Raw genomic sequence first — 72,089 nt, forward strand, 5'->3', positions numbered from 1 at the left:
ACATTCAAAAACTATTTAATACTTATTTTTCCCAACTCTTCCAAAAACCTAAAAAGGAGGAAACATTTCCTAACTCCTTTTATGAGGCCAACAGACAAGGACAACACAAAAAAAGAAAAGTACAGGCCAATATCTCTGATGAACATAGATGCAAAAATCATTCAACAAAATATAAATATGCTGAATACAACAATAATTAAAAGGATCATGCATCATGATCAAGAAGTATTTACTCCAGGAATGCAATGATGGCTCAACATCCACGAATTAATCAATATGATATACCACATTAACAAAATGAAAAGTAAAAATCATATGATCATCTCAATAAATGAAGAAAAAACATTTGACAAAATTCAATACCTATTTATTATAAAAGTCCTCAATAAAATAGAAGTAGAAGGAACATATCTCAACATTATAAAGGCCATATATGACAAACTCATAGCTAATATCAAAATCAAGAGTGAAAAACTGAAAGCTATTCTTCTAAGGTCATGAACAAGTCAAGGATGCCCACTTTTGCCTCCTTCATTCAACATAGTATTGGAAGTCCTAGCCAAAGCAATTAGGTAAGAAAAAGAAAAAAAAGATATCCAAATTATAGAAGAAGAAGGAAAACTGTCACTCTTTGCAGATGACAATTTTATTTATAGAATCATTAGGTGATAAATAGATATATGATAGATAGATATGATTTTATATAAATCCTAAAGACCCCATCAAACAAAACTATTAGAAATAAAAAAAAAAGAGTTAAGTTGAAGTGTACAAAACCAATACACAAAAATCTGTTGAATTTCTATGCACTAACAAGGAACTAGCAGAAGAGAAATTAAGAAAACAATCCCATTTACAATTACAACAAAAGGAATAAAATATCTAGAGATAAATTTAACCAAGGGTGTGAAGGACCTGTACACTGAGAATTATAAGACATTGTTGAAAGAAATTGAAGAAGATACAGATAAATGAAAAGATATTCCATGCTCATAGATTGAGAGAATTAACATTGTTTAAATGTCCATATTATGTAAAAAAATCTTCAGATTCAATGCAATCCCTATCAAAATGCCAATGACGTTTTTCACAGAAATAGGACAAAAAAATCTAAAAATTATGTGGAATCACAAAAGACCCTGAATATTCAAAGCAATCTTGAAAAAAAAAAAAAAAAGACAAAGCTGGAAGTATCACACACCCTGATTTGAAATTATACTACAAAGCTACAGTAGTCAAAGCAGTATGATATTGGCAGAAAAGAAGACACACAGATCAATGGAACAGAATTGAAAACCCAGAAATAAACCCATACTTATACAGACAATTACTTTATGACAAAGGAGCAAAGGCTATGCAATAGAAAAATGATAATCTCTTCAATAAATGGTGTTGGGAAAACCAGACAGCTACATGAAAATGAATGAATCTAGACCCCCATCTTATATCATACACAGAAATCAACTTAAAGTGGATTAAAGACTTGAATATAAGACGTGAAATCATTAAAGTCCTAGAAGAAAAGATAGAACATTCCTTGATGTCAGTCTGAGCAATGAATTTCTGGATATGTCTCCACAGGCAAGGAAAACAAAAGCAAAAGTAAACAAATAGGACTACATCAAACTGAGAAGATTCTGCTCAGCAAACAAAACCACCAACAAAATGAAAAGACAACTTACAAAATGGGAGGGAAGGTATTTGCAAATTATATCCAATAATTGTACGTATAAAATATATAAGAAACTCATAGAACTCAAAAAAAGAAAAAGCTTTTATACAAATGAGCTTATTTACAAAACAGAAACAGACTCACAGACTTTGAAAACAAATGTCTGGTTACCAAAGGGGAAAGGTGGGGAGAGGAATAAATTAGGAGTTTGAGATTAACATATACACACTACTGTATATAAAATAGATAATGAACAAGGACCTACTGTACAGCATGGAGAATTCTACTCAATATTATGTAATAATCTATATGGGAAAATAATCTGAAAAAGAATGGATATATGTATATGAATAACAGAATCATTTTGTTGTACACCTGAAACTGTCATGACATTGTAAATCAACTATACTCTAATATAAAATAAAAATTAAATTTAAAAAACCTTAAAAAATAAATAAGCAAGACTGAAAAAAGAAAACTGATTAATAGACAGAGGAGCTGAATAGACATGTTCAAAAGAAGACATACAGGTGACCAACAGGCACATGAAAAGATATTCAACATCACTAATTATTAGGAAAATGCAAATCAAACTCACCATTATATATCACCTCATGCCCGTTACAATGGCCATTATCAAGAAAGCAAGAAATAACATAAGTTGGAGAGGATGTGGAGAGAAGAGAGACTGTAAGAGAGAATGTACACTATTGGTGAGAATGTAAATTGGTGCAGCCATTATGGAAAGCAGAATTTTTTGAGAAGATACCTTTAAAAATTAAGAATAGAACCACCATATGATCCAGCTACTCTACTTCTGGGTACTTATCCAAAGTATACAAAAACACTAATTTGAAAAGATATATGCACCCCTATATTCATCTAAGCATTATCTACAATAGCCAAGATATGGTAGCAACCTAAGTGCCCATTAAGGGATAAATGGAGAAGATGTGGTGTATATATATACAACAGAATACCACTCAGCCACTTTAAAAAAAGATGAAATCTTGCCATTTTCGGACAGCCCTTGAGGGTATTATGCTAAGTGAAAAAAGTGAGATAGAGAAAGACAACTACCATATGATTTCACTCCTATGTGGAATACAAAAATAAAATAATATAATAAAGTTAAAAAACAAAACAAAACAAACACAGAACAACATAGTGGCTACCAGAGTGGAAGGAGGTGGATGGAGAGTGAAATGGGTTAAGGGGGTCAACTGTATGGTGATTGATGGAAACTAAACTTTTGCTGGTGAGCATGCTGTAGTGTATTCTGAAGTTGAAATATAATGCTGTACATCTAAAACTTATATAATGTTATAAACCCATGAAACCTCAATAAAGTGTTACAAATTTTTAAAAGTCAAAAAATGTTTGTTTTTAAAAGTTTAAAACCCCTCGGGAGAAACAACAGCTGTCAAAAAGTCCAACAGACATTCACATCCTCCTAGAGGGTTTCGAAGGCTTCTGCTCATGTGTTGAATTAACTGCTCATGTGTTGAATCAAGTGGCTCCTTTCACAGGCACAGCACGATGCAAGTATAGGAAGTCAGTGGAGCAGAAGCCTAACCCCTCCTCCCAAGGGCCAGGCCACAACATCCCCTGGACTGCTATTGGCTCCAGCTCTTTATTAAAGGATATTTAATGAGGAAGGATGCTGCTAAAAGACCAGCCAGCAGAGAGAAGAACTGCAGAGAGAAAGGTAGTGTAACCTCCCAGGAAAAACAAAGATGATCCAGCCTCCATCAGGGCAGAAAAGATTCAGGACAGAGAAGTGAGAGGCTGGGAAGATCACTATCAGGTTTGCAAAGAGACAAGTAGGCTAAAAAGTTTTCTGCGTAGTCATCATACTGCAATGGAATAAAAGGTGGAGGAAAGGAGTCATTTTGTAGTCCAGTCAGGTGAGGATTAGAAACTTCAGGAGTCGACCCAGAAATCCCAGAAGCTGAATGACGATGAAATTTGAAGAAAAGCCTGAGGGCAATGGAAGCCTTGTAGCAAAGAGTCAGCCTTTCCTAGGTAAGAAGCACCAGGCAAATGGGAAACCAGTGGCAAATGGGAAGGCTGAGGTCTCTGAAAGGCAGGAGGCAAATGGGAAGTATGATGTGCCCAGAAAAAGCCTCAAAACATACAGCTGGCAGGAGATTCAGAGACACAACCAGGAGACTGACCAGTGGCTGGTGATCAATCGCAAGGTCTACGATGTTACCGGCTGGGCGGACAGGCATCCCGGTGGGCGCCGGGTCCTCACCCACTATGCTGGGGAAGACGCCACGGTAAGGACCACAAAGCTCTGTCCTCTCTCTCTTCCAGCCGGCTGAGTGGCTGGGACCTTGGCTCTCTTCCCAAAAGCATTTCAAGTACGTGTTCAAGCTCCATAATCACTCATCTCCTCCCAAACCGATTTTTCAGGATTCCTATCCAGTAAGAACTTGGTAGCAAATTAACACTCAAGGTCTAGCTATTATTTACACCATGTTTGGGATGGGCTCAGATGTTGACAGTGGATACTGTGTGTATTCTGGGTTTTGATTTTTGATTTTGGTGTTATGTGTTTTGTTTTGTTCTGTTTGCTTTGTTTTGAAATGGAGTCACTGTCTTATAAGAAGAAAGTTACAAATAGGTGAGTAAAATCTGGAAAAAATGTCTACACCTACACCTAAGTAGAAATTTCTCAGACTCATAATTGAAATGTCTGAAACAAAGACAGCAGTTCATCTAGCGAGCATCAAAATGTTAATAGCAGTGTCAAAAACCTACAGTTACATAGGCTTTCAGACTTTGTAGAGTTCATTTGTGTTGTGTAGCTCATTCAGGGTGATACAGGTAATACAACCCCCTTTTATGGAGGAAGAAATTGAAATCAGAGAGGTTAAGGGACTGGCCCCAGTTCACCCAGCAGCAGATCTCAGATTCAAAAACTCTTATCTTTCTTAACTTTCAGTCTTAACCACTTTTCTTCACTGCTCCTCCTCATCACTCTCCCCCACCAAAATGGCTAAAGAAAAAAAAATTAACTTTTATTGGATGCCTAGAATACTATAGATACCATGCATTACTTCACTTAAACCTCACCATGAGGAAAGTGGATATTATCCCCATATTACAGATCAGAAAATTGATGTTCAAGTATTAAAATAATGTGACCATTAAAGCCTTTTATAGCTGAGTCCTTAAAAATTAATTCCCATTTAACATTTAATAGGGAGGTTCCTCAATCCTTAAATGCATTTAGGAATACCTTTTAAAATATAAGGAAATTTGTTTTCTCCCAATTAGGAATTTTATTCTACACATTGCACAGATGAAGAAATGGATAATAAAAGGAGTTAAATAACTAACTCAAGATCAGAAAATTAGTATATGATAGAGTAGAAATTTAAACCCAGACTTTATTTTTTTTTTTTTACTATGTTGCCCTTGTTGTTTTCACTTTAGTATGTAAATTATCCAGCCGGTTTCAAAGTTTAGGACTGAAAATATTGATCCACGAAGCACTGCTCTGTAAATGGTACTGCACTAATAGTAACAGAATACATAAGCATTTGATAAGTTTGCAAAGTAAACGAGATTTTGTTTTTTGACTCTAGAAACATCTTTTTTACCCAATCTCATTTTCCCCAGTTTCTCCTCTTCTCTGTCTAATGGGTCTTCTTCTTCTACTGTCTTCTTGTCTTTATTCTACAGTCAGATGAATGCCTTTCTGAACAGACGCTGCCACATCCCCACCACTTCTGTCTGATCTGATATTTTTAAAACAAAGCAACCTTCTCTTGGGAAAATGAGCCGGAGCTTGTAGCACATGATGGGAGTATCATGTGTGTCAGGAAGACCCCAGGGATCCAGAGAGTTGAGGGTAGAAGAAGCAAAGTGAAAGGCATTGGTGCAAGAATCAGAAGAAAGATTAACAAAACTAAAGTGAAAAGAAAATATTTACTATAGATCCCTATCTAGCCCATCTGCTCATTCCCACAACACAGAGAAAACATGGATGATGCTTTTCTAACACAAGTCACAGAATAAGCTCAGAAGATGTGTTGGCAAAGTTGTGGGCCTTCAACCACCTTGAAAACAAATAACAGACTTACTCAGCTTGTGGCAGCTCAGCTGATAAATCTGCAATTTGCTAGTAATGCTTATCTCCCAGAAGTGAGAGCAAGACTATGATTCTGTATCCAATTCTAACCATCAAGGAGGAATTGATTAATAAAATAGAAACCATCAGAACCTTAGGGGAAAACACCCATGCCACCTTAGGATTTATATGTTGAGACTGAACATCCTAAGCATGGTCAGCCATGTACCCTAGACCTTAAGAAAACAAAGCCAAAACTGTTCGGAGAAAAGATTCTCCAAAGGATGATGGTTCAAGAAGAATGGCTGGGGGGGAGGGGGGGTGTCAGGACAATTCTGACAACCATAATACTCCATGACTACTCAGAGTACATGGACCCTGAGGTTTGGAACCAGTTATGTGAACCTGGGAAAGTTATGGCAATGGCCTGGACTTCAGCTCCATCACCTGCATAATGGGAATGACCTTACCCATCTAATTATTAAATGAGACTAATGCTTATAAAGTGTTTAGCATAATGCCAGACACTTTTCATTAAATCATAGCTATTATTATTCATATCACATTATCCACAGCCTCAGAGATGGGATTATCATTTCCTGTTTACCACCAGCTTAGAAATCCTATGTTTGGGGCCAGCTGACTGGGAACAAAGGGGTACACGGTGGAGAAACATCATGTTCTCTAGTGAAGGAGGGCAGAACATAAAGTCAAAGAACCTGAGGTCAAACTCTCACTCTACAACCTAAGAAGTGTTTGCAGGCTATGCCGTAAAAGGCAAATGTAAACCAAAGGACGGTCTCTGTGTACTAGCTGTACACAGAAGGGGTTGGAGGAGCCTCTTTTCCTTATTTACACAGAAACTCTTCTCCAAGCCTTCATCCCTTCATCCTCCTCATAAAAAGTGGCTAATGATACCTAAGAAGTCTGTCCCATAGGGTCATTAATTCATTAGTTCATGTGGTCAGTCATTCTACAACCCTTTGCTAGGGGTCCAGCCTAATGATTAAGGTACAGGTTTGGGAACGAAACGTGTGGTTTGCATCTGGGCTCCACACATTTGCTGGGAATGTTCTGAGGAGGTTTCTGAAGCTCTTGGAGCCTCAGCTCTGTTACCTAGAAAGTGGGATTATAATATTTTTATTTTAGTATTGTTGTCAAAGTCAGTGGAGATAAAATAAAGGGCTTCTTAGGATGCTCACCACAAGTTAAATACTCAAAAAACGGCCACTTTTGTGTTTTATTAGTAGTTCTGAGAAGGGCTGTACTCTTTACCAAAGAACTTTACTAAGAAAAATAAGTTGATAAAACAAAATTGGCACATCAATTCCTGTTATCACATAAATGAGTTATCTGATTGTTTTCAAATTATATGATTTAAAACAAATGGCACAGTCCTAATAACTGAAGTCTAGGGGCCTAGGTCTTCTCACCTGGAAAAGCTCAGCTGGGAAAAAGCCAGAAACTACCTGTAAGTCCAACAAGAAGAATTCATTATATAGAATACAATATGTCCATGTGAAGCACTATTTTGCAGTCATTAACATGAAGATCACAGCATTTGATGACAGGAAACGCATTTGAATAAATAGCCACAGGTTTTATATGAGGCAACAGTATGTTCTGGGCTCCGCAGAAGAAATAAATGCAAACTTGTGGTGCATGCACAGGACCAGTATGTTTGGAATGAAGCAATCAGGCATATTACTCAGTGTGTTGATCAGCTGACTCCTTGTCTCTGGACACCATGTTCTAAGAGGGACACTGAGAAACTCAAGTTCTTCCTCATCAGAGTCAAAGGCCAATGTGACAGGGAAGGGATGACACAAACCTAGAGGAAATATAGCAAAGTCCACTTCAACTGCTTGGAGCACTGCAGTGTGGAAGAGGGTAGAGCTATGTGCAACTCCAAAAGTGTTGTGTAGAGCCAACAGAGGCAAGACTGGGGCAGGGGGAAGAGAGGATGTCAGATCTGGTTCACATCATGAGTTAGCACCAGCCAGAATGGGCATCCCAGCTTAGCCACTTCCTTTGCCTAGCACGATATTGGCTAATAGTACATGCTTAATTGATGTCAGTGACAATTAGGGCTTGAGGTTGAGAAGAGGAGAAGGAGGAAGAGAAGACAAAGGGAGGGGGAAGGTAAAGGAAGAGAAAAGAGAAGGAGGAGGGGGAGAAAGGGTCTTGAGTGCTGAGCTACGGACTCTGCATTTTACTGTCACTGTAGGTCTTCCTCTCCTTCCACTTTTGGTAATGACACTTCTCTAGCACAGCATCCCTCCCCACCCCCAACCCTACAATGAAACCAACCAGGATTCTGAATTGTTGATAAATAATTGCATCTTTCATGGGCTGTCAAAATTTTTTTAATTTTAAAATTAAATTTTAATTTGATTCTCATTTGAATGATGGTTCAAGTTGAAAAACAGGTGAAGGAGTAGAGAGAGAAGTGCAGTTAAATTGCTAACAGTTGACAATGGGCCATGAAGAGGGACTGCCTTTCTCAAAGGCCAGCCTGGCAGTTAAGGATGAAAATCAGGAAGAATTAGTCAAAATCAAGGAAGGAGTCCAGGGAACGTGCTGAAGGCCTGAATAAGGCATTGACCACAGGAATGAAGAAGAGGGGACAGATACTCAGGAGACATAATTTATAATATTGGATGAGTGACTGGATGAGTAAACAGGAGGAAGTGGTCTAAACTAAACTGATGGATACGTGACCTAGGTAAGTAGGCAGCAATTTCCATCACAAGATAATGAAGCCAGGAGGATGAGCAGGTTTGGTGGGGAGAGTGGAGATGGAGAGAGTTTGGCCCGGAGCTCAGCTAAATGTATTATAGAAAAAAATCTCAAATAATAGTTCTCAAATAATAGAATGAGTTTTGGTGGGAAAATATCCCTCTGCTTATCCCTGTGGGTGGAGGGGAATCTTGGTGATTTCACGTGAGCATTCTCCACTCCAAAGTGGCTCTCATCCAGGACGAGGGCAAACAGTGCATTCTCCCCACAAATCGGCCTACTCAAAACTTGCGATCTACCTGAAATATGAGGGGACTTGTTCCAGCCATTGCCTTGAAACAGGTGAGATCTGAGAAGGAAGCAGAAGAGAAATTACCCAAAGATGTAGGAATGGGTATCTGTGGTTGGGTCCTGAATATTCTGGTGAGCTTTTCTGAGGTGGGTAAATCAAGGTCTATGTTCTAGTTATCTTGTTTTGTGACTATATACATATATTCACCATTGGTGGGGTTTGTTTTTTTCTGAATTTTGGGAAATTTCAAAGTAATTCTGATGAACCAAATAATAATAGTATTAAAATGCAGTCATTTATTGATGTCTGATTCCAAAGCCTAAGTTCTTTGCTGCTAGACTAGGTCCTCAATAAGGTTTTAGAATGATTAAATAGATAAAGAAAGGAATGAGTGAGCCCATGGGGAAGACTGGATAGTATTATCCACACTTAGAAAACAAATCAAAGCTTGAGAAATTAGGTAATTTTCCCAATATAAAGCACCATAGTCACCTGCTACCCTATACTGCATTTTAGTGTGAATTTAAAAGGCACACTCTTTGGGTGGTTGCAGCACAAGATTTGGCAAATGGAGTGTCCCCTGTATTTCACTCCATACATGCACTCTGGGCTGAGTGCCTTTGTGCAGGGCGCAACTTGTATACAGTACTTAAATTGTAAAGAGATGATCTGTCTCAGGCCTTCTCAATTTACATACTTTTCTCTCCCACTAAGGATCATACCATTTTTATAGTAAAGTACATGTTTCCATCCCCCATTAAATAATAGCAAAAAATTAGCATGATCCCCAAGTTATCTGTGAAAGCAAAGTAATAATCACATCTTTCCTCTGTGTTAATACTGTTTTGGAAATAATTTTAAGAGGAGCTATACTATAAATTTACGAATAGGTTAAAAAGTAGAGAAGATGGTTGAGAAGGTCCTCAAAGGCTGAGACATGAAAATGGATGATGGTAAACTAGTAAAAAGTCAGAAAATAGAGATGCTAAAGGTAGGGAAGAGATAGTGAGGCTTAAGACCTGTATCCTTTGAATGCAACACTTTAATGATCCCAATTTTCTCCTTGTTAGAGAAATTCTATATTGATCTATTTATTCGTTCTTTCCCTTATTCATCAGGCATCTTGCTCACTTATCATATTCCAGGCACAGTGATAGACATCTGGTATAACTTAATCAATAATGCATGGTCCCAGTCTTCAAAAAACTCAAAAACCACTGAAGAAGGGATGATTGCACAGATTCATTGCAAGATGATTTGAAAAGCTTTAGGAACCAGGTGTCATGGGAGCCCAGAGGAGATCATAAATAAACTTTCCATACTTCATTAGGGAAGGCATATTTCATCTGGATCTTGAAGAATGAGGAGGAATGTTTATGTAGAAAAAATGGGGGAAGGCAGTCAAGGCAAAGGGAGCAATATATATAAAGATTCAGAACCATATAGGGTCATGGAATGTTTATTGAATGGGGAGAGGTCCATTGGGCAGAATGGTGCATGAGGGGTATGGTGAAAGGTAAGCCTGGAGAAGTAGGTTGGAGCCATAGACAAAGTGATTCACATGATTAAAGCCTAAGGTCGGGAGACAGCATTACTATCTACCCAGTATATATGTACTGATTTTAACATCATCCCCAAACAATCTGGCATCACTCTTCTCTTGAAAGGCCTTTTAGAAAAAGAACTGTACATGTTAAGGCTGGAATGGACCTTTATGGCTTGATGGCTTTAAAGTCACATAGCCCTGAGTCCAAATCCTGGCTCTACCATTTACTGTGGCATTGCAGGCAATGCCTTGAGATTTGGAGTCTTCATCTGTACAAGAGAAACGATGGAACCTCACAGAACTAAGGTGATGATGATGAGGTGGCCCATAAAATACCTTGTACATAGGATACACTCAAAAGATGTTGGTGTTATTCCCTCTCCCCTTCATCTTACCCCTGTCCTCCCTTCAGGAGAAACATACTTGCCAAAGAAAGTTAAGAACAAAACTCATTTTTGAAAGTCTTTCCAGAAGGGGATTTCACCACTTAGTATCCAGACTCGATTAGCAAATTCTTTTAAATTGATTATTCTAAGACTACCTAAGCTCCTTTGTTGCACTGCCTATTAATACAATGAAAAGAGTTTTACACAGCGGGGCAATTCCTACTATTTGGAAAACTCTGTAGGTCTTCAATCTCTGTTGTCACAGTATTGACCTGTGAAACTCGCTGAGGATCAGAAGAAACAAGGAATCCAGAGGAATATTATTGTCAGCACACTGTCCCACGGCTCCGGATGACCGCTCAGAGTACAATGTGACTGCAGTATCTTACCCTTCCTCTACACTCTGATCTTGATCCATCAGAATGTTTCTCACTCTCATCTGCTCCTAAACAACAAGCAGAACATGATTTTTCAGTATGGATCACCCTGAAGTACTTTAGTCACCTTTTTAATCACTGAATGACTCTCCTCCTGATTAGGTAAACTTGGTTGAGTATCATTGAATGTGACAACTAAAAAACATCTTTGCAACCACATAGTTCAGCATTTCCCTAGGGGGTCAGAGAAAGTGTACAAAGGCAGAATGGACAGTAGAGCCTGGACTGGTTCTAGCACATACAAAGCCCTTTTTACATCATTGAATCTAGAAAAGTGAGTTTAAAGAGCTGATACTGCACCCTTCTAAATAACCTCATTCATTATATGTCTGTAGGCTTGCATGTAGATCTTGGATATACCTAAATTTGCTTTAGAATTTGAAGATGAAGGATTCATTATATTCACTAAAATAATTCAGAGCTCACTCCACATTAGACCTTGGAGTATGGAAAGAAAATCTTTGAACTGCTATATTTTACTGAAGATAAGGCAGGTAGGTAGTTCTTCTCACTAGAGGCATACATATAGGAAAGGTAGCTAATATGCATTGAGAATTTACTATATATCTATCAGATTCCAATTAATTTACTTAATTCTTTGTTTTATTTTGTTTTTACTTGTTTTTTTCAGCTCTTTACTGGAATATAATTGCTTTACACTGTTGTGCCAGTTTTTGCTGTATAACACAGTGAATCAGCTGTATTTATACATATATTCCTATATCCCCTCCCTCCCATGACTCCTTCCCACCCTCCCCAACCCACCCCTCTTAGTCATCACCCATTATCAAGTTGATCTCCCTGTGTTATGCAGCAGCTTCCCACTAGCTATTTTATATTTGGTAGTGTATATATGTCAATGCTTCTCTCTCACTTCGTCTCGACTTCCCCTTCGACCCCCCGCCCTGCCCCATTATGAATTGAGTAGCTATTATCAGGACTCTCATGTTATAGAAGAGAAAACAGGAGCATGGACAGGTCAAGATACTTGTCCACAATTACACAGCAAATAAGTGACAAAGCCAGAATATAGATGTAGGAAGGCTGCTCCAGGATCCGCTTTCTCAACCAGCGCTATGCAACACCACCACTCTAAGGTAATGCGTATGGATTCCACACATTCAAATTACAACCCTGGTCACGTTTCTTCATTTTTAACTATTCTCAAAGCCACAATAGCAGGAAGTCCAGCATCTTCCTCTTAGAGAAGCCTCCTTCCCCCAAAACTATTTAAATCCCTGGGAGAAAGAGAATATCTCTTACTTCCAAATATAAGCAGGACATGGGAACCACTACTGCTTCTCATAGCCACTTGGAGTTGCTACTTAACACGGGACCTGAGATGGAAAATACAGCTGGTCAACTCTATTCTGTGCCTGGCTGTCTAAAACCCCTGCAGAGACTGCCATCATGTTTTTTAGGAAGAGTGCTACTCCTTCTTTAGTGACAAACTTAGCCAAGAGTGTGCTGCTTGAGACAACTCAGGGATCAGTTCATGGGATGCTCCCATGCTCTCTTACCCATTTGTTACCAGCATCAACTTTAACTGGTCTTTCCTCAGAAATAACTTAATTCAAGAGCTTCAGTCCCCCTGGTCTTTGAACAAGAACAAAAGGGAGACGTTGATAGGAGATGTGATTTGCATAGCCAGTCTTGGTTGCTGCACACCCAAATAATGTGGGCAACTGCCACACCAAGCCTGATGTCAGACTTTAAAGATTCATCATGGCCCATATACTCGAAGCCAACTATTTCTTCTGGTGCTCCAAAAAATAAACAGTTATCTCTTCCAATGCTTGGGGATCACCTGACTACACTGAACTCGCTTAGTGAAGCAGTGCACTCAGTAGGTGGATCTCAAGTACGAGGCTGCCATAGAGGATTTCCAAGGGTAATTTTGGTCAATGAACTTGAAGCATCCACCTGGAGTTAGAAGCAAATGCTCTATAACATAGTCTATGCTGATTCCCAAGCTTCGAACAGAGGGAGGTAAGGAAGGGGACTAATCTGTGCATAAGCATGTCTTTCTTAAACCTCTAACAGTTCTCTCTGATGTACAGGATGCCTTCAGAGCCATGCATCTGGACCTTGACATTGTGCGAGTGTACCTTAAACCACTGCTCATTGGAGAGCTTATCCCAGGAGAGCCCAATCAGGAGAGAAACAAAAACGTGAGTGAGGTCTCGAGGGTCTGTGGAGGGATGTGGACAAGATATATTTCAGGGCCAACTTATTATTTTCTGTGGGAAAGCAGCCATCACGCCTGGGTAGGCCTGCAGTAGCATGAATGACTGGATTCCATGTATTTCAAAACAATGTCGTCCTCCTTAGATCCTCAGAGCCCTCCCAAACCTCTGAGAAACAAAGGAATGGAATGTCTGGCCCTGTGCCAAACAGTAATTTCATGTCTCTAAGTACCTACTTCATGCCAAGCAACTTACACATGTAATTTTTTTTTTCAGTGACTGTTTGTAATTATTTGTTTGATGTCTATGCCAATGTTCCCTGCTAAACCAGTTTCTATGAGAGCAGAGAATGTGTCAGCTTATCCCTGTGTCCTCAATACCTAGAAATACAGGAAGGATTGGACGTATAGTATGAATTCCATAAATGGCTGTTGAATAAATGATGTGAATATACCCTAACTATAGTCCTTTTTACATTTGGGGAAATTATAGTTCAGGGAGAATAAACTACCTTTGGAAAGTCCCGCTTCTGGTATGTCAAAGAACTGGGACCCCAACTCGCTTCTTTCTGGCTCCAATCCTTTGGGTGTTCCCAGGGAAAAGCACCACTCTTTCTTTCTCTAATACTTTGACTGCCTGAAAGACTGCCTTCCAGAGGACAGGGTCTCCATAAGATTAGAAATTCACTAGAATGGTTGTACACAAAGCTTAAAGGGATTTTAGATAACATTAAGCATTTCCTTTTTTTTTTTGCAATTTATGTTTTAAATTTAAACAGCTTACATTTGTATCATTCTTTTGAAATAATTTGGACAAAGTAGTGATCCAAATATCACTATGAGACAGAATAAGGATTATATTTCCACTTTAAGAAATGAGGAAATAGACTCACAGGGGGACAAGAGGAATGCGAGGACACAGAACTGGTTATATGCAGACCAAAGACAAACACTGAGGCTCATTCCTTAGGCCAATGTGCATCCCGCAAGACTGTGTGTCAGGAAGCATAGCTTTGTGTTGTGAAGAGTGGGCTCTGAGAGTAAACAGCCGGGACACACAGCCCAGTTCCTATCACACATTGTGTGAGCCTAGGCCAGTTACCAAACCTCTCTGTGGATCAGTTTCTCTCTCTGTAAAACAGCAACAGTAGTACCAACCTCCTATGGGTTATTGGGAGATTACTGAAAGCATTAAAGGCATTTAAAGTGCTTAGAGCAGTGTCTGGAACTTAGTAAATGCTCAATAAATTTTAGATACTACCATTAATCATGAACTCAATGGTGACAGTAGTAATTTACAAACCTATAAATTTACAAAATCATTTAGGGCAGGAAGCCCTAGGTTAAAAAGAGGAGAAAATGCAAAGCTTAGTTGTTTTCCCTAAAAATTCTCTCTAAGGAAAAGAAAATCCCATTATTGGCTGAGAGCTATACGATAATTATTCATTACCTAAAATAGTTTTGGTCTCTGGGGGTAAAGGTCTACCATGTACTTTGCTTAGTACCTCTGTGTTTTCCCAGAGATATGTCTATAGAATTCATAGCTCTTTCCTCTTTTATTTCAAATTTCCCTTCTTTCTTACATCTGAACCATCCTGTTTTCTTTCTTAAAACCTTGGTCACTTTCTCAACTCTCCTAGTTTCAAACTCATTAGAGTCATTAAGCTGAGAGATATTTCTTCCCAGCCCTTGCACTGACTCTCCAGTGTGATGTGGCAAGCATGTAAACCACTGCTAGCATTGGATCTACACACATGTATATATGCACAGTGTATGTACACAGAATCAGGACCCTTCCAATCAACAGACACACACTAATGCCACCAGAGGCGCTGTCTTGTTCCTGGAGAGCTACTGAACAGCTCATAGATTAGCTCAAAGGATGAATTTCATAAGTGAACTGTATCTTTCATAAAGGAGGTTTTTGCACATGTTAAACAGCTGATAACATAGAAAACACTTTATAAACTGTACCACTAACTACAGTAACACAGATACATAGAGATAACAAAGTTCCCCAGAGCATAACCAGAGATCAAACAACACCTGAAATAATACTGATTGTTTAAAAGGCAACTCTTATTAACAGATACACACTTCTATACATAAAGCAGACAAACAACAAGGACCTATTGTATGGCAGGGATCTATATTCAATATCTCATAATAACCTATAATGAAAAAGAATCTGAAAAAGAATAATATATATATATATATAAATCACTTTGCTATACACCTGAAACTAACACAACATTGTAAATCAACTATACTTCAACAAAAAGTTGTTTGTTTTAAAAAATAAAAAATTAAGTAATTAATTTTAAAAAGGCAACTGTTAGAGTTACTTATCTCTTTATTGACCCTACCTTTCAAAAAAAAGAAATTAATTCTCAGTCATACATAAGAGTTTGAGGACCATTTACAAATCACTACTCATCTTTCTTTTCTCCAGAAAATAAAAAAATTATCACAGCCTTTTAAAAAAGGTTTTGCTTGTTTGTTCATTGCTTTTGGTTTTTAATGATACCTAATTAAATTTATTAATGTTAATAAATTTCTATTCATAAAATTAAGGTATTCTTACATTGAATAAATAGATTGATAATCATGTTCATTTGTGCTCCCTCCCCCTGAAGGAACTAATTCCTTCCTTGCATATTTATGTCACAGCCCCAGTTGGTGGAAGATTTCCAAGAACTGAGGAGGACATTAGAGGCTATGAATATGTTCGATGCCAACCTGGGGTTCTTCTTCCTGCACCTCGCTCAGATCTTGATTTTGGAAGTCCTGGCTTGGGCAATGGTGTGGCATTTTGGCAGTGGCTGGCTTATTACAATATTCATTTCCTGTCTTCTCACGGTTTCTCAGGTAAGCGGGTATCCTAAGCCCAGGCAGTGGTTTCCTGGGAAGGCTCAGAATTTTTTCTTCTCTCTTTACATTGCTGTCAGCTGCTGCCTGGCACTGCTTCGCAAGCTACTTATCAGTATCTGACAGCAGCAAGTTATCAAACCTTGCTGGGCCCCAGTTCCGTTATCTGTAAAATGGGGTAACAATTTTTTGGGGAATATTCTGAGGAGGGCTAAACGAGTTAATGTGTAAAGTACATAGCACAGTGACTAGCGTGTGGTAAATATTCACGACAATTGCTACTCTTTGCCCAATTTTATCCACACAAGTTTAGTAACCAAAGTTATATTCTCAGCCACATTACACTCATCTTTATGTTTCATTCATTAGCCAACCAACTTTTCTATGGTTGTTCAATGGTTTTATTAAAGTGTATATGCAGACACACACCTTTACTCCTTTATATATATTCACCATTTATGCATGCTGTGTTTCATGGTAAAAATTCTTTTAAAAATAAGATAGATATATTTAAAGAAAAATAATACCCTGGGACCCTAGCCAAAAGCCACATCCAACCAACATTTATCAATACACCAGACTATGAAGAACAGACACTACATCTTATTACATGATACTAGGATCATATAGATTTTGCCAGAAATGGCAAGCAGCTACTGGCATGTAGCAGGGCATTTGCTAAATCCTTGTTGAATGAAGCACAGATCTCTGAAGATGGCCTTCCATGATCACAACAGTGTATTGTGGGCACGAAGGGAAACACACCTGGTCCCTGCCCTGGGAAACAAGTCATCCAGTGGGGGAGGTGATCATTCAATATCTATACATACTATAAGACAGAGAGGAAAGAAACAAGCATTTGCTGTTGGAGCAGAAAGAGGCATTTAATTCTAACTGGAACAATTGGAGATGGCTTTATAGAGAATTAACATCCATGTTAATGCCAAAATTTTGTATGTTAATTTTTTTTCTTGAAAAGCCAACTTGCTTTATTCCTTGAAAAGCAACTTTTGGAAACAAGAAGGGGGAAAAACAAAAACAAAAATGTCTGTTTGGTTGCTTAGCATTAGCAGGAAATTTTCATGTATTTAAGTTACAGGACAGCCCAGTGAGTAAGGCATTATAATCCCTGCTTATCAGATGAAGAACTGAGTTCAGAGCTACTGTAACTCGCCAAGAATTGTGCAACTTATAAGTGGTGAAGGACATAAAGGCATGAGGTCAGATGAGATCACCCACTGTTCTTCCCATGGGCTCCTGAATCTACCAGCAGGCTCACTGATTCATTTCTTCTTGCCTTGCCAACTTCTCTGACCACAACTCTGTCTCTTCTAGGCTCAAAGTTCATTTCTGCAGCATGACACAGGACACCTTTCCATCTTTAAGAAGTCCAAATGGAACCACCTGATGCACAAATTCGTGATGTGTCACCTCAAGGTACAGAGTGTTCCAGGAGTGTGATGGGACTCTTGAAAGTCATTTCATTAGGCAGCGGTTTCCAAGTGTGTCTGACTGACCATTCATATGAGCAAAAAAATGTTTGTTCACACCCCACAAATAAATGTAAATACACTAACAATGTAGATACTATGTAAATATATATATATAAAAATAATGTAACGTTATATATGCTAAAGTTAGAATTTTAAATTTTTATGAGGAAAAGGCTTATTTTTATTTAGGAAATTCTAATGTTTTTTTTACCCCATAAACTATTCAGCCCAATCCCTAGTGTTAAGAAACCATCTCTCAAGAGAAGCTGTGCCCTGTAAAGTTAGGAGTAAGAATATTCTTAGAAGGGGTCTGGACACTTACTGCTGGGAAGCAAGGGGAATCCAGAAAGCCTGATTAGTCCTGGAAGGGCTATGAAGAAGTAAAGGAAAAGATGCAGAAGAAGAAATAAAAGTAAAAGAGAAAGAGTAAGCAAGGAAGGTCAGATGGCTCTGTTCAAAAGTTGAGGGGTGCAAAACCCAGGCTGCTGGGAAAAGTAGATGGTGATGATAACAGTTGGTCTTATCCCCACTAACACACGCTCCAGGAGGGCAGGCACACTATCCCATGCACCACGGCAGTGCAGCGCCTAGCAAAGTGCCCAGCACATAGTAGGCCTTCAGTAAGCATTTGTTGAATGAGTGAATGAAGGGATGGATGCATAGATGCAGGGATGGATGGATGGATGGAAGGATGGATGGACGGATGAAAAAACGAACGTAGGTAACAGTACAAAGACTGCTGAGAGTAGCTTTTTGCCGTAACTGATCATGCTCACTGCGGGACCTTAAGTCACATTCTATCTCTGACTCTCAGTGTTCTCATCTCTGAGAGCCAGAGTTAAACCAGATCCCTGCTTTTCTATGACAGTCTAGGATTTGGTGACTAAGTACTTCAGCCCAGCAGAAGGGAAATGCCTCTGAGCCTCCCAATAAGCCAAATCCTTGTACACAAGCCAGGTTGTTTTAGAAAAAACGCATAAGCTCTGACTCAGAGCCTGTTTTCCATTAACACAGAGGTTTTATATTGAATTGGAAGATACTTAGAACCACCGGCTTATCTATGCTATTTCCAGTTGAGCAAGTTGAGGCTTAAATAGATTGAATAATACAGGGTTGGATCTGGATTCATATGAGAAATAGGTCTGTCCCCAAAATGCTTAGAATGAAAAATATACTGTCATTTTATGTGACATGTTCCATTTAATCAGAAAATATATATATATTCCTGGTTATCTGGTTCTCCAGCTTATAATGACTTGGAAGTGGCCAACTGATAAGAGAATGAAGGGGATGCTGGAGCCAGGCCTACAGAGAGCAGTGAGCAGAAGCCGCTAACAGCAGATGATAAGGGAAGTAGATGGGAACTCACATGAGATAAGAGCCTGCAAACGCCAGGTTCAGAGCCAACCCCATTAGGCGATTGTTCCACATAATTCTCACAAGGTGGGGATTAGAGAACCCCTATTTTATAGCCAAGACTGATGTTCAAAGGGGTCGTTTACTATTTAAAGCCAATGTTCATAAGCCGGTAAGTGAGAGAAATCATAGCACAGTGTTCAATGATACAGGCTTGAGAGCGTCTCAATTCTGGCTGTCATTTAGAGTCATCCAAAGAGCTTTCAGAAAACGCTGCAGCCCAGGGGCCACCTCTAGATTTTCTGATTTAAGTCATTTGTGGTGGGGTCTGGACATCAGCATGGTTTTGAAAGTCCACAGGTGGCTCTGACCTACGGCCAGGATTAAGAGCAGCCCTGCCTTCTGTGGAAATTCAGCCACTCATTAGCTGAGTCACTTTGAAAAAGTTACTCAATGTCTGCGAATTTCAGATTCTTCAACTGTAAGATGGAGACAGAAGATGGTTTCAACCTGTTGCTAGTATCATATGTAATACTCGCGCCATGCTTACCACACTGCCTGCCATGTGGAAAATGCTCAATAATTGTCAGCTGTTGCTAATACTAGGAACAGTCTTTCTATAATCAAGATGAGGACCCAGAATCATTACGAAAAATGTTTAATTGTGATGTTATTGAGACGCTAGGGACATAGACCACCCATCATAACATCCTTAAATTGGAAGACACATGGAATCACCACGTCTTCTCACGCACTCTCTTTCCAGTTGAGCTAACTGAGGCTTCAGTAGTAATAACACAGAGCCAGATCTGGATTCATATTCGAATTATGTCTCTTGCTCAAAATGGTTAAAGTGAGTAATATTTTGTCATTATATATGACATGTTTCATTTAACCAGAAAATTCTCGTAGGCACACTGTTCTGCCCTCTACCCACCAGTGTTAGATAGATGAAGTGTTTCTGGATTTGCTCGGAAATCTTTACCACAGAATAAAAGCAGAGATGGTTTACATCGTTGTGAGACTCAGGTAATGGACTCTCCCAGCCTCCCTCCCCTGCTATGAGGGGTCAGAAGAAAGGTGAGACTCATCTGCCCTGGAGGTAACTGGCAGCTGATGTGGTGCCAGTAGACACAATATTTTCGATCAGTTCCACCCTTTCTGGTGCTTTTTTAAAAAAATCACTGCTTTCCCCTTCATTCAAATTTGTTCACAGCTCTCCATAAATTGTGCCTCCAGAAACAATCTGCACTAGTTGAAGTGATTATGACCTTGATGACTTGTGACTTTTCTTTTAGAGTCAGTAAATGGCTCTAAAAGGAAATCAAGTGTACTCTACCTTTTTGCAGGCAAAACCAGTGATTTATGAGGAAAATGAATATAGGCTTCAACTATGTGCAGGAGAGAAAATTACCTGTGGCCAGGAGGGAGGTAACAAAGAAAATTATAACAAAAGCAGCAACATTCTTGCTTTATACATGTATCACAATTTTTAATTTCAAAGCTTGATTTTACATCAACATAGGGGGAGGAGAGTCAAGCATGTTATCTGCTGCAATCCTTTCGGTAACCTTATCCATTTTACAGATGAGGAAACTGTCCAAGGCCATACACTTAGTAGCAGGGATTTAAATCCACAATGGCTTCAATACAAAGCCAGGATTCTTTACACTGCACCAAGAAAGGTCCTAACTTGGCAATGAGGAATGATTTAGGATGGTTCCTGTATGAAACTTGGTGCAGGAGAAGCCTATTTTGCATGCAGCTGATAATCCTCACTTCTCCATAGATCGTCCTCTCCCTCGTCTCCAGTAACTGTGGCTTCCAGACAGAGGAGCCAGGGGGAGCCAGCTGCTTCTAGAGCATACCCATAAGGACCCTGACCACTGTTCTAAGCTCAAGGGCCTTGAACTGTCAAGATCTGCTCCCTGCTCTGTCATGAATCAAAACCTCTCTCTCATATTACCAATTTCCACAGGTAGTCATTGACTAAAAGGATTTAATTGAAAAAGAGAAGCACTGCTTACCACAGTGTCCTTATGTAACTGTCTACTGCTCCCATTAGACTGTATGTTTCATAAGTGTGGGAACCCCATTTTATCCCATCTATCTTTCTATTCCAAATGCCTAGCTCAGTATCTGACACAGGGACATCCTTTAAAAGAAATAATCAACGGGTGAGTAAATGCGTGAATGTACAATTGTGAGAGTGAGTAGGTGGTATGCAATTTGTTGAGATGTATAGAGTGAGCAATGGAGTCCCAGACCACTGATGAGTACACGCTGAGTTTGAGATACCCAAGAGGAAATGTATGGAAAGTGACTGTCCTTTCAAGCATGAGATTTAGGAGAGAGATCTGAGGTGGAGAGAGACGTTAGGGAGTATTAGAGGTAAGAAAACAATATCACTCCTGATGCATGGGATCAGAGGGGTTTCCTAAGGGAGGACTCTGCAACAAAGACTATGGAGAGGCAGTGCTCACACCTACAGACTTCCAAACATACCCATCCCCTTCTACTATAGATGGAGAGTGTCTAGACCAGTAGAGTCCAACAGAAATATAATGCAACCCACATTAAAATGACATGAGCCTTTTTCAGTTTTCTAATAGTCACATTTTAAAAGGTAACTTTATTACTCCATACATATTCAAAATATTTACATTTCAACATGAAATCAATATAAAAATTATTAATATATTTTTCACTCCTTTTTTCATTCTGAGGCTTCAAATCCAGTATGTATTATACACTTACAGCCCATCTTAATTTGACTGGTCATATTTTAAGTGCTCAATAGACACGCACGGCTAATGGCTACTGTATTGAACAGTGCAGATCTAAAACATGTATACACCAGCTACTGAGAGATGTCAAATATGCAATAAGAACTATGACTACTGCTTATTCTTCTTTAAATGATTACAGTAATAAGGAAAGGGAGGAAAAATTGAATATCTTAATATGCCAACGTTCCATACAGCATCTCATGTCTCCTCAAACAATCCATGGAGGTAAATGTCATTATATTTACTGAAGATGAAATTGAACCTCAAAGAATAGGTAATTTGCCCAAACTACACAGCTGTATTTGTACATCCAGTGGATGAAACTAAGTTGATGTGCTTCCAAATCCTTTGCTCTATTAAAACCTTCAGATTTTCATTGAAAGGAAGAAAATCCCAAACAACCTAACCAGAGATGATATGAGCTTGCCATCAACTAAAATACCTTTATTCTCATTTACATTTAATGAGAGCATTGAAAATTGAACACGCAATGATCTGAAGCAAGCCCCACCAGGGGATGACTTCAGGTCCATGACTCTTTAAAATATTCATTGAAATAGGATTCCTCGGTCCATTTTTTCCCCCAGAACTAATTAAAATCTTAGAGCTGAGGTTTCTTTATTTGTAAAATAAGAATACTTTCTGCCCTACCTACCTTCATAATTTTTTTAAATGAGGATCAAAAAAAAAAAAAAAGGGAATGGAAAACATTTCATTTCAACAGGTTTTATTCTTTTTCATTATCAGGAGTTCTTTGTGTTCCTAGATCAGATAATTATCTGCTCATAGGCTCTGAGAGCCTCTGTCCAATGAGTCATTTTGTGACCCAGCAGAGGAGGGCAAGTTAGAGAAGTCAATATCTTATCTGACTTTGGAGATGTAGGCAGAAAACTCTGAGCATGAAGGATATTTCAGGAGAGAAATCTTGCAGTTAACAAACGCTCTCTTTTCCTCAGGGCCTATCAACAAACTGGTGGAATTACCGGCACTTCCAGCATCATGTAAAACCAAACATCTACCCCAAAGACCCAGACATTGATATGGGCCCACTTTTTGTTCTTGGAGATTCGCAACCTATCAAGGTACATTTAAAAATCCCAGGCATTGGAGAAATTCTCCTGCAAGTGGTTCTTGGAAAGGTCTACAGCCTTGTCTTGGGAAGATCAGGCTGCAGATTCCAATTCAAGCAGTTTTCAGAGCATCTCTTCTTCTTTTAAGTCCAGGATATAGATGTGAAATAGCTCCATCTGGTGTTGTAAGAATAGAGGATGTGGAGTGCATGACTCCATGACCTTAAAAGTCATTCAGTCCAACTCACCCATAGAAGATACCCTGGTACATTCAACAAGTGCTAAATCACAAACATCTAAATATCTAGTTATGTCAATTAATCCTAGCTCTGTTAGAAGAAACTAAGCTGTTATTTTTTAGTTCGTGTTCATTTTAATTCATTTATACATGAACCACAGCTCAAATGCCTCGTAAGATACTTAGTGATGTCACCTCTAATTCAGACTCCTTAAGCAATAGAAAAAGGAAGGGAAAACTCCAGAATGTCTCAGATGTTGACTCTTTTTAAACATCAACTTAAAATCATCACGTAAAGGATTATTAAGAAGGGAGTCTTCGTTCAACATTTGAGGTATAAGGTTAACCACTGAAACGTATCACTCCTCAAGGGGAAATGATGGGTCTTGAGAGTCAGGGGCTTAGGAAGAGGCTGCTATTTCCTTCTGGAAGAATTTAGGAGTTAAAAAAAAAAAGAATGCAGCTTTGTCAGTTGCTGCCTAGACTTTGTGGTACATAAACCAAAATTGTACAACTTTCTGAAAATAGGTTTTCCCAGTGTGGGAAGACTCAACCTTCTTCCAATTAAGAAACAAAGTCTCTTGCCTATATTTAAAGAAAGAAGAAAAAAACCCCTTGACTGTAGTCTTGAATCAGTCACTTTTGACAGTGGCTCCACAAACAAGTTAGACCTCTCTGATGTTTGTGGACTCCTAGGCTTATCACTAAACGTATGACATTTTAATTTCTCTAAACTTCCCAGTCCACAGCAATGGAGATTTGTCTCACTGGAGTTCATGACGCAGCCTGACCCCCTCCAGGAGTGTCTTCTTTAGAACTATGTCCAGTATACACGTCGCTTCTTCACAGATATTGGAGGTCACCTCTCCAAGTTTCACAGCTACTGTTGAGACATATCCCTAGAACCTTAGGTTTCTGTATACTATAGTTTCAGAGTGACGATACATTACTTAAAATTATTTAAACTCTAAAATTCACTTGTTTTGCATGAAAAATTGTTCTGATAAGCCCTAAACATTTCCGGTCTTCCCACTCTAATGTCAATCTTTCTACCACTTTCTTCCAGCATTCATTGCTTCAACAAGCATTAATTAAATCTATGTGCCAGGTTCTGTGCTCATATTCTTGAGAAGTTAGACTTCTCCTTTGGAGTGATACTCAGAATCAATCCTTCCCCATTTCCTTTTCCATGTTTCCTACTACTTAAATATCTAGAAGCTGGGGAGCAAATTACTATTATTACTTTATCATCATGACATTTCTTTTTATTTATGACAATGAGAGAAGGAAGGATCAAGTCTACTATCCAAATAAGAGAAAAAATCTATATGTAGAAGGGAAGGTATCAAAAGATTGGGAAAAGCAAAAATCAAACACTGCCCATAGTGTTGTAACTGAGTGAATATATAGTAAAAGCACAGAGGAGATGTGAATTACTATTCATTCATTAATTCCTTCAATTAAGCATTTATTAAATGTCTGCTAGGTAATGGAGATAAACCATCACTTCTATGCCTCCTCTCAGGATATTTGCTGTCTTTGTGCATTCAGCACAGACTACATTAACCAAGAAGACCCCTAGAAAATGACTCAAATTCCCAACAGTAAGATTATATATAACAGAATCATGCCTTAAAAATAGTAAATCGCAGCATGAGATCCATGATGGAAACACAAAGGATGAAAGATGAAGCAGATATTAGGGGTTATGCCTGTATCTTTTATCACTTGACCATTCTATAAATATCTGTTGAATGGATGAATGGAGATGGAGACTGAGTTTCAAGCGGAATGCTAAGCACGAAGGTTGTAAAAGAGCTCAGAAAACTTATCAGAAATGTTTCTTTCCAGTCTCCACTCCACTCCACATGAGAACAAAAACTTCAAAATGGCTTCCATGGGAATAATAATAGTAGTGAGAGATCTTACAATCCCCGTAGTCAAATGGAATAAACCATGCATGCAAGAAGTGTCCACATTTAAAAGACACCACAAAAAGACTCCACACTATTTCCTCCTACTCCAGTTCTGGTTCTTCTAGTGCCTCCAGTTTGACAGTCAATGAACTCTGGCCAGATGGCTCTTTTGATAGAGATTTCACACACACACACATACACACCCTTGAGTATAATGACCAGAAGTATATATTGTGTCTTATTTGAGTTTTATTCTCTCTTCATTCAGTATGGCAAGAAGAAAATCAAATACATCGACTACGAGAAGCAGCACCTGTACTTCTACATGAGTGAGTCACCTGGGAGCCACATTCTGTATCATCCCATTTCCTTGAAGCAAATGGTTGCTAGGCCAGCAGGCATGAGTGAAATCCTCCCACAGAGAGACCAGCCCATGTCTTATTGTGACTGAGAAAAGCAGCATGTTTTATTTCAGACTTACTGGGGTGAAAATTTGAAAAGGAAAGTAGAAAAGCAAACAGGCATTCTTAACGGGCATCTATCACTCTGGGTACTGGGCAGGGAAGGAAACACTCCAAGAAGGATGGGAGGCAGGATGCCAACCAAGGGGTCTGGTATGTGGGACTCTCACCCTGGAAAGACTAAAGACCTATCAAGAAGAAAAGGATAGTGGGATTTGGGTTGGGAGGAGAGATAGGAAAAGAATGCTCAAGCACTGACATTAGGATGCTAAAAAAAAAGTACAGGCTTATGAATAAAAGTCACCTATAGAGCTTCGCTATGGAAGAAAGCTGGGTATTCCCATGATTTACATACAGCTGTAGAAGATATTTTACTTGATAGATATATATAGATATATATAGATATATATACACACACACACAAATAAAATATATATATTACAAATAAAATAGGCCTGAATGTGGGTCTAGGCTTGGGAGAAAATATGGCAGCTGGAATAATGCTAATGTCAATAAAAAACAACAGAAGCAAAAATGCTTTGCTCTTAACCAAGTCAAACTCATGACAGCTCATAAAGAAAGGTTTAGTAGGATCCCAAAATATGCTTATCTAAAATATGCTTACACATTTGGAAAATAAACCCAAATTAGGGCAGGTTCCAAACATTTTCCATAGATCAGTGGTTCTCACCTAGGAGAAACGTTGCCCCCAACAGGGGACATTTGACAAAGTATAGATATATTTCTGGTTATCACAACAAAGAGGGAGGGATGGTGCTGGCATCCAGGGGGCAGAAGCCAGGGATGCTATGAAATATCTTACAGTTCACAGGACAGCCCTGAACAACAAATAATTATCTGGCCCTAAAATGCCAGCAGTGATAAGATTGAGGAACCTTCTTGCAGATGATCTGATTTGCCCAAATGTTGGCCACCAGTGGTCATTTGTAACATGCCTGACAAGAATGGCCTATGGGCCCATTTTTTGAGATTTGGGGATCAATTAGCACTGCTGCCCCTTCCACTGCTAGAATTCTGCAGACCTATCCTAAGGCAGTCCTCCTCTTGCATGACCAAAGAGAGGAATGAGGACATTGGTGCCTCATTCTGAAAGGTAACTGATCCCCAGCCCAGATAAATGCTTGTTCATATAAGAAGAAGCTGTGGAGTTTCTTTTCTGAACTCTCCTCCTCTGTCTGCAGTGCTACAATACACCCTTAGCTTATGAGGAATGAATGAATGGTATAGACTCACTGCAGAATGCCCAGCTCAGAAACTACAGTCGGCAGGAGCTGTTTCATTGTGTCCTTTCCCTTCAAATGCTCTCAACTTAGTAGCTCAAGTACTAATGAGTCATGTTCAAACTGTCAAAGAGAAACTGGGCTGGATATTTGGTAAAGGTGGCAAGACAGATTTGATTCAGGCTTCTGTAGCAGGGGAAGGGACTTCAGTAGAAACTGCCCTTAACTCTGCTATAACAAAAATGGGAGACTTTTTAAACACTGGGACATGCTCAAGGAAATTACTGAAAGAAGTTAAAGGGAAGGGAAGCTGGTCATGTGATTAGGCCATTTATGTCTGCTAACCTGTGCTTATCAAAGTCAGGCTCCTACCCTCCCAGAGACTGGGGTACAGGGCCCAAACCTCAAGGGTTACACTTCAAAGAGATGACTCCCAGGTCCTTGAGAAAGACATCCCTGGCTTAGGGAAGATCCATCTCAAAGGGACAGAGAAAGGACTTTACAACTGAAGTTTTCTAACAAATGATCTAAGAAAACAGAGGTCAGAGCCTATAGTCAGGTTTTGGCTTGAACAACCAGTAAGTTCTTTGGACAGTCTTGAACTTTCTCAGGCAGGAACTTTAAGGGGGCTGGGGTCATCCCAGGGGCATGGCCTTGAGCTGATCTTAGAAACCATGCTAGCATTTGTACAAGTCTCTTAGTATGTAGGGTGGACAAAATCATTTGTGCTGACAGTTTGCAGAGTTCGAAAGTTTACAGACCAACTTTGAAGACTAGTCAAGAAGGGGGCTCAGAGGATCTGACTAAAGTTTGGTCAAGGAGAGAGCTGTCAAAACCCAAAGGGTCTCCATAAGTCTCCTATGTGCTCCAGGCAGCCTCATTGGCCCTGGAGGAGAAGCAGGTAAATAACTACCTGGCCAGGAACTAAGTACACCTGCTTTATTTCTGCCACCTCGACATATTGGGGCAGGGCCCAATGCTAAGGATTGCGGAGGACTGAAGGATTCCATGGACCTTGAGAAAACTTGAAAGCTCACAGCAGAAGCCCTTCCAGGATGCCTTCATCAAGAATGACTCAAATCTTCAAAGCTTCCCTAGTCTCCTTAAGGGAGCTAGAACCAAAGTCCTGGTGCAGCCTCAGAGACTCTAAAAGCCCAGTGGAGTCCAGGATGTGGTTGTGAATCTCCAGCTTGCATCCCCTCTCAGGAGTGACATTCCAAGGGTGGCATGTTAAGGAGCTCGGCTCCTGCTGGCTTCCATGGCAATCACATTCTGCTCATTTGTGCACCACCTTTTTGTTTATTTTTTTTTTCAGTTGGGCTCCCCCTTCTCATGCCTGTATATTTCAACCTGCAATCCATGCAAGTGATGTACCTCCGAAGGTACTGGGAGGTGAGTAACTTGACTCCTTCTCTAAAACTAGATCAGGCTGGGAGAAAGTGGGACATGAAAATGCTCGGTCCCTTCCAGTTGTAACTTCCTTGAGTAACAGGAAATAAGATATAGCCAATTTTATTTCCTCTAGCCTAACTTCCAAGCACTTCTTTCTGCAGGACATCGCCTGGGTCAGCAGCTTTTACATCCGCTATTTCATCACATTTGGCCGTTTCTATGGAATCTTCGGAACCATGGTGCTCATATATTTAGTCAAGTAAGAAAGCAAGAATATTCTTATTCTCATTACCTAGATGCTCCTCTTACCTTCCTTAGCTGAGCTACTTATGATTAGCAGTGATTAGCAGATTATGACACCATGTCCCATTCTCTTGTAACTGAGACAATTCCAACAAAATGTGGGGGAAAAAATAGTTGAAATAGGTGAATAAGAAAAGCTCCTTGGAAAAATGAATTTGCCCAAATTGGCCCTTTTTTTCCACTTGCTTAATTCCCAATTGCAGTTCAGTCATCCCTCAGTATCTGCGGGGGATTTGTTCCTGGACCCACCGAGAGATAATTCAAGTCCCATGGTCAGCTCTCTGTATCTATGGTTCCACAACTGTGGATTCAGCCAACCATGGATCATGTAGTACTGCACTATTTAATGAAAAATATCCACATTTAAGTGGACATGCATGTTGCTCAGAGGTCAGCTGTGTTTCATCTGATCCCCAAGTCCCTAAAAGTTGTAATCCAGCGAGACATCATAATTCTTACCAAAGATAGTGGAAGGACAGGATTTTTTTTTAAGATATCTTATGAATAGAGATTTTCTGAAAGCCAGAGTGACTTCAGACTGAATAACCCTCTTCCATTTCCCAATTTATTCCTCCCTCATTCTGTTGCAATATTATTCTAAATCTCACATAACAATAAAAATATAGTAGTAGCTACTATGCATCAGGCAATTTGCTAAGGGCTTTACGTGCATTATCTTACTTGCTGTGATTATCCTTGCAAAACCCTGTAATGTAGGTAATATCAGCTTCATTTTCCTTTTTTTTAAACATATTTTCAAATCTTTTACTTTAATGATGATCAATGATGTATTCATAATTACATATATTTCAGAAAATCAAGGTTGTGTGAAACAAGAAATGTTGGGGGTTTCTTTGTTTCCAAGGACTAAGTGGGGACTCTGGAGCCAGACTTGTCTGTGTTCCAGGCTCTACCACATGCCAGCTGTATGACCTTGGTTTAGGTAATTTCTCTACACTTTGGCTTTCACATTTGTAAAGTAGGGCTAGTGATAGTACCTACATCACAGGGTTGTCATGAACATTAATGGGACAGTAAAACAGATCATAAAGGAGACTTCAATAAATGTTAACTGTTACATTATTATCATTATTATTATTGTTAGTCACTGAGCATACTGTTTCTATGTTTCTTTTGCATTGGAGAAACAGAGCACTGCTCATACTTAACTAACTTAAGATCATTGTTATTTGTTGTGGTTTATCTGGTTCTTGGAGAAGTTCATCATGCTCTTCTGTTTCTTCAGGTATAGTGTGGTAGAAATTCTACTGCTCCTTATTTTGTCTTTCATTGTCTTTCCTCTCTGTGCTTCACATATCAGTTGCTTTGACATGGGTGAATACGATGTCAAAGCTTATGCATTTCAATATGTCTGGTTTTGACTTTTCAGGTTCATTTTTCTGATAAGAGAGCTGAAGCTCAGAGGAATTAAATCTCTTGCTGAAGGTTAGAGAGCAAATAAGGGCCAGTGGCAGTATCAAATCAGAACTTGAACCCAGTTCTATCTGATGACAAAACCCAAGCTGTTAATCACGTTGCATCTGCCCTTAAGTTACCTAGGTATATTTTGAGACTTGCACCAATGCCAGAGCAAACTTTGGGGGTACGGCTCTGGTACATTAGGCTGCAAGGCAGGTCATGTGACTAAATGCCTAGTGTGTCATCTCTAGATCTAAAAGGCCTCAGAGAAGGAAACAAATAACCACCAGATTATTGGAAGCTTTGAGTCCCTGCCCTTTGTTTTAATGTTCAGCCAGATCTGCCAGTGGTTTTGCAAGCCCATTGAGTGGAACTGAAACTCCCCAAGGAGTGACAACTTCCTCCTTTTACTCTCTGAAAGGTTTCTTGAAAGTCCCTGGATTGCATATGTTACCCAGATGAGCCACATACCAATGAAAATGAGCGGAGAGGAGAACAAGGACTGGCTCAGCACTCAGGTAATCATGGAGTTCTTGGGAAAGCATCCACCAAAGTAGCCTGATTTACAGTCTGCTTCCATCAAATAATAATAATTCATACTTACCGAAAGCTTGCCAGGGGCTAAGCCCTGTCAACTGCTTTGCATGTAACTACATGAGATACATGCTATAGTCCCCCTTTAGAGATGATAAAATTGAGGCGTGAAGTTGAGTAACTTGCATAAGATCACACAGCTAATAAGTGGTAGAAGCAGGTTTTCAACCAAGGCAGTTTGATTTCAGAGCTTTTGCTCCAAACCAAGGGTTAGTAAAATATAGTCAAAGGGCCAAATCCAGCCCACTCTCTGTTTTTATAAATAAAGTTTTATCGGAACACAGCCATGCTCATACGTTTACATATTACCTATGACAGCTTTCATGCTACAACAGCAGAACTGGATAACTGTGGTAGAGAATTAAAATATTTACTGTCTGGCACTTTACAGAAGAGGTTTGCTGACCCCTGCCCAATGTGAAACAGGCTTTCAAGGAAGCTGAGACTCCCAGAATTACAGAGTGAATTTTAGGACCCCGAAGGACCCTGGGACCCACCTCATTTCATTGTACAGATAAAGAGGACCAGAAAGGAAGCGTGGCATGCTCAGCAAACATGCTGTTAACAAAGAACAGAGTTGTGACCCCTGCAGAACACCCCTGCCTCCTCAACCTTCCACTGCCCACACCATGATGAACTGCTTCCTTCTCCAAGTTCATTCCCAAATATGGTGGAGCTTCCGTCTTTGGTGGTTCTCAAACTTTTTGGTCACAGAACCACTTTACACTCTTTTTTTTTTTAAGCTCTTTATTGAAATATAATTGCTTTACTTAAAAGTTACTGAGAACCTTAAAGAGCTTTTGTTTATGGAGGTTATATCCACTGATATTTAATACATTTGAAATTAAAATGGAGATTTTTAAAATATTTACTAATTAATTTTTAAATAACAAGAATAAAGCCAATACATGTGAACATCAGAGTGACGATGTCATCCCACGTTTAGTAGCCTCTGGAAACACCCATTCTATAAGCATGAGAGAATGAGAATGAAAAAGGCAAATACCATCTTAAAAGTCTTATGGGAATCGTTTTGAACTTGCAGATCCCCTGAAAGTGCCCTAGGGAACCCCAAGGTGCTCTAAAGTGCACTTTGAGAAACACTGACATAGCGCAACCACAGAAATAACATTCAAAATGGCAACAACCCCAACAAGAATTAAACCTTAGAAAGGCATTGAATAAAATGACATTCATAAGAGTTCTTAATCAAGTAGTCTGGAGAAGTCTATGAACTTCTTCTCAGGATAATGTTTTTAAATGAGGAAACAAAATACATTAGATTACAAAAGAAACTACTTGTATAGAAATGCATTTCTATGCACAGAACCCTTGACTAAAGCCCTTGCATGCCTATTCCCCATTTAGAAGTCCTTTCAGTCTACCCTGTGGAAACAGTATTCAAACCCCTGCAACTTCTACCAAAGCTCTACAGTCCCACTTCCATCTGCCAAAGTCCTCATTCATGACACCTTAGCCTTCTGAATTTGAGGGCTGATAGTGACTTAGCCCCCTCAAATCCTACATAGTTCTTTGTGTCTACTGCCTCACTTCTTAGCAAAATGCCTATGGCCTTTTTAAATTGTAAGCTCCTTGAGACCTGGGACTGTATATCTTTTTTATCCCTCATGGTTTCTTACACAAAATAGGTACTCAATAAGCACGTGTTGAATGACTGACTGAGTAAAAGAACAACTACACATTTTCTTTGTTTGACATTTGGGCTCATTTATATCTTTGCAGGTCGTGGCCACCTGTAATGTTGAACAGTCCTTTTTCAATGACTGGTTCACTGGGCACCTGAACTTCCAAATTGAGCACCAGTGAGTAAGAGAAACAGTTGATGATAAAGGGCCAGGGCTGCCACTTATAACTGCCCTCCAAATGGTTCAGAGCAGAGCCCTAGGCTTGGGATCTTTAAGGGAAAAAATGAACCAGAATTCTCTAAAGGCTGCTATTTTTATATTAACATCAATGGTAAGCAAGGGAAGAAAGAAATGAAGGAGGTATGACAATTGTGAATAAATGAAGTGAAATCTAAAAAAGTACCAGGGACTCAGTTTCCAGATTCCTATGGGCTTTGGAATTGGCGATTGTTTTCTTTGCATTTGGGTAGCTGGCAAAAGCCAAGAAGTCATGACACTTGGGTAACTAACTTGTGTTGAAATTAATTACAGCTTAATTTAAATATATACTTACTTATATCTTTAGAGCCAGTGTTACAAAATAATGACTAATGAAATGGAGTTCCTGCTGCAATTTCTAAATGGTATCTGGAAATATTTTCTAATGGGTCACTTAGGGAGCTATGCCTTAAAGAAAGAGAAAATAATATTTTGAGAGTCAATTTCTCCAGAATATTCAGGGGAGAGACTTTCCACATTCTCTTTGTCTAAGCCATGTCTATGATAGTCAAAGAAGGAAAGAGACTTTATATTTGTTCAAGGGATTTTCTCATTCTTTTTCTCATGTTAGTCTTCGAAAATTTCAGCCAGACAAAAGAAGGATTATTATTATAGTTTAAAATAACCTCAAAGAAGAGGTTAAAACCCAAGGTGGTCATCTGGCTGATTAGCAAAAACCTTGGATAAAAACCCATCTCTCCTCATTTCTTATTCCTTTCCTGGGATTTTAGCTATATACCAAGACTAGAACTTATTGAATATTCATCTATTCATGGTTCAGAAGTTAGAGAGACAGAGACCAACATAAAAACAGAGATTAGCAGGGGTGGGCTGGGGAGTTTGACATCTCCAGCTCTCTGGGTAGTTCAAAACGGCCGAAAACCCTATACTTTCATTTGATGAGGCCAAAGATAAACCTACTGATGGAGCTAATATGTATTCCCTTAGTTCTGCCTAAACATTTGCCACCCACAGGTCTTGCAGAGGTTAAGAGGTGAGTGTTCTGACAAGTTTTTTAACTTCCCAGAACAAAAGTATTGTGCGAGGTCGAGGCTGGGTCTGCGTGGCTGATATCATTTTTTTTTTTTAATGGGGGAAAGGAAACTTTGGGTTTCTCCTGAGGTCTAAGTTTTGCATCCCTCCTCCCTGTCTCCCTAGTCTGTTCCCCACGATGCCGCGCCACAATTATCACCAGGTGGCGCCTCTGGTCCGGTCGCTGTGTGCCAAGCACGGACTGCAGTACGTGAACAAGCCCATGCTGAAGGCGTTTGGAGATATCGTCAGGTAAGGACAGGCTCTCGACTCACAGCTCTCGTGTCCCTTCACTGCTGGTCCCCATACTGTTCACTGGCTGATGAGTCATTCACCCAACAACTATTCGCTAAGGAACATCCCCGTGCCTAGCATGGACCTGAGGCTCTATAGGGAACCATAGCCACAACAGAAAAGATGACAGTAACTCCTACCATTTCCCTACTGCCTTCTAGGTACTTCTTAGTGAAAATGCATTGTTGCTCCAATACATTTCAAGCTTCTTATAAACCAGGGCTGTGTATCATGTGTCTTGTATTCCCCACAGAGTCTTGACGTGCTTTAGAACTTAAGTGGTGGGAGGGACTCTCAAATCATCTGGTCCAGGGCTGCAAATTAAGATGCCTGCAGGGTCCAGTGGGACTGAAGTGTGTGGATCAGGCAGGGGTGTCTGTCCAAGAGTGGAGAGGCCTGTGGGAACTGAAAATTCGTACTCGTGCGGAAGCATTCACATTTCCCTAGAGAACACTGTGCTGGTCAAATTAACAGCCAGTGACCTCAGTTTATTTATTTATTTTTTTCTTTCAGGATTAGGAAAAAGAAAAAAAAAAAAATCAGTATCTTAAATAAGCCGGCAAGGCCAGGCCTAGTCTGATCTGATCCCTGAATACTGCTCCATTTTCAGACTTTCTACCACTGCCCTCCTCCTTTTCTGCCCTCCCTTCAGTTGCTACATAACTCCCTGCCCCTTGTCATGTCATATCCTTGGCCACCTTTTCTTCTGCCTAGAATATTCTTCCAACCTGCCACCTCCCCTCCTGTCACCTTGTCAATTTCCATTCACTCTCCAAAGCTCACCTCGAAGGCCTCTTCCTCATCTCATTCTTCCCTTGCCCCCAAGACTAAACCTGTCACATCTCTTACAGCACCTGGTTCTCTTCATTTCTGACCTTTATCACAATCATGATTAAATACCATATTGGGTAATAAAGTATTTAATATATGTCTCCCAAGCTAGACCAGGGACTCCATGTGGACAAGACTCACATCGCTCCTATTCATTGCTGTATCACCGGAGCCTAGAAAAATATCCTACACATTTTAAAATAAGAGGGATAAGTGGATACAGGATGGGTTGGTTTATAGGTATATGCTTTATCTTACAGAGACTCAGAGGTGCTTTTTCTTTTAATACTAGAGAAAAGGAATAGTGATGCTTTGGAGTACAGAAGAGAATAAAATGAAAGAAAAAATCTCCACATAGAAAAGGTGAACTCACCTTCTAAAAAATAATTCAGTGTATTTGACTCCCTCCACTGGGCAAGAAAGAAAGACATCTTTCAGATATAGCTGAAAATGACAATGTTGTCCTGAATTAAGCAAAAGAGCAAATGTTCCATGAAGTAGCTCCTCTGACATGAGAGACTCACCTACTGATGATTTTGTTTGCTTCTCCCACAGGGCCTTGAAGAAATCCGCAGCCCTCTGGGTGGAAGCTTATTACACACAACCAGAGACATGACGCGGACGTGCCTGTGTCAAAGAGAAAACCACAGGCCCAAAAGGTGTCACCTGTGCTAAAGCCCAGGATACCAAACCTCTACAATAGCTGACTTAACTGCAGTTTCAACCTTCCCCAGAAATATAATCTTAAACACCTAGTCTGGAATTTTCTGATCAGCACAGAGGAGGTCATCTGTCACGTGGTTCCTCTCCATCCCTGCCACCCTCCACCCATCCCAGGAAGAAGAGGTGATCTGCATGATAAAACCCTTGTCATTTCCTTGTCATTCCCTCTCCCTTCCCCCCCCCCAGAAAAGACAGTGTCTGGCCTAAAACTACTTTGCTAATAGCATCCTTGCCTCTCCCTTCTTCCTATAAAAACCTCCCATTTATAGAACCCCTCTGAGCCTCCTTCCCTTACTAACTAGGATGCTGCCTGATTCATGAATCATTGAATAAAGCCAATGAAATCTTCAAACTTACTCAGTTGAATTTCTGTTTTCTTAACAGCTTGTTCAATAAGCTTCCCCGAGGAGGAGAACCAAGGCCTGTTACTTTTACAAATTCCCAGATCACTGAGCACTGAGTTAGAATTTAGATGATCAATCCTGCAGACCATTTCTGCCCTCAGCTCTCCGGCCATATGAATAAAGTTGGCTCAACTGGCCAGACTTCTGTCTCTTTAAACTAAATGACTCATGAGAGTTATATTACAGCCCTACCTGAAATTCTTGAATGGATTCCCATGGTTCTTGGAATGAAGATGAAACTTGGTGATTGCCAACAGACTACCAGCATCGGCACCCCCCATGCACCCTGCCCCACCTTGTACCACTCGCTCCTCTGCTTCAGCTCCAATGGTTACTTTCCAGTCTCACACACTCTTCTGCTGCAAGGTTTTTGCTCCTCAGTCCAGGGTCTGAACTGTTTTGTCACCCTCCCTGCCCTCACTCCTTCTCACCTGGTTAGTAACCCCTCACCTGCAATCCTGTAACTGCGGAAGCAGCCCAAACTGGACCTATCCTGTTTCTAACAAGATACTGAGTTTTGAGGTGTTTTTGTTGTTGTTGTTTGTTTTGTTTTTTGTTTTATTTTGTTTGTTTCTTTGTTTTTTTCAGAGACAGCAGAACAAAACTTCAAGTCAGGCAGCCAAAGCAGGCACAGAGGATAAAATTTTTGACATCAAATAACAGGCAGAACCAAGAACCAAAGTCCCCCCAACCACCCCCAGGAAACCAAAAGATCAGGACATGATTGGAACTTGAATGCCAGAATTCTTTCAGGAGTAAAGGGTCCATTGTCCTAGAATATTTCGTGTTGAAGCCTCCTACCATAACTTACCTTTACGGTAAGATAATTTATTGACCAAGTTCCAAAGCCCACTAATCAAAACCTGCCCCACCAGCACTTCTGCATACCAACCCATCTTCCAACTAACTCATAAAAGTTGACAGAACCCCCAATCGGAGAGAGAGATGTGAGCCCTGCTTCCTGTCTCCTTGCCAGTTGGCCTCAGAATAAAGCTTTTTTGTCAAAAGCCAGTGCCATGGCATTGGCTTCTATGGGCATGAGCAGTGAGCCCTTTGCTTGGTAACATCCCAGGAAAGCTTCCCCATTAAGTCAAGGCCTCCTGTGATACACTCTGTAGTAATCATTACAGGTGAAATTTTACACCCATCTGTGTGATTCCCTAATTAATTTGTCTTCCTCTGTAACCTGCAATATCTATGAGAGTAGAGACTGCCTGACATGATAGAGACAGTCAATAAAGATGTGCAGGAGGAAGGAAGAAGGAAGGGAGGGAGGGAGGGGAGGAAGGAAGGAGGGAAAGAAGCAAGTGCCAACCACAAATTGGAAGATGAAAGTTACCTCTGCAAGGAATAAATCATAAGCAGTCGCAGCTGCTCACCTTCAACAGCCCCTGAAAGGAGCTCAAGGAAGAGATCAGGAATGAGGCACTCTGTGCTCTGTGGAAAAACTGGCAGAGCAGGTCTCCAGATAGTTAGATATTTTCAGGAGAAGATTTTACAAGCCCAATTCTTGCACCTCCTCATATCTAGAAAAGCACTAAAATCATTAATGGTGACCTCTGCTCCATGTGACTAGCAACAAGCTTCTGCCAAAATGTGTGCTTGACTGCACATACCTCCTTCACTAAAATTATATATAACACTGAACTTCCCTGCTACCTCTTTGGAGCAGTTTCTCAGAGCTACCTGAAATGCTGATTCCCAGGCTATAGTCCTCATTTTGCCCCCAATAAAACTTAACTCACAGCTCTCACATTGTGCCCTCTTTTTCAGTCTATGGAAGGAAGTAACGAAGAAAAGCAGGACGGAAGGATGGAAGGCAGGAGGGAAGGAAGGGAGGAAGAAAAGAAGGAAGGGAAGGAAGGGAGGGAAAAAGGAAGGAAGGGAGGAAAAGGAGGGAGGAAAAGTTGTATGTAAATGTAATTCCTTCTCATTAGATAGTAAGATGAATTTTATCAGATACATGAGGAGCACTTCTACATTCTAACTGTGAATTATTAAATTTCTTACCAATACTTATGGACATCTACCAAGCAATAAGTACTGAGTTGCACCCTTCATGGGTATTATTCCATTTAGTCCTCATAACAGCTCCACGGGGCCAGTCCTATAATTAATCTCATTTTATAGATAAAAAACATGAGGCTTAGGCAGGACAAGCAACTTGCCTGATGTCACAGGTAGGAAGCCGTGGAGTAGCGTTTCAGACCCAGGATGTCAGACTCCATAGTCAACACACGTTAACTTCCACGCCAAGAAAGCCAAAGTAAAGGGGCATTAAGTGGTATTAGAAGACATGGGCAGTGGGCATTTTTGGACTCTCTCTAATGGCTTCCCAGGAGTTGATGGAATAAGCATTAAGGCAGTATCTTTCCACCTCAGCAAGACCAGGCACCTGGGGAGGGGAAGATGGGAGGAATATGCAACAGGCACAACAGCAGCTTAGAAAGGGTCCCCGTTGGCTAATGCCTACTCACCAATCCTAAGAGCATCCAGCTCAGAGAAATTCACTGGGGAAGACTCAAGCTGAGATCTAACCTTTCAAAAGGAACAGAGAATGCACTAAACATGGAAGAACAGAATGGAGAAATGGATTTGAGCTTCAGTGGTGATGTAGAATGCGTTCACCTTCTGTGTGGCTACTTTCACGTGGCTTTCCCTGATACCCTGTTTCCTCGAAAGCCTCACTCCTCTTGGAAAAACTCGAGCAGTGGGAAATTGCCTACAATTTCAGTGAGGCATTAAGTAAGGTGAATGACTGCATTAGAAGTCAGGAAAAGAATTTGAAAAAGAATAGATACATGTATATGTATAACTGAAGCACTTTGCTGTATACCTGAAACTAACACAACATTGCAAATCAACTGTACTCCAATATGAAATAAAAAGTTAAAAAAAAAAAAAAAGTCAGGAATCTCGATCCTAATTTCAGCTCCTTAATACCCTACAGTGAAATTGGCCATGTCTCTTACACACTACTTTGATCTGTGAAATAGGTGTGGTGCATAATTTTACCTGGCCTGTATGCATCATAGCATGGTTGGGACAACCAAATGAAGTAAGGCAAATGGAATACCTTCATAAGCTAGGAACACCCATTCAGATGCTGGTTCTTGTTATTAACCTAATGAGGGTTCCTCCCATCCTAGACCCACCAAAAGCAAGACAGGTCATAAAGTCACGCACACTCACAAGATGGAAAAGCACTGAACCATTTTAATAATGACAAGGGCACATTTCCTTAGATGAGAGGCTTATGAGTCACAAGTGAGAATATGATTTCTCCTGTTGCAACAGGTAACACCCAGGAGTCACCTTCCCCTTCTGACTGTACTCAATCCCCTGGGACCTGTGTCTAGATCTGAGGCTGCAAGGGAGAGCAGAAGCCAGCGGCTCTAGTTTTCCAAACTTCTGATTAACCATGTGAGTGCACAGCTCTCTACTGGAAACCATACCAAATATAAGTATATCACTTGTTGCTTAATCAGTATATTATAAAGGATTTTCTTGACTATTTCCCTGCTAATCATCCACCCTAAAGATACAGAACATATAGGAGATTAAACACAAACTCTACTGAGGGGAGGACTATACTAAGGTCATTTTTCTTTCCCAACTTTCGGTTATGAAAATTTGCAAACAGACAGCAGTGTTGAAAGAATTTTACAATGAATGTCTATCTGTCTAGCCGCAATCAAAATTTCAAAATTACAATTTTAGTAAACTTGTTTCATTTTATATCTATCCATCTACCTATCTCTCTATCCATTAATCTATCTTTGTTTATGGGTTTCAAAATAAATTTCCAGGGGCTTATTTTTAAAAATAAACCACAGGTTATGCAAACGACAAAGTGCATTTCTCCTCTTCAATAAAGAATTGTGTAGCAGCTTCATCTTTAAGGGAATTTGGGGGGAATTTTGCTATGCGAAGCGAATATAACATGGTTAACTTTCCGCAAAATAAATTATTAACTCAAAATAGAATAAACTTTCTTGTGCATACACTTATCCTTCCTTATTTTTCAATTATTGATGTACACTTATCCTCATCATTCTCTTTCATTTGGCAACATCTAATGAGTACCCACCATGTGTCAGACTTGGGCCAGGTGATATGAACAAGAGATGTAGGAGACTGGGCTCTTGGAGCTTACAATCTAGTGGAAAAAAACAAAGCAGTCAATAAAGAAATAAATGGAACAAAAACCAAGATCATTACAGATGATGAAAACAAAGGGGTGTTGTGAGACGGTGATAAGCAGAGACTGGTTTAAATAAGGGGGTCATGGAAAAGTGACCATGGGAAGAATATGAAGGAGCCTGCCATGAGATCTTGAGGAGCTGCATCATCAGAAGCAAGTGCAAACTTCGCTTATTTCACTTCACAGATACTGCATTTTTTTAAAAAACAAATCGAAGGTTTGTAGCAACTCCGCTTTGATAGATGATGGTTAGCATTTTTTAGCAATAAAGCATTTTTAAATTAAAAAAAAAAAAAAAGAAGCAAGTGCAAAGGCCCAGAGGCAGGAACAACCTTCTGTTCCAAGAACATAGCAGGAGGCCTGAATGGCTGTGGAATAGTGTGCCAGGTTTTCTCCTCACCATCACTTCAACTTCATTTCTTCAGTGTGTTTTGCCTTAGTTTTTCAGAGGCATTCAAAAATAATTTTCTAAACAAGCAACAGGATAAGTTGTATAGCACAGGGAATTATAGCCATTATCTTGCAATAACTTTTTTTTTATTTGGGTGTAGTTGTTTTACAATATTGTGTTAGTTTCAACTGTACAGAGAATGTCTAATGAAGCATCAACTGTAAAAATATTGAAGCACTATCATGCACACTTGAAACTAATATAACATTGTGAATCAACTATACTTCAATAGAAAATAATAAGAATAATTTTCTATTCTTTGTACATGCATAGTTTTCTCTGGGAAATCTCAAATTTAACTGACCAGGTTCATTCTCCCTTACAAGCTCTTGTGCCCTGTGCACCTCACTAATGCAACTTATTTCTGCCTGTCCACCCACTAGACTAAAACTCTGTGAGGGTAGTGCCCCTGTACACTGTTACTCACCACTTTATCAACAGTCCCAGTCCAATGTTTGGCATTAATCGACTATTCAGTAAATGTTTTAATGAATAATTAGTTAATCTTTCTTCTCATAGCAAGCTTTCCAAAAATTCCCAGTAATTGCTGCCTAGAATCCAGCTGTCATTCTGATATTCTGATGCTCTCTGTTCCATATGGAGATAAAAAAAAAAAAAAAAGCCTAAGTGCCTAACTGGACAGAACTGTTAAAGCCTGTAATTAGAAATCCTTTGCTCAGGCAATTGAAAAAGGCTGCACAAGACTGACTTGGTTCTCCCTCTCATTGGGAGAAACCCAAACACTGAAAGAATTTACATTCTGACACATGATTTATTAGAGAAGGACTAGGAAGAGCTGAAGAAATAAAAGAGTGAGGCGGTCCTAAACCACAACCAGGAGTTTCTAGCCATCAGAGTACAGTGACAAGAGCCCTGGCCTTAGGTTCTCTTAATAGTTGCACATCTACTCCTATCTTACTCTCTGATCATGAGTTTGCTCCTTCCTTTCTGGAGATTACCTCCTTTATTCACAGATAATAAATGAAATACAAGAAACTATTTGGGGTTATAAAAATGCAATATATGTTAAAGTGTCAGTATCTTGCCTGGCACTGGTCAGCTTTCATGGGCTACCGCATCAGCTTCCTAACTGTTCTCTTTGCTTCCTGTCTTCTTCCCTTATCAGCACCTTTGAACTTGATATCCTAGCCACCTGGAATCCCCCAGATATTTGCATGAGGGGCACCTACTTACTATTCTGGTCACCTTCCATCCAATCCAATTTATGCACAGAATCTCTGCTCCCTCTGCCACCACGACTGCCTATCATTCCCTAAGCACTAACCTGTTTTATCTCCTTCACAGTATTCAGTACCATCTGAAATCATTAACTTGTCATCTCATCTCATTGGAATATAAGTTTTAACACAGAAACCTGGAAGAGTGCTTGGCAAATGAATGAATGAATGTAAGTATATCCCTGTCGTCTATAAAGTGTAAAGAGGACAGAAAATAACATCAGCTCCTTGAGAACGGTGTTTTTAGACTGATTTCTTTGTTATACCTCCAGCACCAAAGCTGCCATGAGTGTGTGTTCAATAAATACCTGTTCTTGAAGGACTGCTTTTTTTTTTTTCCCACTTCAAGCCACCAAACGCATCTCAGCGCAGTCCTGCACAAGGTACAAGGTCCAGGCCTGTCTGGAATTTCCGAGGGCAAAGCCACCAGCACTAGCGGATGGAATAAGCTGGAGGCCTTCCAATGTCCGGCTTCAGAGAATCCAACAAGTAACAAGGAAGTACCTTATTTTGTGGCTAAAGTGCACTACAGGCGCATGGCATATGGACACACCAGTGTTCTGCCCTCAAGGAGCAGGCAATCTCATTAAGAAGACAAGACTCATATAAATGTAACAGAAAGATAAAATTAAGATGTCCAGGGCCCTGTCCAACACAGCGAAGGGCGTGGGAGAGGTGGGGAGGGGAGGGGTGGGGGAGGAGAGGGGCGGATAAAGGGGGCAGCTGGGCGCCTGCACAGTAGCTGCCCGCGTCCCTTTGCAGGGTGCGCAGCTAGAAGAAGCCACTTGACGAGCCGCAGGCAGGGCCAGGCCTCAGGCAGGGCCCTCGCAGCAGGGGAAAGAGGCCTGGAGAAGCTGCTGGAGAACCCCCGCGCCAGGCGCGCCCCCATAAAGAGAAGGGGAAGGAAAAGCCGGGAGAAGCGCAGGCCGCTGCAGCCAGTGCTGTGGCCACTTCGGCCTCCGTCGTGCGGCGCCTCCGGGATCAGGGGACCAGGCCACCCCGGGTGACCTGCAGTACGTACACCCGGATGGGCCTGCCCGCCGGCCCCGTCCACCTGCGGCTGCCCGTGGCCGTGGCAGAGCTGGAAGGGAAGGGAAGGGAAGGAGGCTCTTCCATGGCGTCCCCGCTGCTCCTCCACCGCCGTCTTCAGCCCTCGGAAAAACCTGTCCCGCCCAGGTTGGTGCCGGGCCTTTGAGCAGGACCACCTGGCCCATCCGAGGAAGTCCACTGCCCGCCGAGGGCTGGTGGTGGCCGCACACCCAGTGAGCTCTGTCTCCCGGGGGAGGTCCCGGTGGGCCCGCGGTGGGTAGAAACCCTCTGCTCCCCACCCTTCAGCACAGCACCCCCCTCCAACTTGGGGACTTCAAGCGTCACATCTGTATCAGTCGGAGCCTTTGTTGCAGATGGTCAGGACGGTGGGGTGAGCTGCATTTTCTTAGTCCTGCTCTTTACCCCACATGCACTTTGCCACTGATTGCTGGGAAGTTCAGGCAATAATAATAATGATACCACCACCACCAGCTAACATTTATTTAGCCCCTACTCAGTGCCAGGCATTAACACATAATCCTCACAAAAAATTGATATTCTTATCTCCGTTTTATAGGTGAGGAAACAGAGGCACAGAGAAGTTAAGTAATTTGCCCAAAGTCGCACAGCTGGTAGGTAATGGAGGCAGTACTAGAATCAGGATGTCTGTCTCCGTAGCCAAGTACTGCTTAGGCACTGGCACAAAGAAGGCACTTTTGCTGCCCAGCCAGAACAAACATCATCTTTGGGATTCCTCCTTCATCCTCTGATCCTTTTTTTGGTTTTACCTCTGGGGATTGGTTTGTTTGTTTTCATACCTCTAGGACATGAACCCACCAGAGGAGGCACAGCCCCCTTTTCTGGGGGGGTGGGGGGAAGGGTGGGGTCTTGTCCTTAGTTTGTGGGGCAACATTCACCTGCTTCTATCCAAAGTACTTCTTTTGCAGGACTTCCCTGGTGATCCAGTGGTAAAGAATCTATCTTCCAATATAGGGGATGCGGGGTTGACTCAGTCAGGGAACTAAGATCCCACATGCCTCAGGGCAATTAAGCCCACGCGCCGCAACTACTGAGCTCTCGGGCCGCAACTACTGAGCTCTCGGGCCTCAACTAAAACGACTGCATGCTGCAAACTAGAGAGCCCACGAGCTCTGGAACCCGTGCACCACAACTCAGAGCCCACGAACCCTGGAGCCTGCACACCACAACTAGAGAGAGAAAACCCGCACACCACAACTAGAGAGCCCGCAACGAAGAGCCTGCATACTGCAATGAAAGATTCCGCATGCCTCGATGAAGATCCTGGGTGCCGCAGCTAAGACCTGACACAGCCAAAAATAAGTAAGTAAGTAAATAAATAAATAAATACATACATACATATAATTAATATTTTATTATTTTTTAATTAAAATATCCTCTTAATTTATTTATTTATTATTTTATTGACTGTGTTGGGTCTTTTTTTTTTTTGCTGTACCTGGGCTTTCTCTTTAGTTGCAGTGAGAGGGGACTACTCTTCATTGTGGTACCGCGGGCTCCTTACTGCCATGGCCTCTCCTGTTGCGGAGCACGGGCTCTAGGCGCATGGGCTTCAGTAGTTGCAGCACATGGGCTCAATAGTTGTGGCTCATGGACTTTAAAGCACAGGCTCAATAGTTGTGGCGCATGGGCTCAGTTGCTCCACGGTATGTGGGATCTTCCCTGAGCAGGGATCGAAGCCGTGTCCCCTGCATTGGCAGGCGGATTCTCAACCGCTGCGCCACCTAGAAAAGCCCCTAAAATTAATATTTTAAAAAAATTAAAAAGAAACAAAGTACTTCCTTCGATTGGAGCTGTCTTCACTGGTGGTTCACATCTCTAGTTTATATAATCTCAAACATGTTTCTAATACCAATTTTAAAGCTACTTATTTCAGGGAAGATTTCTAGATCCTCTTAAGTTAAGATCATTCCCTGAACCAAAGTCAAACAACATTTGGTTTGTATCTCCTCTTGGATACAAATAACTCTGACTTTTATCACAGAGCATCACCATAACAACTGAACTTGAGGACTGCAGATGTAACTTATTCACCATTGTAGAAGTCTCTTAGTCTCTGAACATTCTTTTTAACAACTGAGATGCTTTATATGCTTTACATTTCCTTTGGATTGAATTGACCTCTTTTAACCCTTAAAATGGTAATATGCTTGTTTCTCTAATGTCTAGTAAAGGAGGTGTAGCTTTGATTTAGTAAAGCTGGCAGCATTTTGACTTGCTGAGAAATGGTACATCTGTAACCTGTGCTTTAAAGGCAATTTGAGAGTGTAAATGTGTACAAAAATATTTAATAATTATAAAAAGGCATACAGAATATACAACGAACACATGTACCTGATAATTCCAGTATCCCAAACCCTATGTTATTCAGTTCTGCTATTTGTTATTTCTGCTAAGTTTTGTTCAGGATAACTTTTGGGTTTCTATTTTTTTTATTTTTTGAATTATAGTATTATTTTTACTGATTTTACCTGTAGGAATCTTTAGGTAATTTGGATTATTCCTCTTCATGATTTTACTTTGTTTCTGCCAGATAGTGAAGGTATTCACAAACCAGCACAATGTTCTGCTAGTTTCTTACCTCGTAATGTAAATTTAAACTCCAAAGTCATGTGATTCAGTATGGTAGTTACAAATACTCAGGTGGGACTCTTTTCTGACCAAACAAAAGCTCTTTTTCCATCAAGGTGATTTTTTTCTAAGCCATTATTACTAAAATTCTGTATCTGGGTTCATCTATACTCTACACTCTGCATATCCAAGACATAGTTTCCTATCCCCCACTGAGGTCTTTAAACCAAAGGTCTATGTTTAATGTAGTGGCAGAAGTCCTTGTGGCAGCCTCAGCAGCATCTCACAACCACCACTCCGGTTTGCAGGTTCCTTTTCAATCTTCAGTGCTAAGCATTTTTCTTACTTGCTTCTGAGCTCAGTATAGACTTTACATCTTTGTTATATTTTATGCAGCATTTTCAGGTGTTTTGTGCAGTCTGGTTTTCTCATTATCTTTTATATTATGCAACCTGGAGCAGAGGACAAAAGGAATTTTCAAAAGTAATTCTTCCTACCTTCTAACTTGTTTTGAATTACCCCTCAAGGAACAAAAATTTCCACTGCGGGTTTATGTTCAAGAAGATGGATTTCAGATTCTGAAAGCAATTACCAATGGAGAATTCTCAAAAACTATTTTGTTAAAGGTATTATCACTGGTATTAAATATTCAGCATCCAAAGCATATTGAATATGACAATATTCATTGAAATGTAGAATTTCTGGTAAAATATTAATCTTAGATTTTGTTGGGATGCTGCCTATAAAATTGATCCTGTTATTTTGCAGCTACATCCTTACATAGAATTAGATGTCATTTGCATTCATGACGGTTAGGCTTAGAGAACTTCTTTAAATGCTTAATTTCTTTTAATGCCCCAGAAGACAAAGCATAGAGAACAACAACAACAAAAAAAAACATTGAAATGTATAAATTATGCTTTCTTTTTTGCAAAATAATGCATTCTAAACCATACAGAGACTCACAACTCACAAGACTCAGTCTCACCTGAGCAGTACTCCAAACTGCTATTTTTAAATTATAGATCTCACTCATGAATAATCAAAAGCATGACTGCAATGAAAGTTGATCAAAGTAACATTAGCTGTTATAATAAATAAATCCCCAAATCTCAGTGACTTATTTAAACCACATAAAATGTAGTGGAGGAAATGGGCTGCTGGCAGGGGGACTCTGTTCTGCACAGTCATTCAGGAGCACAGCCTGAAGGGGAATGCAAAAAGCAACACAGGTAGGGTTGCCCAGCTTAGCAAATAAAAATACAGAAGTCTCAGTGAAATGTGAGTTTCAAATAGACAGTGAGTAATTTTTTAATATAAGTATTGCCCATGCAATATTTAGATTACACTTATACTAAAAAATTATCTGTTGTTAATCCACAATTCAAATTTAACTGGGTGTCCTATATTTTATCTGGCAGCCCTGACACATGGCTTCCAAAGTTTCCCTGAATGTCAGTATCCAGCCAACGGATGAGGTAGAAAAGGAGCAGAAAGTCATATGCTTCTAGTTTGAAGGGAGCGGGGAGGAGCTGGTTCAGGCCTGAAAGTAGCATTCATTCCATTTGTCTGTGTTGCATTGGCAGAACATGGTATCATGGCTACACTTAAGACAGTTTGGTTGGAAGTATGCTCCAACTCTGTGTCCAGAAGGAAAGACAAATCTATTGATGAGCAGCAGGTCAAATTCTGCCACGGCAAATGTCCATGATACATTACTCCACAATGAGCAGTGCTCAGCAGTATAGAATGGTGTTTAAGAGTAAAGGCACTAGAATAGGAGAGTTTGAGGGCTTGCAGAATATGAAAAATTAGGGATGAAAATAAATCAGCTGTATACCTAACCAGTACAGGGGTAATATAACTCGAAGTGGAAAATAAAGAGATCTATAATTTAAAATAAGCGATCATTATATGTTAGTAAATTATTGCAAGATGATTTGCCTTGCAGCTAGTCTACAACTAAAAAGAAAAACAATGGAATGGGAAATGCAAGACTCTCTCCCCATTGCTTTCCATTAATACTTATGGCTTGTGAGGCAGGGAGTTGCATACTAAGGGTAATAGTATAGAGACACTCTGAGGCTTCGTACATGTGTGGATCATAAACAAATCTCAGAAAATTCCTCTGATTAATGCTACTAACTTCAGAAACTTGACCGAGATTAAAATGATAAGTGGCTGAGAAAAACTATAGGTTGCTGAAAAGGTACAAAATCACATTTGGATTTTGGTTTAACCAAATATGGATGCCTGTATAATATATTGGAAATGGTTGTTAATCTATGTTTCTTAGAATCACACATATTAGAAATCAGTCTTCTTATATGACATCTTAACTCATTTTGGAAATGAGTCAGTGGCTCAGATGTCATTGTTTATGTGGTGGTTTCTTATCAAGATATAGAAGAAACACTTTGAAAGCAATAAGTGCTGTTGTGAGCATTTGCCATGAAAATCTAATTCAAAAAGAGTGACTGGAATGTAACCTTTTCTATTCAAGAAGTCATAAAGATTTTCTTTCTTTTCTTGGTCCTTTTCAGACTTTCGGTGATAATTTGGCAATATAAACAAATATCAAGTCATTGTGTTGTACACTTGAAACTAAACAATGTTATATGTCAGTTATACATTAATTAAAAAATCAATAGGAAATTTTGGCTAACAAAAACATGATTGTGTTCAGATAATGAGTAACTTTATATATATTTAAATGTAGTTACAATTAAAATGCTAGACAAAATATCTTGGAATTTAGGATTGAGCTTTTCAGATGAAGGTAAAAATCTGTTAGAAACTTATTCATGCTAGACTAAAGATACAAATCATTCAGGCTTAGTTAGAAATATGCAAATTACACATTTAAGGCTAATGTGTAAAATATGATAACCGTAGATTGTGAATCAATCAATCAATCAATACCAAACCTTAAGGACAATTTTAAAATGTGAATATTTGAAGCCTTTGAGGTGAATAAGGCCTTTAATAAATATAACAAAAAATATAAAATAACTTTGTTGCATAAGAGTCAAAGATTATACATGTAAAATATACAATTAGCAATGTAAAATAATATTGAGAAATAAATGTTTGTAAATTTTATAGGGAAGTGTTCTTGACTCACAATATCAATAGAAAATCAAAATAGTTTTTAAGAGAGAAGCATATATAACCACAGAAAATGAAATACCAATGGTTCTTGGACATAGGAAAAGATGCTCAATCTGGTCTATAGGAGAAAACAGCATATAAAACTAAAATAAACAGTATTTTACTTATCACAAAGTTTAATAACATTTTCTTAGCATTGTATTAGAGAAGATTTGCAGAAATAGTCACTCTAGGTTTGCTAGAAGTGATCTAAATTGACAGAGCCTCATTCTGAAGGACAGTTGGGCAATATCTATCAAATTTACACTGTTCATACCCCTTGACTTGGAAATTCTTCTCCTAAATATCTTTTAATCCTAGAGATACATTCACACATATGTGCACTAATATATTTATTATACAATTGTTTTTTAAGTAAAGATTGGAAACCATCTGAATATCTACCAATAGGGAAGAGAGTTTGAATAAACATATTAAGCAATGCATCTGTTCAGTAAAATACTATACAACCAGGGAAGAGTGAGATTTCTCTTTCCATGTAGATCACCCAGAAATATTACATGAAATACAGCCTGTGGAAAGATGTGAGTGATACAGTGTGATTTGTATGGATGAGGAAGAAAGAATATAATATTAGTATCTGTGCAAATACAATGCCAGGCTACTCTGGAAGAATACAGAAGTAGTGACAGGATGTTCTCCTGGGAGGGAAACTAGAGCTTGGGGATCAAGGGATAGAGGGGGAGTTATTTTTTACTCTATGCACCTTGGTACACCTGCATTTTAACCCTTTGCATGGTTTCTTATACACCTATCCCCCTCCCCGCCCCCCAAAAAAGGAAGGCGAGAAGATGGAAGGAAGGAAGGAAGGAAGGAAGGAAGGAAGGAAGGAAAGAAGGAAGGAAGGAAAAAGGGAAGGGGAGAGGAAAGAATGAAGACAGGAAGGAAGGGAAAAACAGAGAGGGAGAAAGGAAGGGAGGGAAGGAAGTTAATTTGTCAACTTGGCAACTCTTAACGAAACCAAGAAATCATTAAAGGCAGGAACATGAAATTATATTTTGTCCCCTCTGGAAGAGTGAATTTTATTCAGCAGAGAATATCTAATGAATGTTGTTTTTTCCAATTCTATCACAGCCCTTGGAAGCTCAGGTTCTCAAGAGATCCAGTGCTGATGATCCCTTAGGCCCCAGCTATAAACTCCCTGATTAGAAGGAACCACACGGAGAGACTTGGTGAGCAAGCAGCCTCCACGAGTTGAGAAACAGAATTTGGAGGCTGCATTGGTGTAAGTAAAACAAAGTAAATCCCATTTTTCAACATCAGCCATGTATCCCTGCAATGTGTGCAGAGAGTGGCAGAGAGAAAGGGTCAGAGTCAAAGTTCCACCAAGCTTTGCCCCAAGACCAGGAGGAACCCCATTCTCACTGGTGATGGAATGGAAGTGGAGTGAGGGAACTAAGTTGCACTGAGTGTTGCCTGGGAAAGGACATAGATGAGCAAGTAATTGAATTAACTGATTGATCAATCAATCAATATTATATGCCCTTAATGTATTATTTGCATATGTTATTATGGCCATTTGATGAGCCCTGATTCAACACCTGGCCTTGTGCTAGTAAGTTGACATGAATTTACTCACTTGAACCTCCCAACACTGCAATACAGGCTTTACATTTTTTTTCTTCTTCATTTTTTATAGTCTTATTGTGAAATAAATATACATTCACAAGAAGTTGCAAAGATAGTACATAGAGTTACTATATTTGATACCATCATGTTCAGGGAAGATACACTACGATTTCAATTCTTTCAAATTTAGAAAGGAATTTTTATGGCTTAGGATATGGTTTACTTTGATATATTTTCTTCTGGTCCTGGAAAAAAATGTATATGCCTCTCTTTTTAGGTGGAGTGTTTCATAAATGTCTATTAGATCCAGTTGGTTGATGGTATTGTTGAGTTTTTCTGTATCCTTGTGGTTTTCTGACTAGTTCTATCAAGCATTGAGAGAGCTGTTTTGAAATACTGAATTACAATTATGTATTTGTCTGTTTCTTCCTTCAGTTCTGTCAGTTTTTGCATCATATATTGCAGCTCACTTTTTTGGTGCTCACACCCTAGGCTTGCTACTTCTTCTGAGTAGGTTAACCCTTTTATCATTACACAATATCTCTCACTGTCCTAGGTAATTTTCTATGCTGGGAAGTCTACATTATCTAATATTAATATAGCCAGTCTCTCATTTTTTGATTGATGTTTCCACAAGTATGTATATATTTTTCTTTTCCTTTAAACATACATATATCATTACACTTGAAGTAGATTTCTGGTAGACAGCATATAATTTTGTCATGCATTTCTATCCACCCCATCAAATTCTTTCTTTTATTTGTTTTTTTTTTCATGTGCACAAAAATTATATGAGATTCTAATTTCTTTATCCATAAGTAGCTATTCTTGGAACATCAAGAAAGAAGAGAGATCAAGGAAAGAGCAAAAATATTGATAAATACAATTGGCTTTCTTTCTCTTGAGGTTTCTAAATTGTGTTTGACAGTAGAAGCAAAAATTTTAACCCTGACTAATGTGGTTCTCAATGTATTCCACATTTCACTCAAACTGGTAAAATGTAACATATAATGGAATCTCAAATAGCCACCAAAAAAGCTATACAAAGATATGCAATGTAAATATTATAAGTAAATCAAGATGGAGTTCTTAAAAAAGTTCAAGTGACCCACAGAAGTGCAAACAATCAAAACCAAAAACCAGAAAGACAGAAAACGAAATATAAAATGCCAGACTTAAGCCTTAGCAAGTCAATGAATCCATAAAATGTAAATGTTCATCTTTATTTTTAAAACAATAAATGTTATGAATTCTCACTTTTAAAATGAAAACACAAGTGCAGAAGTTTATAAGCTTAAAAAGTGAGGTTTTCTCTCTCTCAGCCCCACACCTATGGATAACAAGAGTTTGGTTACCTAATGAAGAGCTATTATTTAAGAGTTTTCTGTGTATTCTTCCTGACATTTATTCATGAAAAAATAAAGAGAATGAAAGCAAGGGAGAATTGGAGTGAGAGAAAGTTTGATTTTTTTTTAATTTAATTTAATTTATTTATTTATTATTTTTGGGGGGGTACACCAAGTTCAATCATCTGTTTTTATACACATATCCCCGTGGAATACGGGAAAGTTTGATTTTTAAAAGGGTCCACATTCTACCTATTATTCTACATCTTACTTTTCTCATTTGATAACATAACATTTGTAAGAGTGTGTACTCATGCTTTTTGGGCTGGGTATTGATCCCTAGTATAAATATGATGTGATCTACTTAATCCTATTTCCAAACTTTGTTATTGTAAATTATGTTTCAGTGGACATCACTGACTTCTAAGTTCCCAGATCCCCATGGTACAGAGGAAGGAACTGAGGCTGAAGAGGGATACACCCTTTGTCTCTATTAACTGGTAGGAAAAGAATTCAAGCCCAGATCTGCCAGTTTCCTTTCCACCTCCCAATGCTGAACATAAATGAAGCCTCAGAAGCACTGAGACTCAGCAGACTTAAGCACATTCAAATTGCTCAAGCAGTTGGCCATTTTCTTCACAGTAATCATTTGATTTGCAAATACCTTCATCATAAATGAAACAAAGAATTTCATACTGAGAAAGCCCACCCTTAATGTATACATTATATGTCAGATGTGGGTGGTAGAAATTGCACTAGTTTCATTAGCTCTTGAAGAGTCTTCATAATGTCGTTATCTATACTTCATTTGAATCAGAATGATTAAAGTCAAGTTGATATGGTAAATGTAATTAAAATTACCCAATGAAGATTTTAGAATAAGTGGACAACTGATGTATTGTAGCTTCTTCTAATAAGTGCTTATACCTAGTGGGTAGATCTCTCCTTGAAAGGGCTGCATTTCAGTCATTTTACAGCAAATTAACCTGAGGAAAGAACTTGCACTAACTTATTTCTCCTGAGCCCTCACTAAACATTGAATTGAAGAGAATGGTTTCTTGACCTTACAACACAGTTACCCCACTGTGCTTACCTCTTAGAGAACCAGAGGATTTTTATCAACTGCAGGCTTAGTTTGCTTCATTCCTACCACTAAACGTAGATTCTTACTGATCATCTCATGTATGGAGGTACATAGCTTGACTTTGAGTTATTTATAAGATGAGGTTCCTTTATCCTGATATATATATAAAATGAGAGGACCCTGTGGCTTGTGAAGGATATCACCTAAAGGGAGATGCATGCCAAAGATAGTGGTCCAAACTTTCTGAAGCTGTCAAACATGTATGGTCATGGATAAAACTCAAAAGTTTCTCTACTTAAAACGCTACTAATTTCAGGACCTTGAGCCTGGATTAAAATGATTAACGACTGAGAAAAACTATAGGTTGCTAAAAATGTATGTAATTATATTTTAATACTGCTATATGAAACTATGGATAGCTGTTTAATATAGTGGAAATGTATGTTCAATCTATGTTTCTTAGAATCACAGATATTAGAAGTGCATCTTCTTTAGTGAAAAACTTCTTTGTTTTGAAAATGAATCCATGGCTCACATATTAATTTTATGTGGTGGTTACTTATCAAAAGAGTACAAAGAAATATTTTGAAAGAAATAAAGCGTGTTGTGAGGGCTAGCTAGGAAAATCTAATTGTTAAAACAGGGACATAAAGTGTTAATAACCTTTTCTACTCAACAAGCCACAAAGATTTCCTTTCTTTTCTGGGCCCTCCTCTTGGTCTTTTCAGAATTTCCTTACTAATGACACAAGGAAATAACACTGAAATGACTGAATTCTTTCTCCTGGGATTTGGTTCCGGACACAAGTATTGGTATGTCCTCTTCACTGTATTTCTAGTCAACTATGTGACCTCCATGGTGGGTAATATTGGAATGATCCTACTCATCAACACAGATTCCAGACTCCAAACCCCCATGTACTTCTTCCTACAGCATTTGGCTTTTGTTGACATCTGTTATACCTCTGCTATCACTCCCAAGATGCTGCAAAACTTCATAGAAGAAAACAAATCAATATCATTCAAGGGTTGTGTCATGCAGTTATTGGTTTATGCAACATTTGCGACCAGTGACTGTTACCTCCTGGCTGCTATGGCAGTGGACCGTTATGTGGCCATCTGTAACCCACTTCACTATCCCATCGTCATGTCCCAAAGAGTCTGCATCCAGTTGGTAGTTGCTTCATATGTCATGGGCTCAATAAATGCTTCTGTGCACACAGGGTTTACATTTTCACTGGTCTTCTGCAAGGGCAATACCATCAATCACTTTTTCTGTGATGTTCCTCCAATTCTCACCCTTTCATGCTCCAACATTGACATCAACATCATGCTACTTTTTGTCTTTGTGGGATTTAACTTGATGTTCACCGTGGTCCTCGTCATATTTTCCTACGGGAATATCATAGCTGCCATCTTAAAGATCTCTTCTGCTGCAGGGAGGAAAAAAGCCTTCTCCACCTGTACCTCCCACCTGACAGCTGTGACCATTTTCTATGGAACCCTCTCTTACATGTACTTACAGGCTCATTCTAATAATTCCCAGGAGAATATGAAAGTGGCCTCTGTATTTTATGGCATTGTGATTCCCATGTTGAACCCCCTGATCTACAGTTTGAGAAATAAGGAGGTAAAGGAAGCTCTAAAAGTGATGAAGAAAAAATTCTTCTAGATTGGACCCAAATTCTCAGCACATGAAAGCATGCAGTAGAGATGTTTGACCACTATTTAAAATTTCTGAAATAAACAACATGTTCACATCATAAACCAGTGCTACCTCCGTCAACAGATAATTTCTTTGAATGCAGGAAATATAGTAACATCTCATAGGACTAACTTTCCCATGCATTTAGTTTGAGAAACATACCCCATACTACCCATAGAAATGTGGCTTTATTGAGAGTATTTAAAACATTAAGTATGTATGGACTTGACAAAGTATATAGTTATTATTTCAAACGTATTTCAGATTTAGTCTTGAAGACTAGAAAAACCCAATTTTGTATGTAGTCCATATTAAAATTGGGGTTTATGATTTCTTGTGCATTTAAACAAGTTCCCTAAATTGTCTTCAAAGAGGCTCCTTGTATTGTCTCTTCCAATTATTGCTTATACCTGAAAACAAATGTACTGCTTTGAAAAGAACCTTTTGACTCAGGCTGTTATACTTTCTACCTAATATGCTTTTACTAGTTACCTTCTCTAACACTTGAAAACACCTATTTCTTATGTGATAGCAGGACTTCGTTTTGATAACAGCCAATGTAACTTCATTAGTTAGCCTGTTGATTCTGAATCCATCTCTATCTCGCATAAGGTAAGGAAAGTCTTGGAAACATTTTCTACATACATCTCCATTAGATATAGAAAATCTACAATGTAGTTGTATTTTAAAGCCCAAAACATTGTCATTCATTTAGGAAAGATATACCAATTATTTTAATTCAGACAAATAACTTTAAACTATAGAAATTCAAAGAGAAATTCAGGTGGCCAAGAGCCTTTTGAATGAAGAAGATAAACTCTTTACAAAAAAGTGTTAGTAGATAGATTCAGTGTAGGTGACGGAAACCCACACATGAATCTAAAGATGCCATGCTAGGACATGTAAGCAAACTAAATGTCCATCAACAGAGGAATGGATAAAGAAGATGTGGTACATATATACAATGACATATTACTCAGCCATGAAAAAGAATGAAATAATGCTATTCACAGCAATATGGATGGACCCAGATATTTTCATACTGAGTGAAGTAAGTCAGACAGAGACAGACAAATATCATATGATATCGCTTATATGTGGAATCTAAACAAGGTTACAAATGAACTTATCTACAAAACAGAAATTGTTACAGATGTAAAAATAAACTTATGGTTACTGAGGTGGGGTTAAGGGAAGGGGAAGAGATAAGTTGGAAAAATGGGACTGACACATATACACTACTATATATAAAATAGATAACTAATAAGGACCTACCATATAGCACAGGGAACTCTACTCAATACTCTGTAATGGCCTATATGGGAAGAGAAGCCAAAAAAGAGTGGGTATATGTATATGTATAATAGATTCACTTTGATGTACACCTGAAACTAACAAAACATTGTAAATTATACACTAATAATTTTTTCAAAAAAATGATGCCATGCTAGCTAGATGAAAGAACAAGTTTCACATTAAAATAATACTAGTCAATCTAATTAACTGGTAAGAAGATGCACTATTAAATAACAACACAAGGAGCATTTGGCAAAAAAAGAAAAAGATTTTTTTTTCAAATACAGTGTCCTTCATAAATTGTAAGAGAAGAGAAAAACTAACCTGCAGTCAGTGTAGCATAATCGGAATCTCCCCAGCAAACTCAGTCTATAAAGGAAGAGATCTTCTCCCCAGGGCAGGTCCAAGTATCTTCAATGACCAGCACCAGGGACAGTAGTTGGAGAATCATGGAAAGTAGGCACAGGATATCCTGGGACCCTGGAGGGGAAAATTGGAGTCTAATATACAGCATGATGATTATATTTAAAATACTATATGGTATACTTGAAATTTGCCAAGCAGGTAAAAGGTAAGCATGAAAGAAAGAAAAGAAAGAAGAAAGACAGAAAGAAGGAAGGAAGGATGGAAGGAAGGAAGGGAGGAAAAAGAAGAAAGCAAGAAAACAAGAGAGAAAGAAAGAAAGAAAGAAAGAAAGAAAGAAAGAAAGAAAGAAAGAAAGAAAGAAAGAAAGAAAGAAGGAAGGAAGGAAGGAAGGAAGGAAGGAAGGAAGGAAGGAAGGAAGGAAGGAAGGGAGAGAGGAAGGAAGGAAGGAAGAAAGAACGAATGAACGAAAGAAAGAAAGAAGGGGAGAGAAAGGGAGAAGGAGAGAGGGAGGGATGGAGGAAGGAAGAAAAGAAGGAAGGAAGGAAGGAAGGAAATGATAACTGTGTGAGATGATAGATATGTTAGTGAGGTTGACTGCAGTGATAAATTCACAGTGTGTACCTGTATCAAAGTATCAACTCATACACCTTAATAATATACAAATTTTACAAATTTTACCTTAGTAAAACCAGGAGGAGAAATGATAAAACAAAGAAAAGGTACAGGTACAAGTCCAGGTATCCAAATTAGAAATAGGGTGCAAAGTGGAGAATCACATAGTACTCTGCATTCAGTACTGAGGTGAAAGAAATCCCAAAAGGAAATATTTCGAAATCCCAAATAGGAGGAAAGAGTTGATCTGGGTTCTGACCAGGGAATGATAAGCAATTGTTCATACTTGTCCAAGAGAGAAACTTCTTTTCAAACACTGTATAGAAGAGTAATGATCTGGTGTTGCATGATCACGTATGTTTCATAAATAATCAGATGTACGTTAGGCTGCTTGGCCCCAGACTAGACTGAAAGGAGCAGAAAATATAGACCCCAGTCATGACTGAATCAGTATTTTGTGCACCTATTACTGTATTTATTTGCATTTTTAAGCATTTATTGATGGTGTAGTGTAGAATCACTGAACACCTGTAATTGAATCAGATACTGTCTCTAGCAAGAGGTTTAGGAAGTAACTACATGATTCAAAAATAAAATAAAAAAGATGCTGTTTCACAATGAAAAGGAGGGATATAGATGTAGGAGTCCTTCCCAGCCTAGAATAGCAGTCCTTGAGCCTGAGAGAACCAAGTGGAAGGGTAGCAAGAGGCCAAGACAGGGTCAAGACTAAACAAATATCCATGAAGCAGAAGCCCAAAGCTTCTAAAGAGAGAAGTCACTCAAAAATAAACTCAATGAACTATTGATACACACAACAACTTAGATGAATGTCCAAGGAATTATGCTCAGTGAGAAAAGCCAAACCCAAAAGTTATACGCTGTATAAGGCTTATTATATTTGAAATGACAAAATCTTAGAACTGGAGGACAAGAGATTAATGGTTACCAGGGTTAGAGATAGGATGAGGTAGGGGTAGGGGAGAAGGAGGTTGTGGTTAAAAAAGAAGAATATGAGGGGACCTTGCGGTTTGGAAACTATTCAGTATCTTGACTGTGGTAGTGAACAAAGGAAGCTACACAAGTGATAAAATGTTGCAGAACTTAATACAAACACACAGACACAAACTGGGGAAATCTGAGTAAAATCAGTAGACTGCATCCATGTCAATATCCTGGTTGTGACATTGTAGTATAGTTTTGCAAAATACTGCCATTAGGGCTGTATTAGTTTTCTTTTGCTGCTCTAACAAATTACCACAAATTCAATGACTTAAAACAACACAAATATGTTATCTTAAAGTTCTGGAAGTTAGCAGGTAGAAATGAGTCTCTAAATAAGGTGTCAGTAGGGCTGTGTTCCTTTCTGGGTAAACTAGGGGAGAATCTATTTCCCTGATTTCTTCAGCTTCTAGATGCCACCTGTATTCCTTAACTTATAGCCTATTGTCTCCATCTTCAATACCAGCATCACAGCATCTTCAACTCTCTCACTCTCTCTTCTGCCTCCCTTTCCCAATTTTAATGACTTTTAAAATCCAGAATAATCTCTCCATCTCTAGGTCAGATGATTAGCAACCTTAATTCCATCTGCAACCTTATTTCCTCTTTGCCCTGTAGCCTAACAGATTCACAGATTCCAGGTATTAGTATATGAAGATCTTTGGGAACTGTTACTCTGCCTATCACAGGAGGAATCTGGGCAAACGATATAAAGGATCTCACTGTATTATTTCTTACAACTGCACATAAATCTATAATCATTGCAATAATTCAATTAAAAATACACTTAATGAAATGTTAATGTATGCTGTATTAGTTTCATTTTGAACTATGTTGATCATTGTTTTCTTATACACACATAACTTCCACCATCCTGAGTTTGCCCTCTGCTACAAGGGAGAAGAAAAAGTCCTCCCCACAGATGTCTTGCTCCTGACACCTCTCATCATTTTCTTTGGGGCTCTCTCTTACATGTACTAACAGCCTAGATCTACCAACTCTCAAGAATAGGGAAAAGCATCCTTATCTTGTGGCATCATGATTCCATGTTAAATCTCCTTACCGACTGCCTATGAAGTGAGGAAGTAAAATAAGCTCTACAATCAATAAGGAATAAGGCCTTCTTGCTTGGGCATAAATTACTAACACTGAATTCAAGACATATCCAAGCGGTGAGTGTTCTCCTCCATTTGCTGATATCATATTGGCCATAGCAAGTCACATGGCCAATCCAAATTGAAAGATTTGGGGTAGTTGACTCCACCACTTAATGGAAGGCTCTACACCATCACCTTGAAATGCTGAGGCTGCATTGAAGGAAAGAATTTGTGACCATTTTATAACATACCTACCATGCTTCTGCCTGAAGTAAACATTTTTATACCATGTAATATCATTTGTATGTGGAATCTAAAATAAGAGGCATATAAACTTATCCATGAAACAGAAACAGATTCACAGACATAAAGAACAGATTTGTGGTTGCCAAGCAGGATGTGTGGTGGGGGAGGGATAGATTGGAAGTTTGGGATTAGCAGATGCAAACTATTTTATGTAGGATGGATAAACAATAAGATCCAACTGTATAGCACAGGGAACTGTAATCAGTATACTATGATAAATCATAATGGAAAATAATATGAAAAGAATATATATATATATATGTATAACTGAATCACTTTGCTGTATACCAGAAATTAATAAAATTTTGAAAATCAACTATACTTCAATAAAAGTTTAAAAATATGTGTTTTTAGCTGACACACTGATCAGGATATGATTCATAGTGCCATAGGTGTATGTATGGGAAACACTCAAATTTAATCTCTGTAAACACAATGATTATGTGTAGCTTGCTCATTATTATAACCGCAGTATCTAATAATTCAGGAGTATATTAGACACTCCTGAAATTCTTACTAAAAGAATGAACAGAGATTGCACCAAAAAACCTAACTACAGTCAGTGCAGTGAGAAAGAATGCTAGCTACAGCGCAATACATATTAACTGTTCTTGTAGCATCCCATATTATAAGGGCTTTGGGAATCCAGCAGCTGTCTCTAAGACATTATGATAGAGGCTCAATTCTTCAACCAAAATTCAAAGTCAAGGATTAGCAAAGATGACTAAGAATAGAAAATACTAGTCTAGACCAAGATGGAAGAAAACGTGGTATCCCACAAAAGTTTTGAACATAAATGACCAGGAGAAGAGAATACCTACAGAAAGTTAAGACAAAGAATCTATTCCCTATCCCTTATATGTACACACATTCCTACACATACTTACGTGTGTATGTGTGTCACTGTATCCCTGTTCATGTGGTCATAAATTTATCTAGAATATGTGCTTATGATGGAAATTCTGGACTAAAGGGTGGCATGTGTTGAATTTTATTAATATTTCCAAATTTGTCTCCGACATGACTGACTGTTCTAATTTACCTTCTGACCAGAAATATGGGAGTCCACATTCTCACCGAAACTTTGCATTTCAGACTGAGGAGAGTAAAATTATATTTCAATACAGTATTAATATACAAATATCTGATTACTGGTGAGTTGTGAACATATCCACATTTCTATGGACCAGTTAAGTCTTCCTTCTATAATTATCCTGATTATATCTTTTGAGTTTTTCCCATGGCGCAATTTATAGAAAATACTTAAATATACTGAATACTGATTGTTTGACATTTATATGCATTTCAAACAAATTTACCTGAGTAAATATTATAATTATTTCTTCCAAAAGTGTTTGGCAGAAGTTTCCTGTAACATAATTGGGTCTAGTGTCTGTGTATAAAAGATCACTTAATGGTTTTAAAATATTTTAATATTTTGCATTTATACAGAGACACACAAAGTAACTACTTTTACTCCCTATCCTGTTTGCCTACTTTACTTAAAAAAAATAAATATTGAGATAAGACAAATAACATTTATCAAATTATATATATGATATAAAATGCCACGTGCCACAAATACCATGTGCCAGCAACCTAAAATGAAGAACAAAAAAATGTATTATTGCTTTTTACCATCCTGGGGAAATGAACTATGAAATTAAATTTATTTTCAAGGGAACAAACAAAAAAGCAAAAATATGAAGAACTGTTATTTCAAATTTAAAGATTTCTGTTCTATAAAGGATAACAGAGGCAAAATTAATAGATGATGGAATGTGAGGAAAACTTTTCAGTCAAAAACCAACAAGAAATTCAAATCTTGGATAAACAAAGAACATCTAAAATCAACTCCATAGAAATATTTACAAAAAAATATAAATAAGTAATTTGCAAAACAGTAGAACCCCTAAATTCTAAGATCATTAGCTAATGATCAAATTGACTTGGAATTAAAGGGGAAAAAAGGAAAACAAATAGATAACACTTTACTCCAATTTTCCTGGCAAAAAAAAATATTAGGAAAATACCAATGTTCACTAGCAAGTGAGGACAGGAGAACTCCATGCAGAGATAGGAAGAGTGTACACTAGTGCATCCATTATGGAAACTGATCTGGAAAAGCTTGGTCAAGTTAAATATGTGCATACCTCCAGACTCAAAACATTTGTCCCTAGGAATACACTCTACAAAAAATTTCACTCTGAGTTTTTGTAGTAGAGACAAGTTGTAAGCAATCTGCTATCCATCACTAGGAAAGCACATAGGTAAACTATGATGGATAGACACCATAGACCCATGATACACAATGTGTGGTCCAAGGCCCAGCACTAGTCCTTGGACTCTCTCTTTCCACTTTATGATGAGAAAACTACAGAAAGTGAGATTGATCATTTAAATTATCACAAAATGTTGGCAATGCTGAGAACTTTTTATTGTTTTTTTACAAAAATATGGGACCACACCAGATTGGAAATTTTACAAAGAAAATTACCCTTTACCGTAAGTACTTTGATAAACACTTCCATAGAGGACTCTACAATTTCATGAGACCATCACAGCAGAGAAGAGCTACTAAGGAAGGGAAAATGATACAATGAAAATATGGAGATAAGTGTAAACAAGGTCATATAGAACTCTATGGATATGTGAAGATTTCAAATACAACGATTAGTATTTAAGCAAATTGGAATTTCAATTTCACATATAGAGAACATAAACGAAAACCTAATTAAATAAAAGTATGTCTTTATGCATATCTCATTTGTTCCCAAATTGATATAGTTATGAAATACCCATCACTCTACACCCTGAGAATACAGTTGCTGTTTGGTCCATGACAGCATCCCCAAACTATAGATGAAAATCTCTACATCAAGTGTCAAGGTTCAGGCTTTAAAAATCTAAGTCCATTATGTCATGGAAATCATTCTCTGACTTAATTATGAAGTTAAATATTAGACCATTTTCAATTCCAGAATTATTTAAAGGATCACAATAAGCTTAGTTTTCTCTTTTCTTTCTTTGGAACTTTTCAGCTGATATTTAATATTTCTCAGCCGTGGAACAAAACGATGGCACTGCAGTGAACTGAATTCATTCTCCTGGGATTCCCTGGTCAACACAAGACTTGGCATGTCCTCTTCATAGTATTTCTAGTGATCTATGTGCTCACCCTAGTGGATAACATTGGCATGATCCTACTCATCAAGATTGAGTCTTCCCAGGACTTCCTAGGTGGCGCAGTGGTAAAAGAATCCGCCTGCCAATGCAGGGGACACGGGTTCGAGCCCTGTCCTGGGAAGATTCCACATGCCACAGAGCAACTAAGCCTGTGCGCCACAAAAAAAAAAAAAAAAAAAAAAAAAAAAAGTAAAAAAAAAAAAAGATTGAGTCTTCCCTTCACACCCCCATGTACTTTTTCCTCCAAAACTCGGCCCTTGTTGATCTCTGTTATGCTTCTGCTATCACTCCCAATATATTGGAGAATTTGATGAGCACAAAAAAATCCATCTCATTCATAGGATGTGTGGTACAGTTACCTGCACCATCGCACCATAGAGTATTAGGAGCAAGGAAGAAGGGCTTCTGTGTTTTATGGTGTTATGATCCCCATGCTAAATCCCCTCATCTACAGCCTGAGAAACGAAGACCTAAGAGAAACCCCAAAAGGGGTTGGAAAGAAGTGTTTCTATGTTGAACATCCACTACTAACTCAATATGGTTCAACAAACAACCAAAATTTCCCTCTTACTTCTCAACAGCAGAAGGTGTGGCAAATATGTGTGAGTTCCAAAGGCATTCCTTAATTATATCAATAGATATGAAGTGTAATGAAAACATCTCAAGTGATTACATAAGTTTATAATTCATGTGTTTCTTTAAAAAAAGAGAGAGATTTTCATACCTTTTGAGGAGCCTTTGTTTCAAATACCTTCCTTAAAAAAGAAAAGAAAAATAAAGACATTGTATAAAAATAATTTAAAGTACCCACAACAAGTGTAATATAAAAGACTCACCAAGACAGAAATATTTTCTGGTTTACCTTGAGAGGTACTACTACTCTAACAGTGACTCTACAGCTAAGCTATTAATTTTGTAAAGAATTATTGAAAGATGCATTTTGGGGGAGAAAATATGCAGAAAAGAAAGAGGGGAAAAACACGTGAGTGAATCCACATACATATTCAGGCATTATGGTGCAATATCCCTCCTTTCTATACCTGGCCTCTAACCAACTAGGAAACTGACACAGGAATCAGCCAAATATGGATCATCTCCATTTATTTTGGTAAAAATATATTTTAAATAAAATTTGAATCTCCAGCTATACCATCTTGCAGATGTACATAATCCAAAACAGAGTTTGATGCTACAGATCAGACTCATTTATAGAGTGCTGATGACTTGTTTCCATCCATCTCCAAGAATGTGGAGAGCTGGAGGAATCCATGTTGAATAGAAGCCATACCTGGGCTTGGATATGACTGTTCTATCCACTTGGGAAAAGTAAGAATCAATCCCCCACCCATTCTGTTGACAGGAATGTTAACAAAAAAGGCTGAGATCATATGTTATAGTTCTTTTCTCAAACTCATTAATCAGTTTTAACCATAGGATGTTGTGGGTGAGAGGATTGACAGTAGGAGAGTTCACAGCCAACTTACTTAAGGTTGCTGATAACCTGCCCATATTTTCATTTGCAGAGAGAAACTTTACTTTCACCAGATTTGTAAGCAAATCCTCTCCTGAGAGGGAAGAAGAGGTGTTTATCTTCACTACCCTGAACTGTCTGTGGAGACAGCAACAAGTCTATTACTATTCTGATATGTCTCCTTGTACAAACATTCATAAATGAAACGTCTGCAAATATTTTGCATAGAGGAATTGGACTGTGCAGAATTATTCATGGAAAAAATCTTCATATTAAATAATATTACCTTGATATTCATAAAGTGAAAAAAAAAAAAAAAACAAGAAATACGGGGGTGAAACACAATGGTACTCTAATAGTAAATGTTAATTTACCTCTTCCAGTTCATGACAGATCAAGTTAAGAAAAAAAATTTAAAGTTACAGAACTATTTGACATAATTAGTGAGAGTAAATATGTATAGAAATACTATATTGTTGAAGCCTACCAATCAAACCCACCTATAGTCAAAACTTAAGCTTATTTTGCTTCTGCAACTCACCACACAAAAGCTGTAGACATCTCAGTAAGAATAAGTGGGAATGGGCTTTTTATAGGATACAGGCATAGCTGACAGAATTCAGGAATGGATTAGGGAAGCAGGTACTCTCTCTAGATTTGGATACTGTCAAAAATGTGAAGATCAGCAACTGAATATCTCAGTAATCATTGTTCAAGAAGTGGAAGGAATAAAGTAGGAAAAGTTATGTCATTGGTAAGAAAGTAGCAGATACATGGAAGAGGGAGTTCTTAGTCTTTCTGCTGTTGCCTTATAGACTTGGGTAGTCCACTTAGAAACACTGTTTCTTATTTGCCTTTTGTGACCATTGATGTTGTGTTAGACACATCACGGTTTGATTTATTGGCAGAAATGATTTTCATCTTTGAAATAACTTGAAACCAGGAAAACATCTTTCTTTGTTCCTTCTTTTTCTTTCTCTCTTCTTTCTTTCCTTCCTACTTCCCACCCACCCTTTCCTTCTTTCCTTCCTTTTTTCATTCCTTCCTGTTTCCGTTTTACATAGCCTCCAAATCTGCAGTTCTGAAATTGTGGATTCAACCAACCTAGGTTGAAAGAATTATTAATTTACCCGTATGATGTTTCCCTGGAAGAGCCCACTAGCAAGACTGTCATTAATTGACCTAACTCAAAGCTCATCCAATATAAAGAGACTTTTTTCCCAAGGTCATTTGTTTTAAAAACTACTAGGTCATGCTTTAACATTGCAGGTGCAGATGAGCCAAACAATAGGCAAACCACAAGCTTAAAAATAAAAGCTGGAGAGTGAAATTTTCACAGGGGTTTAAAAAACTTACAGTATATTCCTGAGAATTGCGAAACTATGACCATCTCTGAGATTGTGAGCTTACCCAGGGCTGCATCGTTTTCAGGAAAGAGATAGGAAGACCTTCAACACTCACTCTAGCTAACCCTAAGGCCATACTGAAGCAGGAAGTCAAGCCTAAGGTGGCAGTATAAACTGCCTTTACTAAGGATTAAATGCATAACAAAACATATACTCAGAGCTCCTTGACAAAAACAAAGATTTATGGTTGGCAGGAATTTCTATTTTTTTTTTTTTTTGGAATATAGTTGCTTTACAATCTTGTAGCAGTTTTTGAGGTACACCAAAGTCAATCAGCTGTATTTATACACATATCTGCATATCCCCTCCCTCCTGCGACTCCCCCCCCCCACCCTCTGCATCCCAGCCCTCTAAGGCATCTTCCATCATCAAGTTGATCTCCCTTTCTTATATAGCAACTTCCCACTGGCTATCTATTTTACAGTTGGTAGTATATATATGTCTATTCTGCTCTCTCGCTTCATCCCAGCTTCCCCTTCACCCTCCTCCCCCGCCAACCTCGAGTCCTCCAGTCCATTCTCTGCATCTGTATCCTTATTCTTGTCTTGTCACTGCGTTCATCAGTACTATTTTTTTTTAATTCCATATATGTGAGTTAGCATACAATATTTGTTTTTCTCTTTCTGGCTTACTTCACTCTGTATGACAGACTCTAGATCTATCCACCTCATTACCTATAGCTCCATCTCATTCCTTTTTATAGCTGAGTAATATTCCATTGTATATATATATGCCATATCTTCTTTATTCAATCATTTGTTGATGGGCATTTAGGTTGCTTCCATGTCCTGGCTATTGTAAATAGTGCTGCAATTAACATTATGGTACATGTTTCTTTTGGGATTATGGTTTTCTCTGGGTATATGCCCAGGAGTGGGATAACTGGATCATATGGTAGTTCTGTTTGTAGTTTTTTAAGGAACCTCCAAACTGTTTTCCATAGTGGCTATACCAACTTACATTCCCACCAACAGTGCAGGAGAGTTCCCTTTTCTCCACACCCTCTCCAACATTTGTTGTTTCTAGATTTGGTGATGATGGCCATTCTGATGGGTGTGAGGTGATCCCTCATAGTGGCTTTGACTTGTATTTCTCTGATGATTAGTGATGCTGAGCATCTTTTCATGTGTTTGTTGGCCATCTGTATGTCTTCTTTGGAGAAATGTCTATTTAGGTCTTCCGCCCATTTGTGGATTGGGTTATTTGCTTTTTTGGTATGAAGCTTCATGAGCTGCTTGTATATTTTGGAGGCTAATCCATTGTCCACTTCTTCATTGGCAAGTATTTTCTCCCATTCTGAGGGTTGCCTTCTTGTCTTGTTTATGGTTTCTTTTGCTGTGCAAAAGCTTTTAAGTTTCATGAGGTCCCATTTGTTTATTCTTGATTTTATTTCCATGATTCTAGGAGGTGGGTCAAAAAGGATCTTGCTTTGATGTATATCATAGAGTGTTCTGCCTGTTTTCCTCTAGGAGTTTTACAGTGTCTGGCCTTACATTTAGGTCTTTAATCCATTTGGAGTTTATTTTTGTGTATGGTGTTAGGAAGTGTTCTCATTTCATTCTTTTACATGTTGCTGTCCAGTTTTCCCAGCACCACTTATTGAAGAGGCTGTCTTTTTTCCACTGTATATTCGTGCCGCCTTTGTCAAAGATAAGGTGCGCATATGTGATTTGGTTTACCTCTGTGTTCTCTATTCTGTTCCATTGATCTTCCTTTCTATTTTTGTGCCAGTATCATACTGTCTTGATCACTGTGGGCTTGTAGTATAGTTTGAAGTCAGTAAGCCTTCAATTTGTTGATATGATGTATCACGTTGATTGATTTGCGTATATTGAAGAATCCTTGCATCCCAGGGATAAACCCCACTTGATCATGGTGTATGATCTTTTTAATGTGCTATTGGATTCTGTTAGCTAGTATTTTGTCGAGGATTTTTGCATCTATATTCATCAGTGATATTGGTCTGTAATTTTCTTTTTTTGTGACATCTTTGCCTGGTTTTGATATCAGGGTGATGGTGGCCTCGTAGAATGAGTTTGGGAGTGTTCCTCCTTCTGCTGTATTTTGGAAGAGTTTGAGAAGGATAGGTGTTACCTCTTCTCTAAATGTTTGATAGAATTCGCCTCTGAATCCATCTGGCCCTGGGCTTTTGTTTGTTGGGAGATTTTTAATCACTGCCTCCATTTCCGTACTTGTGATCAGTCTGTTCATATTTTCTATTTCTTCCTGGTTCAGTCTTGGAAGATTGTATTTTTCTAAGAATTTATCCATTTCTTCCAGGTTATCCAATTTATTGGCATGTAGCTGCTTGTAGTAGTCTCTTATGATCTTTTCCATTTCTGTGGTGTTGGTTGTTACTTCTCCTTTTTCATTTCTAATTCTGTTAATTTGCATCTTCTCCCTTTTTTTCCTGATGAGTCTGGCTAATGGTTTATCAATTTTGTTTATCTTCTCAAAGAACCAGCTTTTAGCTTCATTGATCTTTGCTACTGCTTCCTTCCTTTCTTTTTCATTTCTTTCTGCTCTGATCTTTATGATTTCTTTCCTTCTGCTCCCTTTGGGGTTTCTTTGTTCTTCTTTCTCTAATTGTTTTAGGTGGAAGTTTAGGGCTTTTACTCAATATTTTTCTTGTTTCTTAAGGTAGGACTCTGTTTCTATAAACTTCCCTCTTAGAACTGCTTTTGCTGTGTCCCATAGGTTTTGGGTTGTTGTTATTTCATTGTCATTTTTTTTGATATTTTTTGATTTCCTCTTTGATTTCTTTAATGATTTCTTGGTTGCTTAATAGTGTATTGTTTAGCCTCCATGTGTTTGTATTTTCTGCAATTTTTTTTCCTGTAATTGATATCTAGTCTCATGGCATTGTGGTCACAGAAGATGCTTGGTATGATTTCAATTTTCTTGAATTTACTGAGGCTTGATTTGTGACCCAGGATGTGATCTATCCTGGAAAATGTTCCATGTGCATTTGAGAAGAAAATGTATTCTGTAGTTTTTGAATGGAATATCCTATAAATATCAATTAAGTTGAGATGGTCTAATGTGTCATTTAAGCTTGTGTGTCTTTATTTATTTTCTGTTTTGATGGTCTGTCCATTGATGTAAGTGGGGTGTTAAAGTCTCCTAATATTATTGTGTTACTGTCGATGTCCCCTTTTATGGCTGTTAGCATTTGCCTTATGTATTGAGGTGCTCCTATGTTGGGTGCATAGATATTTACAATTGTTATGTGTTCTCCTTGGATTGATCCCTTGATTATTATGTAGTGTCCTTCCTTGTCTCTTGTAATAGTCTTTACTTTAAAGTCTAATTTGTCTCATATGAGTATTGCTACTCCAGCTTTCTTTTGATTTCCATTTGCATGGAATATCTTTTTCCATCCCTTTCCTTTCAGTCTATATGTATCCCTTGGTCTGAAGTGGGTTTCTTGTAGGCAGCATATAGAAGGGTCTTGTTTTTGGATCCATTCAGCCAGTCTGTGTCTTTGGTTGGAGCATTTAATCCATTTACATTTAAGGTGATTATTGACATGTGTGTTCCAATTCCCATATTCTTAATTGTTTTGGGTTTGTATTTGTAGGTGTTTTCCTTCTCTTGTGTTTCCTACTTGAGAAGTTCCTTTAGCAATTGTTGTAAAGCTGGTTTGGTGGTGCTGAATTCTTTTAACTTTTGCTTCTCTGTAAAAATTTTGATTTCTCTGTCAAATCTGAATGAGATTCTTGCTGGGTAGAGTATTCTTGGCTGTAGGTTTTTTCTTTCAGGACTTTCAGTATATCCTGCCATTCCCTTCTGGCCTGCAGAGTTTCTGCAGAAAGGTCACCTGTTATCCTTATGGGTTTTCCCTTATATGTTATTTGTTGCTTTTCTCTTGCTGCTTTTAATATTTTTTCTTTGTGTTTAATTGTTGTTAGTTTGATTAATATGTGTCTTGGTGTATTTCTGCTTGTGTTTATCCTGTATGGGACTCTCTGTGCTTCTTGGACTTGGTTAATTATTTCCTTTCCCATGTTGGGGAAGTTTTCCACTATAACCTCTTCAAATATTTTCTTAGACCCTTTCCTTTTTTCTTCTTCTTCTGGGATGCCTATGATTTGAATGTTGGTGCACTTATGGTGCACTTAATCTTATCACAAAGGTCTCTGAGACTGTATTCCATTCTTTTTATTCTTTTTCCTTTTTCCTGCTCTGTGGAAGTTATTTCCCCCATTCTGTCTTCCAACTCACTTATTTGTTCTTCTGCCTCAGTTATTCTCCTGTTGATTCCATCTAGAGTATTTTTAATTTCAGTTATTTTGTTGCCCATTACTGTTTGTTTGCTCTTTAGTTCTTCTGAGTCCTTATGAACTGTTTCTTGTGCTTTCTCTATTTTGTTATCAAGATTTTGTATCATTTTTACTATCATTACTCTGAATTCTTTTTCAGGCATGTTTCCTATTTCCTCTTCATTTATTTGGTCTTGTGGGGTTTTTTCCTGCTCTTTTGCCTGCATGGTGTTTTTTTGTTTTCTCATGGTAGTCCAGACTTCAGAGGTTGCTTGTCCCCACAATAGAGGGGTTTAAAGAAGACTGTCCAAGCCCCAGACTAAAGGCAGAGTTTTGAGTCAAACAGACACTAAGTCAAGGAAACACATACATGTATAAGACACACAAATACTGAATCCAATAGAACATAAGGCACTAGAAAGACCTGACAGAAGAACCCCAGTATGCTATCAAACATTCAAAGAGAAAATTAACAGAAATTCAAAACCAAATCAGAACAAAACAGAAACAAAAGCAAAAACAAACAAATAACACCACACACACAAAAACACAAATCCAGGGAGCTATTGAAATCTAGGATCAAATATAATAAAGAGCTAGAGTACCACCAGACAGAGTGAAGATTCTCAGAATGAAATTAGACAATTATACTAAGAACTAAGATAAAGGCAAAAAGCTAATAATAAATACCAAAACAATGTGTCTTCTAGAGAATAAAGCAAGGAGACAGAGCAGACCGATAATATTGCTTTTAAGTATATTAATATAAAATAAACTAAAAAAGGACAGAAGACAGGGAACAGAAGAGTGTAGTGTGACTGGAAATATGAAAAGAGAAAGAAATAGAAATGTATAAAAGATAGCGATGAAAAGAAGGTAGGAGAGATATAGTCAGCACTACAAAAAACTTAGCTAGAAATAGAAATATATAAAAAGGCTAAAAATAAAAATAGAATAAAAAATAGAATAAAAAATATGTTATAAAACATGTAGGTCCCTTAGGACTAAGATCATAATTAATAAAAAAAAGAAAAAAAAAAAAAAAAACTAGAACTGACCCCAGGATGGACTAGTTCAATAGAATTAATAGTAATATTTCTGTTTTCTTGGGGTCTCAGCTGAAAGTGTCCTTCTACCCACTTGGGTTTTTTGTATTATTCTGCCACCAGCAGAGCTTCCTTTATTGTTTGTCTGTAAGTGCTGGTGGGTACAATAGTGGCTCCTTCCCCGGGAGTGAGTGAGCAGTGGCGCCCTGTCTGGGTCAAGGTGGTTCAGTCGGGTGTGGCAGTGCTTGTTGCAGAGGGATGCCAGCAGCTCAGGTGTAAACAGAATGTCTCAGAGTTGGGCCACTGTGCTGGCTTTTGGCTCTAAGCTGCAGGCACTCTAAGCCAGCCCCACTCAGGGGCCTTTGTTATCCCTGAGTGCCTTAGCTTGGCCCACAGGGGTCCTTTCTGCAGGCTCTGAGAGAGAGGCTATGCCTGCAGCTCCTCCCCCCTGCTTGTGAGTCAGCAGTATCCAGCCGCCACCACAGTCTCGCAGTTCTCTGTTGTAGGCACTCTTTGCTGTCGATTTCCTCCTTCCTGTCCTCTCAGTCTGCCTCCCCCTGCCAACAATGCTTCTCACCCTGAACCAGTTCTCCGGTTCCCACATTTCTGCTCCGAGACCCCCTGTACAGCTGTGAATTGATGTCTCAGTCCAGGAACACTGAGCCATGGTGTGGACTCTCCGTGTGTTTCCCACTCCCCACCCCCCACACCGTCTGCCAGAGCTCAGCCGCCTCACCATCCCTGAACAGTCATAAATGCCTTCCTACTGACCCAAGGAAATTCCCTGCTGGAGAAGGGGTTTCCCTGTCACATAAGGGACATTTCCCTGACTTCAGCAATCTCCTCTTTGTTTCAGATGCCCCCACCCCAGGGTGTGGGACCTGTCCCTTTCCTTTCTTCTCCTCCCCTTTCTCCCTTTTTTTTTTTTCCCTCTGTCCTACCTGGTTATGTCGGGATCTTTGCAGTCCTTTCTGGTGTCCAAGTTCATTTGCGGGTGTTCAGCTGGTTCTCTGTGGGAATTATTGTGTCCTTTGGTGTATTCCTAAGGCATCTGTGGAGAGGGATGCATTCCATGTCCTTCTACTTTGCCGCCATCTTACTCTAACCAGGAATTTAAATAAATCCCTTTCTAGTCCCAAGCTGACCACTAAATTAACTAAGCAGAGACACTTCAGAGCTCACACATGAAAAGGAATATAGGCACTTCCTTGGTGGCGCAGTGGTTAAGAATCTGCCTGTCAATGCAGGGGACATGGGTTTGATCCCTGGTCCTGGAAGATCACACCTGTCACAAAGCAGCTAAGCCCGTGCACCACAACTACTGAGCCTGGACTCTAGAGCCTGCGAGCCATGATTACTGAGCCCATGTGCTGCAACTACTGAAGCCTGCTCATGCAGAGGCCATGTTCTGCAACAAGAGAAACCACTGTAATGAGAAGCCCATGCACCACAAAGAAGAGTAGCCCCTGCTCACTGCAACTAGAGAAAGTCCAGGTGTATCAGTGAAGACCCAACACAGCCAATAAATAAATGAATAAATAAATAATTTTTAAAAAAGAAAAGGAATATAATCTTTACAGGATTCATCCAGACAAGTCACTAAACACAAACATTAAGAACAATAACAAATGCTGGAGAGAAGAATAATCTGACCTCCAGGGTGGCCACACTTTATATTAAAAAATATTTATTTTTCAAATATAAAATTGTGAGGAATGAAAGAAAAGAAGAAAATGTGACACATACACATGACAAAAAGGCCAATCAATAGAAACTATCACTGAGAAAGCTCATATTTTAGACTTACTACACAAAGATTTTAAATCAGCTATTTTAACTATGTTCAAAGAACTAAAGAAAATAATTTCTAAAGAACTGATGTCTAAAGAGAGGTGAGAAAAAGACATAAAAACTACATTAAAAGTTTTGGCTGCAAAGTTCCAAACATGAAAAACATTCATCTACACAGC

The 72,089-nt window shown here is 38.9% G+C and overlaps 2 protein-coding genes across 4 annotated transcripts; both read left to right on the forward strand.

The window, feature by feature from the left end:
* Positions 1 to 3,329: 3,329 nt before the first annotated feature.
* Positions 3,330 to 35,445, forward strand: LOC130849030 (fatty acid desaturase 2-like protein FADS2B). Of its 3 annotated transcripts, none has more exons than XM_057727573.1 (12): positions 3,330 to 3,697; positions 13,214 to 13,324; positions 16,009 to 16,206; positions 17,542 to 17,643; positions 22,801 to 22,926; positions 25,337 to 25,397; positions 28,086 to 28,162; positions 28,324 to 28,421; positions 30,306 to 30,402; positions 32,222 to 32,301; positions 33,541 to 33,666; positions 35,095 to 35,445. In XM_057727573.1, exons 2-12 carry the CDS (start codon positions 13,229 to 13,231, stop codon positions 35,153 to 35,155), a joined length of 1,122 nt encoding a protein of 373 aa, XP_057583556.1. In that variant the 5' UTR covers positions 3,330 to 3,697; positions 13,214 to 13,228; the 3' UTR covers positions 35,156 to 35,445. The 3 variants fall into 3 exon arrangements, with proteins under 3 accessions (XP_057583556.1, XP_057583554.1, XP_057583555.1); XM_057727571.1 differs by having other exon boundaries at positions 3,331 to 3,954; XM_057727572.1 differs by lacking the exon at positions 32,222 to 32,301 and having other exon boundaries at positions 3,331 to 3,954.
* A 17,664-nt stretch (positions 35,446 to 53,109) lies between these two features.
* On the forward strand, positions 53,110 to 54,047 carry LOC130850050 (olfactory receptor 5AK2-like). The gene has a single exon (XM_057729379.1). The coding sequence runs from the start codon at positions 53,110 to 53,112 to the stop codon at positions 54,037 to 54,039; it is 930 nt and encodes a 309-aa protein (XP_057585362.1). The 3' UTR covers positions 54,040 to 54,047.
* Positions 54,048 to 72,089: the final 18,042 nt, after the last annotated feature.

The sequence above is a fragment of the Hippopotamus amphibius genome, chromosome 3, assembly GCF_030028045.1.
Source record: "Hippopotamus amphibius kiboko isolate mHipAmp2 chromosome 3, mHipAmp2.hap2, whole genome shotgun sequence".
Taxonomy (NCBI): Eukaryota; Metazoa; Chordata; class Mammalia; order Artiodactyla; family Hippopotamidae; genus Hippopotamus; species Hippopotamus amphibius.

Coding starts and splice junctions, on each gene's coding strand:
- LOC130849030 (XM_057727571.1), top strand. CDS start 3,628: ATGACGATGAAATTTGAAGAAAAGCCTGAGGGCAATGGAAGCCTTGTA. Junction 22,927..25,336: donor GAGATTCGCAACCTATCAAG/GTACATTTAAAA, acceptor CTCTTCATTCAG/TATGGCAAGAAGAAAATCAA. Junction 32,302..33,540: donor AACTTCCAAATTGAGCACCA/GTGAGTAAGAGA, acceptor CTGTCTCCCTAG/TCTGTTCCCCACGATGCCGC.
- LOC130850050 (XM_057729379.1), top strand. CDS start 53,110: ATGACACAAGGAAATAACACTGAAATGACTGAATTCTTTCTCCTGGGA.